We start from the raw sequence: 50,648 nt of genomic DNA on the forward strand, positions 1-50,648 counted from the left end.
TTCAACGTAACCAAAGCGAGGCTGAAAGGAAAATAGTCTGGTTCCTTTTTGCACAAAAAAGTAATCATTCAGTACTGTTATTGGATACAGGTAACATAACTGATATGGTGGCAGCATGATAAAGATCTATAAACATCTGTTTCCAAGCTTGAACTTGGTGAGTTCAGCTATCGGAAGAATGCGCTGTCGCTTTGAACAGGTGTGTTACAGTGTTAGTGGTAAATAATAATGTAGTACGTGAATGATTGATCATTCCAGAGGTTTTTTTTCCAAGTTTACCTGATTCAGTGGCGAATTGAGGTGTTCAATCAAGTCGCAGCGGATAATGTGTTCAATGGGAGGAGAAAGACATGTTGAACGTGTTTCAGCATAATGGAATATCATGTTTCGTAATTAAATCAATCATTTTAAAATATTTTTTGTTGTTTACTCATTAAAATAATAACGTCCTAATGCAAAAAAAAATGTACTTAAAACATGTGCTTGGCTATGGCCAAACTTGGCAAGGCTTTGTCTATACCCATTGCAAGCTATGTTTTGAAATTCCATTGCTGGTTTGTGATGGAAAAAAAATCTTTGGAATTATTAATCATCTATGGGCAACATGATGTTCCGATTTCAGCAATAACACCTCTAACATCGCGTTTTTAGCCCACTGCCCACAGCCACAGCGCATTCTTCTGACAGCTTAACTCACCACTATTATGCATACTTGAGGTTTTTTTGGCCTTTGTTTTGTAATCAAAAGCGCACAGTCATCTGTGAGGTAGAATTAAGGAATCAATTGAAAGTTAATGACCTATCCTTTAAGATGAAGCCACTGTGACATTGTAAAATTTCCTAACTTTTGCAAATGAGCCCATTGGTTTTGGATTCCTTTTTTTATGCACCCCGTAGAACTGTACTTTTCATCCGTTTAACGCACGGTCACTCCGAAGTGCAGGACGTTGCAGACTTCCAAATATAGTCCACGCACTGGACTGTGGAATAACCGACAATTACGACTATATTAAAGCTGGGAAAAAAGTCATTAATACAACGTATAAACCATACCTGGTGACGTAGGCTGAATCACTAGCACTCAGGAAAAATTGTGCGGCGCTTGAAGATATTGGATTGTCCGATAGCAGTCACAAGAGCTTGATATAACCATTACCATAGCGTTAACCGCCGCATAACAATGCAAAATGGACTGCACGAAGAGCAGTTAGTTGGAGAGAGTTTAGTCGGTCGCATACGGCAAATGGTTCATTGTGCGTGATTGGCCAGGCCCAGTCAGACCAGTACACAGACCCACTCACGGCTAGCTGTTAAATGTGTTTGTCCGGACGTGCGCAGAAGAAAGTCAGGAAACTTTGATTTCTCTATAAGCGCCAATTAACCATTTCAAACTGAAATTATCGATAGAATATAAGGCTGTTGTAAGTCCAGCTATACCACCCCCCCCCCCGAGTACTGCTATTCGAGTACAAGTACCTTGATAATCGAGTACAATTTCGACATGTCGAGTACGAGTACTTTGAAATTTGAGTACGAGTATCACAACACTTGAACCAGTCTACAGTGTGTGAACTGATTGTCGGTCCACAATTAAATCAAAAGTTCTGAAGTAAAAAGGCCATTTTTTTCGGTCGATGGCTCACTCTTAAGTGAATGACTTCTGGATTGCTAGAGAAAAAAAAATTAAGTGAATTTTTTTTTTCTGGGTGAAATGAAACGGGAGAAAGCAAGGACAGTAAATCTACAAAATTCTGCGTAGGCCAATTAATACCATCCTGCAAACACATTTACAAATGATTGCAAGTGAAAGCTAGGTCGAGGAGCGCTTTCGACATTGTCCATTTTTTATGTACAATTTATCACAGAGTCCTCCCTGTGACTCGAAGCAGTTACAACTATTTCTGAAAAAGAAAAACATTTAAATTCTTTTTTAGGCAAGTATAGAATTCGACGGACAGAGGTATACCCTTTACCGTCAGATATGTCGTATAGACGTGCTATTACTACATACATCTACTGCAATTGTGTCTCGCTTGAAATAACAATTATTTTATTTTGCGTGTTATAATTATACATGTATTTATTTTTTTATAATCAGTTCCGTATCGTACAGAAGTGCTAATACTACATACATCCACTGCAATTGTGTCTCGCTTGAAATAACAATTATTTAATTTTGCGTATTAGGCCAAAAAAAAAAAGTCGGTCTCTGGTCAGCGCGCGCGTCGATTTTAATCATGCGCGTCAACCTTTTTTTCTCCCAAAATGTTCCGCAGTAGCTCCAACAGCGCACTCTATTGCCGCACCTCCTCAATTTTTGTTTACAAAAGAGCACCAAGGAATTGGAAATGGGGAAAATGATCGAGGGCAACAAGGCAAATTATGGAGGACACCAATGTACATGAGGACACAAAAAAGCAAAATAGTACCCCGCCTTGTCTGTACAAGCCAGGCTTGAAAAAAAAAAAAAGCCGCGTCGCCGCATCAATTCCGGAACTTTGGCCTTACCAGAGACCGAGTATTTTTTTTTTTGGCCTTATACATGTATTTATTTTTATAATCAGTTCCGTATCGTATAGACGTGCTATTACTACATACATCCGCTGCAATTGTGTCTCACTTGAAATAACAATTATTTGGTTTTGCATGTTATACATGTATTTATTTTCATAATCAGTTCCGCATCGTACAGACGTGCTATTACCACAAACATCCATTCAGTTCCGTATTGAGACCTTCGTTTCATACAAAAACTTAACTGGCTTACATACAATTGGCATTAAAAACAAATCTGTTATCGTTTCTTTGCTAGGAATAGTTTCAGTACATTTCCTACTGCTTTATTATTGTTGCAGTTATGTAGGGCCTTTATATGCTTAAAGATTCTTTGAGAATTACTTTGATTATTCATCTGACTACAGGTTTTTATTTCTTAAATTGCAATTCGCCGCAACTCCAGTTATATGCTTGGGCATTTTACTGTAATGTTCCCAAAATATTGGCGATAACATTTGAATATAAATGTATCCATATTCTAGAAAACGGTGTTATTTGGTTTTAAACTCCACCCGTGACGTCACCCTATTTTCATTGCGCTCCAAATTGTTGGAAGGTAATAATGCCTCGATCACTCCATTTCTACAAAAGAATGGAGCGGGAAATAAGAAACACCAAAAATGACACAATTACTTTTGAAAAAAATGCAACTTTGCTACACCGTTTCTCAAATAACTTTTTTTTTCTTCTCATACTGTAGAATGCTACACCGTTTCTGAAATGGAATTTTATGCATCATTCGTACCTTTACGTGAAAGTCAAGAACCATTTTTGTTTCTTATACAGCATGGTACACCGTTTCTCAAATAGAATTTCATGCATTTTCTAGTATAATTTCGTACAGTGTTTTGGCGAGTGTCAAGAACCATTTTTTTCTTATGAAGAATGTTTACACGTAGTTACATGTAACATTATTCTCAGACGAAAATGAATTAAACCAATAAAGAACTATAGTATGAATTTCTGCCACAGCTGTGTTTATTTAGTCACACAGTTTTGTGCTGGATACCAAGTAAACGGGCAAACCAGACACAATGAACAACTTGTGGGGGCAAACTACACCCCCAGTATGGGTACTCAGACCCCACCCCTTCCCTAACAGACCTAACAGCTGCTAGGTACCCAGACCTAGCGTTACAACGGTACATGGACATGTAATAACAACAAAAGTACAGTGTTTCAACCGATGTAACATTCGGTCGACTCGGCTTGAACATAGCTTCCTGAAACTTGCGAGCTCTATGTCAAGTGTGTAATTAGTCTCGGTTCTCGACGCTCCGTGTGTTTTTATTCAACGAGCGCACAATCAACCCACCCAAAAACCGTTATCGCGAACCATCGCTGATAGAGGGCGCTTTCACACACAGACCGCTATATTAGCCACGAACGCCCTCACAGGAGCGTCTCGGGAAACTCGTAAAACTGCCCGCGATTTTCCGGGCAAAACGTGCCATCTATACTACAATCACGAAAATAATTGGAGGGCGCTGCCATTTTCCCGACCGGTCTCACGTCCCGCCCGCGCCCGTTGGCCGCGGGGGATGCGGAACGGGGCCCGGCTATTTCCACCCTATTTCTATCTCCTATTTCCCATAATTCCCTTCCCCATTGGACCGCGCTGGCCATCTTGCGTATGGGCCAGTGTCACATGAAAATTCGACTCCTATGAAAATCGGACCCATATTTCCCTATTATTGGTTGATCCCTCGCAAGTGACAGGTCACTCTCCCGAAATGATCCTAAAAATAGCGCAGTATCGTACTCACGCGTGCGCAGTACTACCAATGAGTCCACATTTCATGGAGTCGCATATTCACGCTACACCTGTTGTGCCACGTATACGTATACGTTCGTATAGAGGAGCATGCGCTGCATGCATCGCATATGCAACGGTATTCCATGTGTTCTTATTCCTCCATGATGCAACATGCAAAGCTAAAGGCATGCTTGCCCCATATTTCCTCAGCACTACTAGCTTCGTTGGATGGTCGTTTGATGCATTGATTATGCTACAATTTTCTCTTTCAATGGTAAGTCCGATTTGTGCTATGACACATTATAGATTATAGTTAGTAGTAATTCTTTCGAACACCTCTGGCAAAGGATTATATAAGTATTCTTTCGAACACCACTGCTGGCGGTGAATCCTGCTGGCAATGACAAATGTTGTTTGTGAAAAGTGTGACCCAATCGCGTTGGCCTCCGACATGGCGATCGTTTAGTATTAAGTATGTAGTAGTAGGGCCCGGTTCCTACATGTCCTATAAGGGAACAAAATCCACTTTAAAAAAGCCCGACCAAAATAGTTGGAGACGTTCTCAATAAACAGGTAGGCCTATGACATGTCATAGATAGAGGGTTTCGTTTTGAATTTTTTTTTAGGGAAATTTGGGAGGGGGGGGGGGAATTTCGATGACAGCACAGCGAAAACACGCAACCCGAAAATAAAGATGGCGATTACTGCGCGATGTGCTGTGAGCACGCACGGCGCGCAGAATCGTAAGGCACAAACCGCGCAGGAACAATTTATTTTTAGCTATTGTTAGCCGATGTTTTTCTTTGTTACTCCTTTACACAGGACTCCCGATGACACCCACATCTCATGACCAGCTCCAACCATGCTCCAGTGTATGCTAGCTTCAACCAGTTCCCAAAGCAAGAATCTCAACTCAAGACGAAGACGTGACACACTTATTCTTTCCAGTTCAACTGCAAGATTCCTGCTTTTTCTCTTTACCCATTCAAAACACATTTTTTTTCTAGCCATAATTTTATTATTTAGAAGTCATGAAAATGAAATAGTGCAAAAATAATCACTCTTTTCTGCTGTTTTATGTCCATCCTTTTTTAAAGTAATATCCTTGGCTTAGTTGTACCCAAGAATAATTATGGAATGATTAGGCCTACCCGTCTTGCTTGAAAGTCGTTCATGGAATGTTTTTGCCTATGCTAAAAAAACCTGGACCGACGTCCCTTGCGAAAATCGCTCCGAAAATTTACTACAAATATATCCCCTGAGTTCTGTCGAAGTACTACCCTGTAATGAATGCAAATACATTATTACTAAAAAATGTGTGCGTGCATTGTTCCTGATTTCATTTTCACAGTTTTGTAATAAATACATTTAACATGTGGTGCTTGACATAATTATGAAGTGCTCCAATATGTCCTTTCTTATAGTTTTACTCTCTTCTGCAAATAAACGTCTTACAATACCTTGCTCTACAACTCCGTCACCTGATAAAAACACCAACTGCTATAATGACATTAACTACTACTTAATACATAAGAAACACCCCCTTCACCATAATGAATATAAATTGTTGCCCACTTCCCCGGAAATATAAGTGACCATTCACAGGTGTAACATAAGTAGTCATGGACGTCGCAAGGGGGGGGGGGAGTAAAAAAAAAAAAAAAGGGAAAAAATGAGTTTAATTTTAAATTTAATGAGTTGGGGGGCAAAATGTCCCTGCCCCCCTCTAAAACTGATAAATGGAGAATGCGTTGAGAAAAACAGGCATTTTTTTGGCAAAAATATGTTTTGCCCCCTCTAGAAAACAAACCCTGGCGACGTCCATGTAAAAAGGCCACACAATATCCAACCCCCACCCCCACTGGCTTCCTCCTCCTCTCCTCTGTAGTGAGAACTATGGATACGACGTTGTATAGCCAAGATCAAACCGCGTTTCATCTAAATTACCTAATTAAACAGTTGGTGTATACGTCCTTAAAGGTTTGGCACCTTGAAAAATCAATGTTCAAATTGACTGGACAATATTCTAGCACAACATTAGTAATGAGCTTTATAGACATGTAATGAGACATCGCATGCGACAATCGGTCGGCAATAAATACTTAATTTCATTCAACTGTTGACAGCAAGACCTTCCTAATCGGTGCGCAATTTAAAACAACATTTAAACGGTATGCATCCCAGCACAAACATATACCGCCACAATATCAGCGATTTCAATATCACCATCTCCCCTCTATAACAAAAACCATTTCTCCCCGTCCCTGGAAATATTTCTCCCCATCCCTGGAAATATTGGTGACATGGTTGACGGGTTTTACGGAAATTGGGCGTTCCGACTAGCACCCTTCACCCTAGCTAGCCCCTTCCCCTATATTGACAATATGTCCTGGACCCTCGCACATGATCTCCGCAGGAAACGTTATTTGTGTGCACGTTGCTAAACGCAAATACAACTTAGGCGAGACTGATGGCGAGTCCAAATAGGCTCGCGTGCAGCAGAGGGTCTGATTCTTTACTTGACTTAACAGTTGTTTGGAGTTATTAGAGTTTAAATTATCGAGATTTCATTGTATACAGTAATTATTACGAAACAGTCAACTCCACCCATCTAGCGGGTGCCGCGCGAAGCGCGGCATCCCGCTAGTATGCAAAATTTGACGCCCTGTGATGTGGTCATTTGCCAAAAAAATCAAGCATGGAGAACACGTGATCAGTTTAGTACCTGAACGACTGTTTTGCTGAACACGCAGTTAATGTTTATTGGCTTGTTTTGTAATGGATCGACAATGTGGTACGTACGCAACCTCGTCCCCAGTGCTTACTTTATTTCCAACCGCGTTTCCAATAGTAAACCCTGGATAGGAAACTTTCTTCCCGTATCCTGATTGGATACCGCAATTGGCTAGTAATGGATTTTTATCGTGTACTTGGTGCTATATATTCACAACGTGCAGTACGTGTTTTCGCGATCATTCGTCCACGCCTTCTCGAAAATACTAATTTCCTTTCCAATTTGCTCATATAAATATGAAATATGATACTGCATGTTGTCTCGATAAGATCGTAACAGTTTGATTTCAAAAATCGTGTTTTCGTAACTCACGCCGTGCTCGCGCTGCTACGAATTGACTCTGTTTTTACCCCAGACACGGCATACAAAAACAAACGCTAATGTGTAACGCATATCTAGGCACCAGACTGTTCCTCATTTGCATACGTGTGCAAAAATCTCGCACATGCAAATGATCCAATACCAGGGTGAGAGAGCAGGTAGTGGTGGGCGCGTACTGCTCGACACCCTGGGGACGAGGTTGGGTACGTACGGTACACGGCACGGTACACGGTCGATCACGAATAAAGTACAATAATGGCGGAGCGTGCAGCAGAGCCAGAGGTTCTGCTGGCGGTCGCATTCGGCCAAGAAAATGTCGCTGTTGTGTAATTTGTAACCGAGAGTTAGTCACCTGTAAGAGATACTCTATATGTAGTACCTTAGCCAAGAAGACCCGTTATTTTCGACCCCCCCCCCCTAAAAAAACTACACATGCCAGTTATCACTCTAGGGTTTCATTACACCAAATACGCGATCATAGAAAACAACATAAAATCGGACAGCGCCACCTGGTGACGCTCAGGAGCAAGGTGGCGAGGTTTTTTTCGCTGGAAATTAAATTGCGACCCCGTGAACATTTTTTTTTATATTCCCCTCCCCCCAAAAAACCACCCCTAAAAAGGTTGTTAATCCCTGGGCCCAGGTCTAAGAGTAACCTCCCGCCTCTATGCGAAATAGACCCACAAGTCCGGCTTTTTTCGAATAACATCGCCTGAGTTGGAAGCCACAAGTGACAAATACTTTATTGACAAATATTTCTACAATCTATCCCAATTATAAGCCGCAAGGTCCTCTTATTCAAAAGTAACTGTGGGGGCACAAACTATTAATGAGCTCGTGCGCGCTAATTTTAAGGTTTGTGGTGGCGTGCACCCATAGGAATTTTTGTGTGTGGACACAAGAATTATACTACATGTATAGCGATCTCCATTTTAATTCCTAAACTGGATCAGTGGATGACACAATAAGGTTTGCTAATAAACACTTGCAAGTATTCACCAGCAGCCTTAGCCCCGCAAAATCAACTTCTCTGTGTACACATGACATGCATGAGGAGTGTATACAACAAAATGTATCGTAGATTGGAAGAGAAGTATGGCCGCATCAATTGCTGTGGCCATTCTTCAGTCCGTCAACATCAATGCAACACGTAGTGAGCTCGACGAATGGCGCCATTCATCAAAACTTTCCACCAGTAGCGTACGTACACAACCAAAACGCATGGCCGAACGCAATTTGACAACACACGTACACGAAAGTACATAGTACACATATACGATATGAACGCAGACGAACTGTACCAGACTGATATGTCATTCATTACGCAGTATTATTGGGGTTTTTTTGCGCTTGCGTATTTCCGATGCAACCCTTGTTGATTATGCATGTTGAGGTCACTGCCTTTTTGTAACGTGATATCGCACCAGTTTCCCGAGACGCTCCTGTGATAGCGGTTGGTGTGTGATTGCTTTGTGTGATAGCGGTTCGTGGCTGATAGCGGTCTGTGTGTGATTGTGCCCTTTATCAGCGATGGTTCGTGATAATGGTTTTGGGGTCCGGGCGGCGAATTTTCTTTTCCCAAAACGACATCCGCAAAGCGCCCTCTACGACATTTCCCAAAGCGCCCTCTACGACACTTTTGTGATACGTACGCAGGTATATTATTATTATTTCCCTCATATTGCACCCTAAATTGTTGTCTTTTCTAATCTGAGGCTTTGAAATAAAGTCTGAATTTCATAATGCTCGAAATTATTTTTTTTCTTCTAATTTTATATTTTCTTCTCATGTTTTTAGAAAAGTTAAAGGGACACAGGTCCTGGAACAGCCCAATTGGGCTACAAAACGTGCTTTGAACGAGATGATGTTTATCGGAAATAAGACGAGTGCTTCATGTGATAATTTCTCAGAGTATATGAATGACATTTTTTGAAATATTAGCAATGAAAACAAAAAGTGTTTTATAATGGGTGATTTCAATATTAGCTTATTGCAGTAGGACACAAACAATGCAGTACATAACTTTATTGACATGCTATCTTCTCAATTTTATCCTACTATAAATAAACCTACAAGAATTACTGAAAGTAGTGCAACTGTGATTGATAACATTTTAACTAATGACCTACATAACCATACTGCTGGTGTTTTAGTAACTGATATTAGTGATCACTTACCAGTATTTTTTTCATTATTGAGAGTTTCAGAGAGAAGGTACAAGATGAACAAAGATATAATAGAAAACGTGATTTTAATAGTAACAATATTGAACATTTTGTAAATGAATTAAGTACAACTGATTGGTCATTTATTACATCAATGAACGACATTCGTGATATGTATAACTCTTTTTTAAATCATTTTTTGAAATTTATGATAAACATTTTCCACTCCAAGAGGTAAAGTTCGATGGAACAAACATAAGTCACCTGGCTTTCAGATGGTATCTATAATTCAATAAGAAAAAAAAACTATCTCTATAAAAAATTTCTACAAAATCCTACTTCTCAAAATAAATCTATTTATACTCTGTATAAAAAAAAAGTTAAATCCCTTAATCAAATATCCAAGAAAAGCTATTTTAGCAAAATAAAATAACCAGGAAAAGGGTAATATCAAAGGAACTTGGATAAGGGTAAGCGAAAAGACAACCCCTCTCATTTTGTTCAAGATGGTGTAACGATTGACAATTATAACAAAGAAATTGCTGATGCATTGAATGAGAATTTTTATTACCGTTGGCTCTAGACTTGCAAGTAATCTACCATTAATACGTAATGCCACATTTGAATCTTTTCTTCGTGATCGACACGTAAACTCTCTTTTTTTTAAAACCTATTACGCAAGAAGAAATTGCAGACATTCTTAACAACATTCCTAATGGAAAGGCCCCACCTTTGATGGCCTAAGTGCTTTTGTTATCAGACAGGCTAAGTATGTCTTAGCAAAGCCACTTGCTTGTATCTTTAATGAGTCTCTGGTTACAGGTGTTTTCCCAAATGGTCAAAAGTTAGGAAAGGTCACACCAATATATAAGAGTGGCGACAAACATAATATTGGTAATTATAGACCTAAAACAGTATTATCTACATTCTAAAAAAGTTTTTGAAAAAATAATATATTATCGTCTTATAACTTTTATAAATAAACATAACCTTTTGTCCGAATCGCAAATCGGATTCAGAGAAAAGCGATCAACTGAACTAGCAACGTCGTATGTTATTCATAAGTTGCTCAAAGCCATAGATGATGGTACATTTTTATTGGTATTTTTTGGACCTTTCCAAGGCTTTTGATACAGTTAATTGTGAAATCTTAATTTGTAAACTGGAAAAGTATGGTATTCGTGGTGTATAGCCTTAAACTGTTACTTATCTGAACAAAAAGAATTTGTTTCTTATAACTCTGTAAATTCAAACCAGCAATCTATCCACTGTGGTGTTCCCCAGGGCTCTACATTAGGTCCTCTACTATTTATTCTGTATATTAACGACATATCTTATACATCTGACATCATATCATTCTACCTGTTTGCGGATGACACAAGTTTGGTGTACAGCCATAATAATGTGGATACAGCTATTCGGATTTTTTGATATTGAACTTCAAAAAAATAGTACTTGGCTTTTAGCAAACAAATTGTGTATCAATCTGTTTAAACTAACTATATGATATTTTCTTCAAGACAACAAAAGTAAACCCAATCTGTTCCACTTGTTTTAAATGATATATTTTAAATCGTGTCACTATTATCAAATGTCTTGGTGTGTCAATGGATGAACATCTTACATGGAAAAAAACACATAAGTGATATCTAGAGCAAGATATCAAAAACGTTGGTATAGTTCTTCATTCCAAGCAACATTTTAGTTATGCTTTATAATCCTTTAGTTCTCCCATATTAAACTTTTCAGTTCGAAACTGGGGTAGTTCCTCAGCAAATTTTGACAAACTTCTGTTGTTACAAAAGCGAGCTGTTCGCATCATTTCTAATGCTGGCCACCGTGATCATACTGCTAGCTTATTTGCAAATCTAAAACTGTTACGAATTTAAGACATTTACTACTTAAATTTCGGTAAATTTATGTACACGAATAATGCATTACCTGCTTGTTTTAGCTCATATAGGCCTAGTTTACGTTATCATCAACCATACATTCACAAAATACTGGAAGTGCTCCTAGATAAAATATCCATGTTTGTTACAGTCGAACGTCCTTGTTTAAAAACAGTCTTATTCAACGTGATGTAAATTACTGGAACAGTCTTAGTGAATCTTTGAAAAAAGTCACCATCACAGACTATATTTGTCGAAAAGCTAAAAAAAAACCTTCTTGATGCATATTTATAACTGTAATGTTTAATTTATCTCGTAATGTTATGTCTTAGTACCTCTATGCACACTCATTTGCTGTTGTAGTCCTTTGTCCTGTCGGTCCTGTTGTCTGTCCCTAGGTTAGGCTTCAAAAGCATTCTTGCCTCAGCCAAACCTAAATGCTGTCCTGTGCGTAATAATTTGATATTAAACTTAACCTGTAATATTGTACGTGATGCAACACATCTGAACTAAATTTGTCTTGACATTTTCAACAAAAACTCAATATTGACTATGTTAGCAATACACCAGTTACTATGCAATGCTAATAATCTGAATTTTAAAAAATGATTAAATATGTATCCGTGTATCAAATAAATGAAATAATGATCCAAAAGCAAGATTATCTAAGTCAATTGAGTATCGAATATGAGCATTTATACAGCACTCGGTGCTTACTATATTGTCAGATCTCCTAACTCTACGACTTTTTAAAATTAGTTTTTCGCAGGAATTTACCAACTGTTTCTGGTGTTTTTTTGTAACCTATTATGTCAAGTTGTTTTTGAACATTTACTAGGCAACCATTGAGCAGCTTCCCATACCTTGCATATAAAGAACCTCTTATAAAAAAGCAAATTTCTCTCAACACCTTCGACATCAGACTGTCCTTTCACCCCCAAAATGTAAATTTTAAGGTAAACAAGATATCGTTTTAATAAAATGAGCTACATTTCATATTCATTTTGCAGAAGAATGCATATGCACGTGCCATCTTTCCACTAAGAATATAACTCCTTTACAGGCATTCCAAATATAAAATGTCAATTATGTAATGCTAGAAAAACCTGTGTACAATACGTTAAATACAATAACATTGCTATTTTTGTTTGTTCCTTCTAGTTTTATAGCGATACCGACAGTCGTTAATTTCCTGATAACTTCACCCCTTTATTATATCAATGCTTTGTGCAGCTTGCAGGAATCTGTGTAGGAATTTCCAAATCAGCAAGTTATCATTTGCAATCAAACATGTACGGCTTATTATTGTTTTATAGTTTTCACAGGAATGTATTTTACGAAGTTTAGATAATGTATATAGGACCACGTTTTAAAATGTTATTATTATAACATGTAGGCATATGCATTTCTCTTTATAAACGATTTGACAGGCATTATATTTTTCGGAAAATCCGAATTTAACTTAAGGAATACAAATATTAAGTATCTGTGAACGTGTCGTTCAGTGATGGTAAACAACAGTAATACCGAAGATTAAAATACCATTGTCCATAAACAACAATGACAATCGAAAATAAAAATGGCTTTTGGCATTGGTTTAAGACGCTCAAAAAGACGGATTTTTAGCTATTATTTTATCTTGCCACCTTCTATATATTGTAAACGGTTTCATTCCAATACACGGAGAGAAAAAGCTAAAAAGGTTAAATCTTTTTTTCGTAGGATGAAAGTGAGCAAGGAGCGTGTCCTATAGATCCATCTTGATTAGTAAAGATTTTAACATATTGGCCACTTAAAACAGACTTTTTCTTCAAACCATTTTCTTTTCGGATTTTTCTTATCGGGGAATTTGCACAGTACTTATCTAATGACAATTTTATTGACATAATCCAAGGGATCATGGGCGGCAGTCGCAAGGCTCCCGTTGGTTTCTCCGTCACTACACGGGCCGTCAGCACCAAAGGCGGTCTCCTGCTGCATCGGGACCAGATAGCTGTCGTCTGTGACACCAGGTTCTTCGCGATGTTTGATGGGTCGCTTACCAACCACACCCGCACTAGGAGCTGCTACGTAGTCACGGTCTCCCTCCAACAGTTCTTCCAGCTCGTTGGCAACTTGGACAAAGGTGCAACGTGATTTGGGGTTGTCCTGCCAGCAACGTACCATTATGCCGTAGCTGTATCAGTCAGGTAAAGTAACAAGAATCATTAGATGCTGCATGCTTGATCGTATATCAAATTGTGTTTGCATTTTTACTTGAAACCCCTGACAATACACTTTCCATTAATACTCATTACTCGAGCACATTAACCCTACATTTTTGAGAAAAATGTTCGAGAATTGAGTTTCCCTTTTTTTTATTTGAAACCCCAAACAAAACACTCTACACTGTTTCTCACAACTAGAGAGTGTTATACCTACTTTCAATTATGTAAAACGTTTGCGAGTAAAAAAGATGCATTGAGATCCCTTCACCTTCAGAAAAATTTGAGTAAAATATATAAAAAGAATCATGCATACTTTTACAGAAGTTAAAACGGCATTAGATGTGTTATTATTGAAAGGTAATGGTGACCGCTGTTTGAACATACATTTCTGGCGGGCAGTTCTTGGGAGCATCCATGCGTTGACCTCTCTTCAAGAAATCATACACATCTTGGTTGGGAATTCCTGGATACGGTTTTGCACCCTTACTGAAAATCTCCCACAGGAGCACACCGTATGACCACTGTAGAAAACCAAAGAAGACAAATATTTTTTTCAATGTAGGGACCATTCTAATGATGCCTGTTCAATTGAGCTACCGAACAGTTGACATGAGCAAGCTGGAAAGGGTAGCCAAGATTAACGAAGATTGACCAAACTACATTGTATTTGAGTCTTTATTGAACTGTTTAATGAGATCTTGTGTCAAATTGAAATAAAAACGTTTATTACTAAGTTAACTTAGAAATCAGTTCGAGGTGGGCGTCTTAAGACGAAATACTCCAGCTAATGAGGGTCAGGCGCCTTGAAAACATACCCGATGTAAATATCAATAAACTGACGTTTCATGACCGGACATCGAAGTTTATGTAGTTTCTTTTCGAAGGATAGTTCCACAGAACGCAAAGAGATGTGTTTTGCTTTCTTTTCCGTTAAGATCTTTATCTAAACATCATCTAACATTCCAATCAAAGATGGATTTAATTGCGTACCACGTCAGTCCTGGCGTTGTACACTCGACGTTCCATGGACTCGGGAGCCATCCATTTGATAGGCAGCTTAGCCTGGGCATCGCCGCTTGTGTAGTAATCCGATTCGTGCATGTCACGGGATAGTCCAAAATCCGCTATCTTCACCAGAAGATCACTGTTCACCCTAAAGAGGTTGTTAAAAGTTGATCTTACTTTGGGGTCACAGAATTGCAATACCAGTAATTCGAACTCTGGAGTTAATTCAATGAATGCATGTCCCTTGGTATCTCTGGTGCATAAAAATTATTTTTGATGAAACAGCGGACCGATTTCTCGTAACATTCAATTTGCTTTTTCTCAAACACACATAAAAAGACATGTGTAAAAGCCCCGGATGATTACAGAAGAGAGGATACACTCACATGCAATTTCTGGCCGCAAGATCTCTGTGGACAAACTTGTGCTGAGCCAAGTAACTCATACCGAGTGCGGCATGTGAGGCAAACCTCATCAGCAGAGATGTCGCCAAGGTCTTAATTGAAAGTAAAAACCTCAAATGAATAAATAAATACTACACACTCATAACAAAACACATGACATACTGTTTACGAAATGGGACAGCATTTTGTTTAATAAATCTCGTGAGTGAACTATTAATTATCAAACGTAACAACAACTACCAAAATCACCATTGAGTGAGTTCCAAACTCATGCCACTCATCACCAATTCTTTTATCAAACCTTCCTCTATTTGTTATCGACATTGATCGCTCTTGACTACATACCTGTTTCTTCTTGACCAGATATGTCTTGAGGTCACCGTTGGCCATGAAGGGTATCACCACCAAGGGGTTTTTGACCGCGTCAAAGGTCAACCCCAGAAGCCCCAGTACGTTGACATGGTCGAAGGTTTTCATGATCAGGCCTTCCTCCAGGAACTTCACCACATTTTTCGGGTCCGAGGTGTCTATACATGCAAAAGTAGGGCATTTATACGTGATAACTGGCACGCCCAACTTACATTTGGCAAAGCTACTACACAAAAACAGGAACTTGTATTTCAACTTATTTTCATCACCACAGAAATGCAATAACCCAGAGACACATTCAATTCAGTTCAAGAACATTTTACAAGCCACAATTCGCAATTCTGAATGAAAAGACTCTTTCAGCTCTTTCAATCAAGAAGCACATTGATTAATGTTTTTCGTTCCTCTTTCTCGGTATAAGGTCATCAAAACACCTCTTCTGTAACTCTTATAAGCAACAAGTATAATCAAGACCAAAATGCATACCATTCTGAAATGGGTCCTTTTTAACCGAGGAACAACTTTTCAATGCTTTGTTTTGGATCCATGATACTGTCATAGAAAACATCTCTCACAAATGGCCGACATTCTCATCACCAACCTTGCACTGTCTTTACGGCCACAATTTGATCTTCCCCTGACGTATCGTGTAGAACAGCTTTCAGTACACGCCCAAATGCACCTGTAAAATTTATTCAAGTGTTTTATACTCATCTTTGCTGATTATCTTTTGCTGGTGCGAAGACTAGCCAGATGGCAGACCAACCGTCTTACCGACCTACCGACTTACTGACAGACCGAACGACTGAGTCTAAATAATCTCCTACAGGTCGAAACGTGAAAATGTGTTTCAATCACGCCAATAACGGTTTGCACACACAGCCCCTTTATGTAGGCCTCTCCTTCTCAGGCAAAATAACAGCTTACACTTTGAACTCATGAAATGTTCATAGTTTCGTCGTACAAAGTCACTACCTTGTCCGAGAGTTTCCCCCAATTCCAGTTGGCTGAAGTCGATATGAATGTCGTCGGGAACGAAGCTGACCTTGTTGTTCAGGACAATGCGCTTTTGTTTTGGCTGAGCAGATTCCGACTGTTTCTGGGATCTATACCACCTGCGTCTTTTGACGTGGGAGTCAATTTCTGAAGAAAAAAAATACAATGTCGCATTAACAGTAAATAACGTAATATAGTGGTAAGTTTACGAGCACGTTCAGGCTTACAAATCGGCAGACAAAACAACCTTTGCATGCTATACAAGATTCACAAGTTGTCTAAAATGTTAAACGCAATCTTGGCAAAAGAGTTCTATATTTATTTTTGTTTTTGTAGAGAACTTTGTTTCATCCTGTCTACAACTTGACAATTTACAGTCAAATAAGGAGCACGCCATTTGAATTCTTTTGCCGTGTATTTTACTTTCAAAACCGGCTGCCCGTTAGCAGCCATCTTGAGATGATTTTTTTTTCAGAAGTAGATCATAATTTAATACGGAGATGTGCAGCTACGTCCTGTTTAATTTTTTTCTAAACTATCATAATTATGTTGAAAATAAAGAATTGATAAGTAGCCGTTAGACTCAAGTGATGAAGAATAAATGGATATTAAGTTTTAAAGGGTTTCAGGATGTTTACCATTTCGCCGTTTTGAGATCGAGTGATTTCAAGAGCATATTCCTAGGTAGAGTGAGATTATCCCTTTGCCGCAGTTTTGTGCACCTTATTTGGCCTTCAGGAGTGTTATATTCGAGTTAACTCAAGTCACCTCCTGCCACCAGCACTTACCGAGATGAATCGCCACTATCCTGCCCAATAGTCTTCGGTCGTGGGTGCGCTTCCTTCGCAATTGTCTGCAAAACACGAAGGTAGCAGCGAGCAGTATCGCCATGGAGAGTGGAATGACCAAACTCGGTACAAGTATAGCGACAAGTGGCACCGTACTGGGATAGACCAAATAGCCCAACCTAAATTTTAAGTTATTGTGGCGAACCTATGGAATAATACAAATGAAATGATAATCAATTCAACAACTGACATAGACTTAACCAATTCGTTAATGTCGACGCTATAATAATTACCTTTGAAGAAACAATCAACAATGAAAAAGTAGTGTTATTACGTTTTGGGGAGAACTGGCCGAATTTTGGGCGTTTTTGAACCTTTCGGATAGAGTATAACAGATGTTCAATCCGAAAAGGAAAAGGATAAACTTCCCCCTTGGGGCCGCAAAAGAAGGAACAAATCTAACAAACAAAAAAACACTTGACAGCTAACCTCCCCTACCCCCACCCTCTGATTCAAACATGGATCCGCCTCTAACTTACCCATACCACAGGCAGACCTTTCCCAGTATCTTTTCCCATGAAGTCCCCGGCTGCTGGTGCCTCATCGGGCAATTCACATACGAGTGATGTCTCACTGATCAAGTTGACGTCACAGCTCTCTTCGCCGATCGTCACCTTGATTTCTACAGCTGTGATGGCGCTGCTAATCCGCTTGCCCTGTTAAAGCATCCACAGGTAATTTAAGTTAAATACTTTTCAAGGAAATGTATTGGTATCTGCATTGGTATATTTCAGAAGAATTGAGTCTTTTCGGTTGTGACAGTTAATGTTCAACACTTGTTTTATTTCTAAATACTTGGGTCATATGGCTGTATCACACGTACGGATTTATGTCATTTTTCATGTACATGTACTCCTACATACCGTGTGAGGACCGAGGTAACAAAAAAATCACATCACATTTACATTTGCTTTTGCAATGACTGATCTGAGTTTGATATGAAGTTTTGTAGCTCAGCAAGAGTTACCAAGATAGGCCTACTGTATTTTGGTAAGATCCACTTGATTCAGGAGGAAGAGATATCAACTTAAATTTATCTTTAGTCACATATGAGAGGTGTTTCACTTTACAAAGCACTGTATAAGTGTGCTTCGTGCACGTTTACCGACAGGCCCCATATCTTTGTACAGACAGAAAAAAACAATGAAAGGATAGGCGCATAGAATAAGACACGCGTATACCAACCGTGATTGTCAAGGTTTCTCCTTCTTTTTCCTTCATACCACCTTCAAATGTGTTATACATTGGATCCACAAAGTACTCCAAGTCGACATCATTATCCTGAGACCAGGTCAACAGTTGAGTGACCCCATCCATGATGAAGCCAAAGGTCAAGTTGTCATTGCTTATGCCGAGGTCTGTTATGTTAGGAGACGGGCACCGCATCTCTGTTGCAGATTCACTTTGACATTCCTGCAAAATAAAGACCCACATCAGTCAGTTGACAATTCTGTTCAGCATTAGCTCTGGTTGACAATGGCACCCCTCTTTGTTTCTACTTCAAAACAGAAATGTGTTTAATGATGTAATGGCTGTCATTCTTTACATAGTACCCTTATTGCCTTTTTCACAATTAAAGTGGTCGTTCGCGGTAACTCAGCAATAAAGAAGATGTAAACAGTTTCCTAATTATATATGTTGGAAGAGCGGATCAAGTAGATATATTGTGATCGGTGGTTAAGTGGAAGTTGAGCAGGGATAGGACGGTATAACACATTTCTCACCTCATTTGCATTACTGACAACGATTTTACGGTTTCCACTTGTGTTTAGAAAAGTGCCAGTAACCGTCAAAGTTCGACCACCCCTGACAATTAGAAATACCGATGGCAAATACTGAAAATACATTTCATACACTGAAAGATATTGGTTGGTGTAAAGAATCAATTTAAACAATTTAGAAATGTATACGCACATGTTCACTTCAGATATTTTGAGCAAATGACATTTTGAAGTTTAGAATAAAGCGTAATATTTCACTGTTCACTCAGTTATCAGTAGTCTTCGGTGATAAGATGATTTGTAGTAGCCTGATTCTTAAAACAATCAAGCACAAATTTGGCTGCAAGCTTGCTGTCTTGAAAGCCTGCCTTACAATAGAAACATAACACTTCACAAAACTAATACCTAGACAAAAATTTCTTTTTACTCTCATTTTTTGTTCGCATGTAAAAAGTTTTAAAACACCGACATTTTCTAAGGACAATACAGTCTGTAATGGTTTACAGATAATGTGGATGATACCAATTGAAGTATATAGCCCATAGTTAAACAGATGAAGACAAAAAAATCATGTAGACTTACGAAACGATGCTTTTCAGAGGAGAGACCTCAGTAATGGTGGGATTCTCAGTGTACGTGTACATATCTGATGAGGTTCTCATGGCCCCATCAAAGGAGACTTTCACAACACCTTGATATCCGAGTTGGCCAGTAGTGGTTGTGCATTCTAGCATGAATTTAACTGGTTGGCTGAATAATTTTGTGAAGAAATAAAAAATCACAGTTAAGTTTTCTGCAGAGATGTTTACCAGGCGCGGTTCTACAGGAGGCTGGGGGAGTATTTAGGCCCCAAAAATGATGTCTAGCCCCCCCCCCCCCCAAAAAAAAATTATATTGAAAAAAAATGCCAGTAACCAATTCAGGAATTTGACGTCACATGCAACTTGTCTCCCCCCTCCAAAGAAAAAATTGAAGGGGGCATTTGTCCACCGTTTGGTAATACAGTGTGTCCGATTGTAAGACTTTACCAGCGCTCCCCATAGAAAATATGGTACGACCCCCCCCCCCCTCCCCCGGAGGCCTGATGAAAACCGTTCTAAATTTCAGCACGCCTTCTGGCAAAAATTTCAGGATCCACACATGCTAGCCCCCCAAAAATATAGGCTCTAGAACCGCGCATGGCGTAAACTTGAATTCATCTTTGTGTATGATGCTCCTTATATTAATACTGAATGGATGAATAGCAATGTCTCAAGGTAATTCGATATTGGACGAATTTAGAGCAATTCCACAGAATAGGATAAAGTCGATTTTTATAATAAAATCTATAACTAACAAAATCCCCTCCACAAAGGTGGGAAAGGAAAATCCTTTTAACTGAAGTTTGATAGAAGTCGAAATGATTTTTTGAAACTAAAGATGCACCAATGTTGGGGAGATCCCTCTTCTTCCTGAATTAATAATTATCGTACAAAACACTGTGTATTAGGAAAGAGACACAATACCCTGTTATGTTGCAAGGATAGTCGCCGATGAACGCTTCAATATCGCGTCCTGTGTTGAGGGCTGTACCATTCACACTTACTACCGTCCCACCGGCTTCTGGGCCAAGGCGGGGTTGGAAATGTGTAATAGCTGGGTCCTGTTAACAAAATACATCTTATTACAACATTTCTAGAACTGTGTTTGTCCCTCACATAATTTGCACAACAATTATATTATTGTTATATTATATCATTGTTGAAGTAAGTATTTGCTAGATAATCGTGCATAGAATCCTCGAGTATTATTGATTTTAAAAATGTTGACGTTTCAAACGTAAATCTGAGATACGTTTAAGGAAATTCACTCAAACGCCTCGGATTTTTCCAAATATCCTCAACTCAAACGTAACATTTTTGATGTCAAATTATCAACTAATTCAGCTAAAATATATCTTATCATTGCTCCAGCTGACATAATGCGGTGCCGAACTGCTAAGAAAAGAACATTCGTGAACAGACCTCATTCGTGATCATACATTCCGTGCTTACTATTTCCACAAGGAAATGTTAAAACATTTCCTTGGACGCTTGTTCCTTTTCCAAGCAGGTAGGCTACCTCAGTGGCTGAGTCAGTGTAAACGAGTATGTGCAGGACGTGACTTACTTTGAAGTTAAAGTTGACCGTTCCTGAGCTGTGTTGCATTGTACCATCTGCACCCGTGACTGTCAAAGTAACCAACTCGGCTCCTTCACTTTCTGGTTGCGTTCTGCAGCTGACTCTGAAACACAAGAGAATATGTGACATTTAAAATACATGGAATTTGAGCAAAACTCGTCAACCTCATCCACTCTGAAAACTAAAACATTTATATATACATATGTAGGCCTATTAACTAAATAATAACATTTACTTGTTAAGCAGAAAATGTCTCATTTTAGATTTTACAATGTTCCATAACATGGCACACAAGGATTGTGAATTGAGAATTTTAAAGGAAAAAAATGATCAGAAATCCAGACAATTTTTATGCCTATAAATGCTGAAAAAAACGTATTATAACTGACAGAAGACAAAATACTTCAGTTAGAAAGATTTTAAAAAAAATAATTACAAAATTCGAAAAATTGAATAGGTGACCATTAGTCAAAGCTTGAATAAAAAGGTAATGTCCTTGCATGAAGTATGATTTGACCTCACCTTGCTCCAATTTGGTAGGCTGAGCCTAATTCAGCCAGATCACAGGGCTGATCGCCAACCATCACTGACACGACATCCTCAAATCTCCGACCGATATCAGTTCCCATTACATCTATGACTGTGTTGCCTTCAATTGGCCCAGTCATGGGAAATACCTAATGCGTGATTTTGGAAACATAATAACATAACACACAAAAGCAAGTACATGTAACATGAAACAATGTATTTCAATACAACACATTACTAGTAACGATGCATTGGTAAATGCTCTTGAAAGACTAATCGTTCAGCTTGGTGGTTTATATGCATCATCCATATAGGCCTACTTTATATAGGCCCTACCTACACCTTTGCTTACGCAGTCATAAAATTCAGGGCTTTTTCATCTTGCACAAGACAAAATTTCTTCTTTTTTCATCCTGTCACAAAGTCAGGTCAAATGGATACAATATAAATGTGCTACATTAATTTGGAGGCAGTAGTCTTTGATACTTTACTTTGTGAGAACTATGAATATTAATATTCGACTGAAGAGCTTTATTACCTACCTCACTCAGAACTGGATCAGGGCAGTTCAATCCATTATCCAAAGTCACCATATTTTCACTGCAAACTTCATTCAGTTTGCAAACACCAGACTCGCTTGGCATGGCACCACACCAAACACATTCGAGCGCTGGGCGGGCTGTAACACAACGGCTGCAGTCTGGCTTCTGGACCTCACACTTGTACAACGTTACTGTTTGAAATGAGCACAATACTAGATAATCTCATATCTTTCAACTCAATATTTTAAAGACCAACTTCCAATGCAAAACTGTTGATAACAAACGAAGAAAAGCATATGAAGAGTTTATTTTAAAAACGTGATATACCCATTTAAAAAAAAAAGAAGTAATTTGCACGGTTCTGAACTTTAAAGAATATTAAACAAACATCATTTTTGTTTTGTTGTATTCTTAAATTCGATACTGACTTTGGGCAGTCAGGAGTGGGTATGACTCTTATAGGTAACAAATTGACGTTTATCACGTTTTGGAAAGAATCTCTTTTATATAAAATTTTAGACTGACGAAAGAGTAATCTCCTCAACTTATTATTAATCAGTCTTTATTCCTTACCATCAAATCCATGTATGTCATCTAGGATGTGCGCAGCACCGCTTGTGTCAGTCCATGAAACAGACAGTCTCACTTCTATCTCTGGTTCAACATTAGATAGGTAGGTGTACTGTTGAAGGCAAGCAGACAACCTCACCTTTTAATACCTGAAGCTACAAAATCAACATTGTGTAAGGCCAGTATGCAAAATAAGTGATAGCTTTCATTTTTATTAAAGAAATTAGCAATCCAAGGCTACAATACAAGTTTCAGGGTAACCTACAGCCTTCTCTTGGCATGTGATCCTATCTCCATTGCGATCTGTATTAACAGCCTGTGGCGATCCCTCAACATGTAAGTTGCACTGATAGCTAGAAATCTGCACATGCAGAAAGAAAGAGAAAGAGTATTAAACATTGTATTTTCTCCTACCAGGGGATGAATTAAGCAAAGTGGTAACTGGACTCAGCAAAATCTTGAAAATATAGGGGAATATAGACGGGGGTTAACGTTGACATCAGTTACGGATTGTCGTTGTTTGTGTTAGTTGTGTTAATAAACAAACCTCAGCTTCGTCTGGCAGGTTTGTAGTCATGACAGTGATGCTCCTCATAATGTTATTAGGAAGCAGAACTTCAGCAGTCTGGTTCAGCAGCTGAGGGCAAAACTCAGGTCCTTTGACTGCAGAAGCTGTTGGATTCTGTAGATAAACGCCAACAAACAACAAAGAATATGTCATTGCCTCCCCAAAATATACATCGTCTTCAATTTGAACTCATGATCAACAGACATCTGATAAAAATTAGCTAAATTCTAAAATAAAAATATAAGTTCAGATACTTCCACGTGTGCTTAATGGGAGGAGTACTGACAATTATATGGTGTCGTTTTCAATAACTAGTAATGCACAAAATACATATTTACCGAATAGTCGACATATAGGATTATACAATCAAGAGATTTAAGCAAAATAAAAAAATATCGGCTTAGCTCTTATATTTTCGTTCTCACGTTATCTCCAGTAATGATGATTTCATTAGCACGTGTGCATGTGGAGCTTTCATGAGTACATCTGTTCTCAAACACGCACCAATCGCAGGCCCAACGACTACCAACGCAGGATACACAGCTACGAAAACAACCGAAGAGAACTGCATTATTTTGAGATTAAACAAAATCATCAGGCAAACGTACTAGGGGAGAAAATATGCATTTAGGCAACCTTAAGAGAAACAAATTGAATTTCAAATACAACTGATTAATACTCACGAGGTGTGCGTTGAACACTCGTAGAAGTAGAAGTCGGTGTCTATGAATTGAACTGAAGTTTCAGAAGACTCGACACCCAAATCTACGTGTACTGCATCATCTTAGCAACAGATAAGAACAAAACCATCTCGTTTATGAGTTGGAACAGACAATTCGAAAATGAGCGTGTATTTATAAATTACTACGAGTTCAAATCGATTTTTGTGGGTACCAAATGTAGACATCATTTTCATGCTGACAGTTAGCACGTCAGTGTATCATATTGTACTGCCTCTGATCACGTTCCTCTGTTGTTATAATGCGATTGATTTACAAGCATCATTTTCATTCTAGAATGGATAAGAAGGAAACTACAAGTCGACTTTTCGAATGTTTGCTCTGTACATTTTTGCCCTGAATAAATTCATATGGGTGTCTCTTATTGCACTTGCCTCCTTGTGGAATGACAGGTATCCCATCACTAGGAGGTGACGTACACTCTAGTACTTCACCATTCTTCGTAGCTGGAGATTCGAATGACCCAAAATGACATTCATAACTCTGGCCTGTTCCTAGATCAGGTAACTGCTGTACAGTCAGGGTGATCTAAACGTGAAAGGAAAACAGATAAATTTAAGGACTGATATTTATTTTATTAATATTCAATGAACTCCAAGAGTTAGCTCCATTGGTCAGGGGTACTAAAGACAGAGTTGAAATAATATTTGGTGAGCTCAAATGACAGAGAATGAGCGACAGGTATAGTACGTGAAGCACGACATTCTGTATCATTCCGACGCACGATAAAATATTTTCTTAGAGAGTCACAAATTTCAGAACATAATAAAGATGGTGTGACATGAAATATACCGTTCACTGTGCGAAGCCATTCAGAGTACATAAAATAACTTGCGCACAATTTTTACTTATCACAATTAAGATGGCAAAGTGCATGGAACAATATGTGAAATTATATACAGATGAAAACCTATTTCAATTCTGGAGATCCCTGGGAAGCAAAACTAAAATTATTAGGCCCTCTATATATGTACGTCGTTTGTACGATAGGCGTCGCATTGACGTAAAATATTTTCACATACCTATCCGCCTGTCTGGATAAGTCTATAACAAATCTGCACTTTGAAGTAGGCCTAAGTGTTTAATTTCTAAAGCAGGTTTCTTTTTTTACTATAACGGATGCAATAAAGATCTCATTTAAGAACGTCTGTCTCTCACCTGTTGCTCAGTGACTGTAATTGGTAGGTTATCATAGGGAGCTACATCGGCAATATTAGTGCACTGAGCAGCATTATAGGCCAACCATCGAGTAGAAACATCAGGTGATGGACAGTCTGAATATCTCGTACATCTAAAGAGGAATGCAATGTTATCATGACCAGGGTAGCTTGGTAGTCGACAGTGACCAAAGCAAAAACCAAAATTGAAAAACATGAAATGTCCTACTTTCCAGATTTCATTGAGAAACATCAGTAGGTCATCACTGAATTAGATGGATCATGCGAAATTTGTTTCTCATACAAATAATTACAACTTCGGACAACCGCAGCTCATCGAACTCTGTATTAGTCATGTAAATAAACTGGAAGTTATTTCAGGGACACGATCAACAACTAAACTGACCAACTAAAGGAGCTCGCCCAATAAATGACTTCCCTTCCAGAGTGCACAAAAGCTTATTATTGACGTATACAGGGTGACCAAAAAAAATGCAACCCAAAAGCATTGCCTTTACAAAGAAAAGATTGGATTTTTATGTTCTGGGTATCAGATTAAAGCTGAGAGCTATTTCTTTTAAATACCGAAACAATCATGAAAATAGCACTTTGGGTTGCTGAGTAAATACCAATTATGTAAAAGTGGTCATTTTTCATCCTGTACACAAAAAAATTACCACAGTAAGGGATTTTCACTGTACCGTTTTGTGCATGTGCTAATCCTTACAAACAACACGGCACTTAATATGACAAGAGAACAAATGAATTTGATGGAAATAGCTTTTATTTTCCACCTGAACAGGTATCTCATCCTTTTTATTATCTCAGTCATATTTTAAACCTTTTCAGCATCATAAATATGTCCAAATATTAATGACATGAACAAATGAAGGATAATTGCATAGTAGGCTTACAGTAAAATGTTTCACTGTTTAAAGTATTATGAAAAAAAATTACTTCTTTTACATAATTGGCATTTTCTCAACAACCCAAACTGATATTTTCATGATTTTTTCAGTATTTGAAAGACAACGCTCTCAGCTTTAATCTAATACCCAAAACATAAAAATCCACCAATCCTATTTTTTAAAAGCAAATGTTTTAGAGTTGTATTTTTTGGGGGTCACCCTGTACTTCATTAATATAGAATGGACAGTTTGCGGTAACACCATGTACATGTCTTTTGAGTTGTGTGGTTCTGAGAACCAGTTGTTTTGACTCGACCTTTCGAAACAGTGTGCTCTGTCCGTTTTCAGGAGACTGCCGGACTCTTATTGGTGTAGTTGTTTTAGTAGTTGATGCTCGGACCATTACAATGATACATCATGAAAGATACATTTCCATAAATGTTGCACTCCGTCTAAGTGGTGATAGACTACCGTTCTTACAACTTCTTTAATTACCCATCAGTTTACTCTGGTGGCATCCCGTGTGACTGACCTTCGTTCCAGAGTGCACCATCCACAATATGGGTCTCCATCATTCCCTGCATCAGTCCCAATACACGTTTCGCATGTAGTGTATTGGCCACAATTCTCAACGCGAAGCTTCACCAACTTAAGTGAAAAACATATTGTAACTTTTTTAACGATCTTAATGTTGAGAGAAAAAAGGAATTTGATTTCAGCGGAAAAGTTTGTTTTTTTTTTCCTTTCAATCTTGAATCTGGTTTTCAGTTTACGAAGCAAAAAAAGGTAATGTTTAATATGTTCATTTGGCCAAATTGCTATGCTCTTAGTTGTTAAGGCCTAAATAATAGTACATAACCTCATGGTGTCTATGGGTTTTCATAAATGACTGAAACTCTAGTTGCTGTAAAATGAAATGTGCTTGTCAACTTAGCTTTTCCCCTGCAAAGTCTGTCTTCTTTTCTGCTAATACGCAGCCCACTAGCGACGCTAAATGGAGCAGAGAAAGTAATTATTCAGAATAATAGCAGTTCTCCGTGGCATGTAAGAGGTATGTGCTTACCTTTTGTTCCGTCAAGAGAAAAAGTACTCGTGTTGTTTCATTAACCTTGACATCTGGCAGAACTGGACTGGTATCAATGCCGCTAATGCGTTCATACAGTCGGCTGGCAGTGCTACTTTCCATATGATTCTAATGACAAGATGACACATAGGACCTTAAGGCATCTTGTGATGTAAGTACATATTAACCTGTAGGTCGATAACCCATAGCAAGGCCACTTTGGCCAGTGTTGGGATTCTAGGAAGAATAAGGTGGGTGGTAGAGGACATATGTTGTGGTCAATAAATATCCAAGTTAAGGATGTGGTTTTACCCTCAAGAAGAGTTGGAAAACTCCTTCAAGGAGAACTTGTGGTCACACCTCCACTGAGGGTGGGGCTGACAATTAACAATGGTTTAGGGACAAATAAAATGTAAGGAAGGAAATTGAATTGGTTAATCTTGATTGAAGCACCAGAAAGTGCACAACTTTTTGTATAGCTCCAGAATATGAGAATGTAGCAATAAATAGATTAGCTCCAGAGTATAGCAAGAAGTTGTCCAGTGTGAGTTTCTGATGTAGAGAACTTTAAGTATAATCGATGTTCACCGAGGTGGACAACGTAACATGGTGGCAGCGGTAAACAGCGGTGACGAGAATCAGCGTACCACAAGACAAGAGAACAATATCCCCATCCTTTGATGTGGGGATGATTCCAACTCCAACAACTTGTAACACTGTCAGTTACGGGGCAGTTACTACCGGTACAGCTCCAACAGAACTGTACGAGTGATCAAGAAAGGCAGGAGAAACCAGACGAGTGAGTTAGCCAAACCAGTCCTACCAGAGGATGAAGACAACCTGCGAGATGGCATCATTGCAGTAGAGGACCGGTTCATGGTGAGAGGAGACAGGGAGCTAGGACGGGACGTGTGGAGCGCCAGTGACGATCCAGACGGAGCAGCGTGCCGTGACGATGACGTTGTGGTGCTAGAGGACGGATGACGCAAGGGATGCACCGATGTGGACCACTGCAAGGGTGTGGTAAGTACATTGTGTAGGGTATATATGAGAACACGTATCCACTGAATTCGAGATACATGTACCGGTATTGTGTGTAAATGTACTGAGTATATTGGTAAAGTAGTAGTAATATTTTCAGTTGGTTATTCTCATATTATTGTGTAAATCACATAAGTACAGTAAATTGCAGTTGATGGTCTTTAGCATGCCCCAGCTTCGTTCATCCTCAAAGTCTTCTACAATCATGCCAATGGATAACGATCACAGTAATGAAACCCCCAGTGACCAACAACACACTGGGGCCAGTTCAAGTATGAGTGAAGGTCAAGTTAACACAAGTCCAATGTTGCCCAGCGGTAACACACCAGAAGGTGTTCCGGAGGGTCTACCACAAGAAATGTGGATTGAATATCTCAGAATACAATCTAATGAAAGGATACAAATGAAACAAATGGAATTGGCACAGGTACAAATGCAATCTCCCAATCCCGCACCAGTGTTCCAGGGACATTGTGGGTCAGACAAAATTAAAGTCCCAAAGTTGAGAGAGTCAGATGACATAGATGTTTATCTCAAGGCATTTGAAAATCTTGCAGAAATGAATGGCTGGCCTGAGGGTCAATGGTCAGCCAGGTTAGTGCCTGAGTTGACAGGCAAAGCCAGGGAGGCATATGCATCACTCCCGGTAGATGAGGCTAAGGTTTATACAATTCTTAAGAGAGCCATTCTAGATCGCTATGAGATTAGGGCTGAAACATACCGGACCACATTTCGCCAACGTGTGCGTAAAGGTACAGAATCGGTTCGAGATTGGATTCATGAATTACCCCATCAGTTTGACAATTGGCTACAATTTGCCGACATTGATCATTGTAACCCATCAGAGATTTGCGATCTCATGATCATGGAACAGGCCATGAATAAATTGCCGTATGACCTCAAAATACATCTAAAGGACAAAAATCCCCGTCCTTGTAAGGAACTTGCCGATATGGCAGATGCATATGTGGCAAATAGAGGGGGGTCTGACTACTGGCGTAAAGTAGATTTGCAGAAAGGGAACTGGAAATCTAGAACTAGTAACAAACCTAATTTCTTAGGTAGTAAGAGTAACAGCTACTCTGAAAACCTTTCAGTAGATAGTAGCAAGGCTCGTCATGAACAGGAGGGACAGGGTGATAGTAGTAGTGTGTTCGTAGGCACTAGGAATAAGGTGCAAGACAGTAATGACCGTGGTAATGGTAGGTCCAAACTGTACATACCGGTGAGTGAAAGGCAGTGTTATCACTGTCATGAGTATGGACATATCAGTCCATTTTGCCCTTTAAAGTCACAAGTTGGACAAGGCAGTAGTAGTAAAAGTACCAGTAGTAATCAGGCACGTGCCGAGGCAGTGCCTAAGGCAGACAAGGGTACGTCTAGTCAAAGTAAATCACACAACAAGGGTCCCAATCCTAAATCTGTTAACAGGTGTGAAGTAAGTGTAGAACACGAGTTACACGCAGTACAAATTGACCCTGCGGAAACACTGTTAGAAAAGTGTATGATTGCAGGGACAGTAGAAGGTAAACAAGTACGAATCTTAAGAGACTCGGCTTGCACTCAAACCGCAGTGAATGCAAAATTAGTTCCTCCTGGGTGTTATCTGCCAGGTAGGCACGTCACTCTCCGTGGAGTAGGGGGCCATGTGACTGTACCGTTGGCATTAGTTAAACTGCATTGTGCAGTAGTTTCAGGACAAGTTGTAGTGGCAGCTCTAGAAGGACTAGACAGGGACGTCTTATTAGGGCACGATCTTGATAAAACATGTGGAGAAATTCTTGCCAAAGAAATGTGTATTTTAACACGAGCACAGGCCAGTGGCGTCACCAGACTTTTCAGTCTGGGGGGGGGCACAGGGGGGGCACCAGCATTTGATGGGGGGCACTTAGGTGGATACGGATCGCCGTCCTGGGGGAGGGGTCTAAGGGGAGGGGGTGCCCCCCTCCCGAAAATTTTCGCATACGGAGGATGGGCTAGATGCAAAATGGTGCCACATTTGATGCTAAATTCGATCTGAAGATATCTCCAGAAATTGCTATTTAACCAACTCAGATGATGGGAGTTGAATATAACAAAATATATATATATTTTTTTACCAACCCAAATCTCAGATGGGGGGGCACTCGGGGGGGCACTAGGTTTTCCAGGGGGGGGGGGCACGTGCACCCCCCTGACCCCCCCCCCCCCCCCTTGGCGACGCCACTGGCACAGGCAAAGACAGAATTAGATGATTATGTACAAGGAGAATGTGACTTGCTATCAGAGGAAAACGTAGCAGTGCAGTTACAGTCCTCAGAAAAGGAAAGTAACGTACGTGAAAATAGTGTCAGGCCAGCTGTACACCAACAGCATAGTGATAAATCAAACAGTGAAATGGGTAGCAGTGCTAGTGAGGTGCAGGTTGACACAGTTAGTGTGCGTAGGGTCATGGATGAACCCACAACAGGTAGTAGTGGTAGTACATGTAGTACCAAGGACGTATCCCAGGAAGAGGTCACTAACCTCAGTGATGGAAATGGGAAAGTGGATCATCTGCAAACGGGTTTGCAGATCGACAGAAAAACATTGGTGAACTTGCAGCAATGTGATGAGAGTTTGAATGGAATAAGGGATAGGTTAGTTCCCAAAGATCACATTGACGCCCACAGGGTGTGTTTTTATGACAATGATGGCCTTATTATGCGTAAATGGGAAAGAAAGAATGCTACATGTACTAGTAATGATCCAGTGAACGCATTGATGCAGAATGATGCCGTACATCAGATCGTACTTCCGCAGCATTGCAGGTTAGGAGTACTCAAGTTAGCACATGACGCACTGCTTGCAGGCCATTTGGGTGTATCCAAAACCAAAGACAGAGTGCTTGCACATTTTTACTGGCCAGGGATATTCAAGCAGGTTGCAGATTATTGCCGTACTTGCGATGTCTGCCAATTTCTAGACAAGGGTAAAAGTCCCCGTAAACATCCATTGTGCCCTCTGCCTATAATTCAGACACCATTCAAGAGGATAGGGATTGATATTGTAGGTCCCTTCAACAGATCAGTCAGGAGAAATAAGTACTTGCTGACTATTTGTGACTATGCTACGCGATATCCCGAGGCTATCCCATTGCCAAATATCAGAGCAGATACAGTGGCGCATGCGTTGATCGAAGTATTTACGAGAGTGGGGTTGCCAAAAGAAATTGTGCATGACCAAGGGACAAACTTTATGTCCAATATTATGGCATCTCTGTGTAAAACCCTGGGCATACAACAAATTCCCACTACACCCTATCACCCACAAACAAATGGGTTGACTGAGCGTTTCCATGGAACACTTAAAAATATGATGAAATCGTTTGGAGAAACACAGATGAAGAAGTGGGATGAGTATATTTCACCATTTCTTTTTGCATACAGAGAAGTGCCAAGCCAAGCTACTGGCTATTCCCCCTTTGAGTTATTGTATGGGAGAAAAGTAAGAGGCCCGTTAACATTGATCAGTGAGCAGTGGATTACTGACGATGAGGTGGCCCCAGATGTGGTTCAGTACATGATAGATATCAGACATAAGATGGACACTTTGATGAGTGAGGCCGCTGAAAATATGGCCAAATCCCAAAGCAAAATGAAGGAGTACTATGATCGAAACTCTGCTCCCCGTACATTTGATCCAGGTGACAAAGTACTGCTCTTCCTACCTTTGGGTAACTCAAAACTTGATAGTAAATGGCAGGGCCCCTACGTTATTACACGTAAGATAAACTCTGTTAATTACGAAGTAACCTTGCCAAACAAGAGAAAGTCCAAACGGATAATCCATGTAAACATGATGAAGCTGTGGTATGATAAGGATCATGAGCAACGCATGGCAGAATGCCATTATGTTATTGCAGATGTAGACTCATTTTCCGTTAATGATAACAATGATGATATGGTCACTCCTGTAGAAAACATGGATGCAAACATAGATATAGGGTTGAATTAGCATCAAACTCAGACTTGGGAAGATGTAGCAGTGTCCGATTCATTGACAAATGCCCAAAGTCAAGAGATGAGTAACTTGCTGTATTCATTCAGTGCGGTGTTTTCCGATGTGCCAGGGAGAACCCATTTAGTGAAGCATGAAATTAAGACGGAGGGAAAACAACCCATACGGCAAAGGGCTTACCGTACTCCTCATGCTTTAAGACAGAAAGTTCAAGATGAACTACAGAGTATGCTAGACATGGGTATCATTGAACCTATTACAAGTTCATATGCATCGCCAATTATTGCTCTGCGCAAGTCTCATGACCAAATCAGAGTTGTTACTGATTTCAGAACTCTGAACAAAATTACGGAAATTGATCCGTATGTCATACCTAGGATTGATGACATATTAGATGAGGTAGCAAAAGCCAAGTACATTTCTACCCTTGATCTGACTAAAGGATTTTATCAGGTCCCTTTAGATCCACAGACCAAAGAAAAGTCAGCGTTCATTACGCCCTTTGGTCAATACTGCTACAATGTACTGCCCTTTGGCATGCAAAACAGCAGTAGTACATTTCAGAGATTAATGGATGAAGTCCTAAATGGTTGTCATGGTTATGCTCAAGCATACATTGACGACATATGTATCTACAGTGAAACGTGGGCAGAGCACATGGTTCATGTGAAAGATGTATTGAGCAGACTAGCACGGACAGGTTTAACAGCCAAGCCAATTAAGTGTAAAGTAGCTTATTCTCAGGTCTCATTCTTGGGTCATACTATTGGTGAAGGTGTGATACAACCAATGACAGATAAGCTGGAGGCAGTGGCAGACTTTCCGAGGCCCTTGACAAAAAAACAAGTCAGGGCATTTCTGGGCCTGTCTGGGTATTACAGAAAGTTTGTACCCCATTATGCCACAATAGCAGCCCCATTGGTGGAGCTCACAAAGAAGAGTGCTGCCAACACAGTTGTATGGAATGAGATGTGTGAAAGAGCATTTTGTGCCTTGAAAGAAAAACTGACTAGCCCACCACTCCTGCGTGCACCAGACTTTTCCAAGCAATTTGTACTCCAAACAGATGCTTCTAATTATGGTTTGGGTGCGGTACTCACTCAGTGCGAAGACACGGATATTGAGTATCCCATTGCATATCTCAGTAGAAAAATGCTTGCAAGAGAGCAGAATTATTCTGTGCCAGAAAAGGAGTGTTTGGCTATTGTTTGGGCCGTTGCCAAGTTAAAGTACTACCTGTATGGCCAGCAGTTTACAGTGCTCACTGATCACAGAGCCCTGAAATGGCTAGACAGTTTCAGAACCAGTAACAACAGGTTACTTCGATGGTCGATGCTGTTACAGGAATATACATTCACTGTGCAGTACAGAAAAGGCATTGCTAATGCCAATGCAGATGGTCTCAGTCGTGCATAAATTCAGACTAATTTGTAGAGAATAAGTAACCTTGAGTATCATATTTCGCACGTTTGTTTCTAGAAATCACTGTAGAAAATGATATGTTTCTACAACTCAGTATATTTAATGTTTAACTTTAGATTTAGTAAGTGCATGAGTGAAACTTTAATTTAGTTTAACTGTTTACTTGGAATTTTCAGTATAAGTGGAAATTCTATTTATTATCAATTTATACGTGTACGTGTATCTCACAAATCCTTGTTGGACGTTGTTTTATTTGTGCTTGAATAATAAGCATTTGGATGTGTTCTCATATATTCCTTGAAACAATAACTTACTGCACCCAATCCAGCTCAGTGTACTGCAGGATGGAGGACTACCCTACTGACGTTGCATTGGATGTTGCTGAATGGACACTTTTGAATTATAATCAGTATGCTTAAAATTGCTTTTGACCACTAATAATTTTACTAATGATAACAAGTTTTTAATTGATGTATGTTTAGTTTCTGTATTTTTCAACAGAGTAATTTTGCTTGTTTGCAAGACTGACACAGTGTTCTCTAGGGGAGGGGGCATGTGATGTAAGTACATATTAACCTGTAGGTCGATAACCCATAGCAAGGCCACTTTGGCCAGTGTTGGGATTCTAGGAAGAATAAGGTGGGTGGTAGAGGACATATGTTGTGGTCAATAAATATCCAAGTTAAGGATGTGGTTTTACCCTCAAGAAGAGTTGGAAAACTCCTTCAAGGAGAACTTGTGGTCACACCTCCACTGAGCGTGGGGCTGACATCTAACAATGGTTTAGGGACATATAAAATGTAAGGAAGGAAATTGAATTGGTTAATCTTGATTGAAGCACCAGAAAGTGCACAACTTTTTGTATAGCTCCAGAATATGAGAATGTAGCAATAAATAGATTAGCTCCAGAGTATAGCAAGAAGTTGTCCAGTGTGAGTTTCTGATGTAGAGAACTTTAAGTATAATCGATGTTCACCGAGGTGGACAACGTAACACATCTGTTTACACCTAGATGTACATAGTTAAGAAATTTTGACATGGATTTGTGGATATTAACATATGGTCAACCCGGCATGCACTGATTGCCTTGAGTGTATGCTTAAGCAGCGTCGTTCATGCAAGCCAATTTGGTAAGAGAGACCAAAAATATAGCTTATTATTTCTCCTTTGAAAAAAATACTTACTTTCGAGAATTAATGCGTCGTGCTAAAAACTAAAGTCTCGAGTGCAAGGGGTGTGAACGAAATGGTTTGAAATAAAACTGTTGCTACACATTCCAATTTAGGCTCTACGACGACTTCAGCCACACATTTAAATCGATTAGGGATAATTTACCTTGAGTAGATCTCCTCTCGATGTCCCGATTAAAGCGATGGTGTGGTTGACTTCTACTGTGGTTATGATAGATGACATGAGAGTACCAGGCAGCTCTAGAATTGCCGTGGATGGAACGGGGGCTATGCCCTTGGCGTACTTGAATAATGGCGTTTGAGATGCATCAGGGGTCACGGGTATGCAGAAATAGCGATCCAGAATGGGAATCTTTAACGAAAGTAAAAACAAGAAATATGTTTTAACAGTTTAAGCAATATCGTGGTTCGGCAGTGGTCATTATCAAGACACATGAATCCAGGAAGTTCAAGGAGAGTCGTTGATGAAACGAGAATTTCAATTCAATTCAATTTAAGGGTTTTATTATCGATTCGTCGCAGCCCAAAGGCTGAATTGTGGACGATATACAGTTACAAATAAAAATGTAACAAAACATTTGAATTGCTTCATACAAAAAATGCATCGCCATAACAAATTAATAGCTATAAATAAATAAATAAGATGTCAAATAGTATAGCAATATAAGGACACAGATATATATTTTATCTTCTAAGTAAACATCAAATCAACATTCGTGCTGATGAAATTACGGTTGTTAATAAAATAAGCTCTATTGAAAATAGACATTTCATTTTGTATGTTATTACAACATGTATAACAAATTATCATACCAATCCTAGTAGGAAAAAAGAATGAGTGCTTTAGCGTGTTTATACAACCACATTGATGCATCAGCCAGGGGACTACAAAGAAAGTTACCTTGTTTTTACCATCATCTATGGTTCAATTACCTATAGTTTGCACCATTATTGCAGAAAGAAACAGTTTGAACCGTTCAGCCTTGAAATGAAGTGGAGAAGCAGGACAGAGGGCTTGACTTTACACGACAGGTTTGCTATGCATTTGGGGGGGAGCATATACAGAAAAGCAATGGCAAAGAAGCGCACACTGAACCTGGTCCCCATCTGGAAAGATGGAGGCGTCTATATATTGTCAAAATGTTACATTTTATCCTTTTTACCATCATTTTGCAGTTTCTCCTCTTCGCTATTCTATATATTCCCGCTCGTTGTTGTGAAATAGCAGCATATTTTGCACGTAGGCTATAGTGCTTGTTTTACGATGACTAAGATGACACATTTTATTTTAGGTTAGGCAACCTGTGCATTAGGGTTGAGTTGGTTAATTGGGTTGGATTGGGTTTACGCCACAAAAGTACAGGTAACGCACCTTTTGATTCGCAAGCGTGCAATTTACAGATGTATACCTTTTGCTCTTCAAAATGTGGATGTTGTTTAGTTTGAATATTTTTTTCATTTCATTTTATGCATTTTAGGTTAGGCAACCTGTGCATTTGGGTTGGGTTAATGTAAGTCGGGTTGGACTTACGCCACAAAAGTACAGGTAATCTGCCTTTTTATTCGAAGGCGTGCAATTTACAGATGTATACCTTTTGCTCTTCAGAAAGTGGATTTTGTTTAGTTTGTATATTTTTTCATTTCATTTTTATGCACAAATAACCCGCTCTGCGAGAGTTGAATTGTTGTCTGGCAGCCAAAAATTCGAAATTTGTGAAGAAATAATTCAATAACTAAACGCTGGTGGATTTTTGAGTAAATTGTCTCATTTAAAAGTGAATAAATGTTATATTGCTGGGCAAATGGAAATTACAAAAAAATTTCGAGGTGTAACTCGAAAACAGCACGGGGAATTCCTCTTTGAATCTTATTAGAGAAATGACAACATCATTTTAAATACGCTTCTGTACTCACCCCGAAACTACTGCAAAAAGAACGATCCAAATAGTCAACAGAGTACGTATTTCCATCCTGAATACATCCCCGCACTGCTTCTTTGAAGGCATCCAAGATATCCGCCATCCTGTACACACACAATGCTGAGTGATCGATGGGTACATCACTGGTACCCGGAGCTCCTTGGTTCCTGGCAAACACAGCATACAGCACCTGCTCGTCTGCATGGAGACCCAATGATGCCGCTAGATCAGGTCCTGCTGGTCCAAAGTGAGCTGCTTGCACCAAGCTGTACACACTGCCATCTGATCCAATGCACTGTAGGGTAATTTCTGTGTAAGCGTCTAGGTTTGGACCGCCTTGACAGACTCTGTTCATCTTAGAAACAAACTGGGCAGAATTCAAATCCTCCTTCTGGAAGGCTACGAAGTATGTAAACCCTTCGAAGTCAAATGCTTCAACATAATTAATAACAAACCTTGTTGATCTTGCAACAGCACTGAAAAGGATGGCATTGGTGATCTCGGGTGCTGATAAAAAGGGATTGTTTGGAAGCTTCTTTATTGATATTGCTTGAAAGCGTCCTGCCGAGCCAACATTTTCCCCAGTATATGTTACAGCCACATACAGCATGTCTTCTGTACCTCTTCCTGGAGCAATCAGACTAACAGTAGATGCGTCCTCAAACCCAGCAACGTAAAGAACAGATTCCATCATCAAGTTCCTAATATCCTGTAACTGTCGTAACTGACAAATACCATCATACACACCACCACAGGTTATCAAACTGTTTGGCCGAGTACTGTCAACTACCAGTATCTTGTTGTAGTTGTTTGTAAGGTGACAGGGCATCACACTATCTGGCCTACTGTCATCACAGGTTGTAACATTCTGTTTCTCTTCCAAACTACTGTCCAACCTGTACAACCAATTGACAGCCCCAACATACACATCGCCATGGTCACTCAAGGCAAAATGGTTGAACTTTGATGCCCGTCTTTCGTTTTCACCCAAGATATCAGGATTGTCAAAGCTGGCCAACTCATAGTCTGACAGGTCTCCGTGCCACTCAGCTGATGTGGTTAAAACGTTTACGCAGATGACGCTCCAAGACAGAGCAATTGCCCACAAGAGGGCGGAGTGTCTCCGACAAGACTCCATGATCTTCAGTTCACGGAGGAAGTTTGAGACGGCAATACAACGTTTTGTACAATGCAGTGTGTCTTAGAGAAAAGTCTATGGCCACAGACTGTAAAAAAATAGATAAATAAAAATTACCAAGGTTTACAGTACTGTAAGGGAATCCATACAATGAAAAGATTTACAGATAAAGGATGGTTCTCCTTATTTCTGAATGATTTTTTTTCCACAAACGTTCTAACTGTTGGTTTTGCACAAAGTCAATATCTGGTTATGAAACGAATGTCCAGATCGGATCTTTCGGACCCTTGCCCAGAGCCTAGACATTTCAAGAAAAAAGTTCTCGTTCGTTTACCTGAAAAGTATACAAAAGGGTGAAAATTAAATACTTTTATGATTTAAGAGACAAAACAAAATCCAAAAATAGGACTAGATGTCGATTTCATTGTTTGTATCGTTCTGAAAAAAAACACAACTTTTTCCACTTTCGTGGAAAGGAAGATGGAAAATGTTTTGGTGTCAAATTACAATGATTTCTGGTTAACTGCATTGGTCTTACCAAAAAAATATCGAGCTGCAAGAATATTAATGGTGGAGAACCATTAACACGGTAGAAGCACCTTTAAGACTTGGATTTTGTTCGAATGGGGCTTTTGTTTCTTTTTAAGAAAAATTGGACCGTGAAAACACAAACCAAGGAATATCTCTATCAAAATAAAATGTTAAACATAAACATTTTAATGTCACGTGACTTTCATGAACATTTTTACAATGCTGGCAAGCAAACTATTATACGTGAAAATTGAGAATTATTCCGAAGCATTTGGAAATTCAAGTCTAAAAAATATCTTGAAGGCTTGAGATGATGAATGTCTTTAAAGCTGGATAATAAACCGAAATGGTGTCGTCCTTTTTGTCAATTAAGCGTGGCTTTTTTTCGTTGATGTTCTATACATATGAAAGATTAAATGTAACCCTTATTGATACCTTTTGACTTAAAGCAGGTTCGTACCCGTCCATCTGTTTACCGCTGGCCCTCTTTAGTGCAAAACGTTGTAGAATTCCACATTTAGTCTACGCCCATATAAATCCCCATTCGTTCTTTTTCATAAATAACATACAATAATTATATTCTACTAGACTGTGGAATAACCAATGACAGACGACTGTTTGAAGCTGTGAGGAAAAGTTATTAATTTAACATATCAAACATACCCGATAATGTAGGCTGAATCACTAGCACTCAGGAAATAGTCTGTTACACTTGGCAATATTGGATTGTACGAGAGCAGTCACATCTATAACAGAGCTTGATGTGACAATGGTGTTAACCGCCACAAGTATAACCATGCCAAATGGGCTAGACGCAGAACGGTTAGTTGTAGAGAGTTTAGGCGGTCTCAGCTTTGCGAAGTGATTCTCCTCAACATCCCTCTGCTTAGTCTAAAGAGCAAAAGTTGAGTGACTGATGCTGGTGTCGGTACTCCAATGAAGGTTGTTCATGTTTGTTAAATCACTCTCTGCCGCTCAGCCCATATAAAGCCACAGCAACATGAACACACCAAGAGTGGTAACAATCTAATGTCGATATGGTGCGCAGTGCAGTACTGTATACACATATTGATAGAAAAACATGTTAAATAGAAAGGTTTCTTCATGGGCCAACGATCATCATTTGTTAAGTTGCCGTAGCTGAGTTTCTACATAGGCCTGGTTCAAATATTTTGGGGTTTCGTTTCCGGGTGTTGAAACTCAAGGTCTTTTAACAGTTCCCTGAACAGTTGGTGAACTCGCTCAGTTGACGGTACACCCAGTGTAAGTTGCTGCCGTGGTAAACAAAATATTTTAAAACAAATTACTGACTGGTTTTCTCTTGTTTTAGAGACTGACAAAAACTCTATAGTTGTGACGAAAACAAATTAATCCAATTCACAGTGAATTTTCCCTTTTAATTTTGACTATTATGTCAAAAGAATTGTCAGTTATGCCTTGGTAACTTTGAAGTCTGATGTTTACTGAATACACTTCCATTTGAATCTGAATACACTTCCTTTTTAAACAGTGTACTCCTGCTCAGTCACACCGTTTAATTTCCATACAAAGTGAACACTGAACTTATGGAACCATAGAAATTCAGTTTTTCAAGGCTTCGTCATGACACGCATTGCCATCTAGCTCTGTTTCTTACTATATGCTTTCAGTTTTGCTTTGGTTCTGTTGTTTTTATAATGCGAGGCATAACAAGATAGCAAAATACATTCAACCAAAGTCCCGCCAATACTTGTTTGCCCAACTCAAAAACTACTGCGCACATCTTACCCAAATTACGACTAATCAGTACAGAAGACCATTAGCAATCCAGCCATACTCTTCATTTTGGCCCAAACAGTGATAATGTGTACGAAATTATGCAATTTATGACAATGCTACCGAAAAAGGTTGCATTTTTGTATACTTGCAAGGTGAGTGTGAACCACAACTTGCACGTATACAAAAGTGCAACTGTTTTCGGCATTATTAATTTTGTTATAAATTGCATAATTTCGTACACATTATCACTGTTTTGGACCAAATAAAGAGTATGGCTGGATTGTTATTTGAGCGAGAGGTGCTCAGTAGTTTTTGAGTCAGACATACAAGTTTTGGAAGGGGGGGGATACTTTTCTTGCAATCAAGATACCAAAGGGTTGTCTACTCGGCTGACAAGAGGTAATTAACTGGAGACAACCAACAATAGGAGTGTCCATGATGAACTGCTGAGCGTGCCGCCAAACCTAAAATATTCACCTCCACAGGCCACAGAAATTGAGGTTTATCGGAATGCAAAATTTAACAAAAGCAAGACATAATGTACACGTAGATCGCGGTTATTTAGCTCGAAGCATATAAAATTGCCAAAGTAAATGGTTATGTCATTTTGCATAGCGAATCCCGCTACGAATTTCCTCAAGTCGTATCCGGGAGCACACTGACGTAACAATACGTGTATTCAACTGCAGGGCAAATACTAACCTACATTGGTTTCGATGAAGCAAACATCGACTGTATTGTAGAAGCACTACAAAAGGCAGTGTCAAGTTTAACAAAGGTTCGGTTGAACTACTTCCTTGACTGAGGGACTTTGACACACAGGCTTTAGTTACCTGGCGCATACGTTTATCCCATGCACTGGTTGTAATGTTTAAATTGACAAGGATATGCCTTGTTTCGTTTCAAAATATAATTTTTATTGATTTGTATTCGAAGTGGTAAATCTTGAACTGTATTTTAAACAACATAACGAATTAATAATCGGTAATAACGAATTAATAATCCGTAATAACGAATTAATAATCTGTAATAACGAATTAAATAATCCGTAATAACGAATTAATAATCCGTAATAACATATTCTTGCAGTGGCGCTAATGGGCTTCGTACTTTCGTAATATTAGAGGCAAGGCTATACATTCGAGACCTCCGGCCTGGGCCAGATATTAACAAACGTTTTAGGGTGGCTTGCGGGATGGAGGCCGGGTAGTCTCCTCCATGATGTAATAGACCATGACAGAAAGCCATATGGTCTTTCACATTTGAGCAGGTTTACTGTACAAACAAGACGTCTGTTACAAGCCTGCAGCACCCCCCCCCCAACTTTTTGGATTGGGGTGCTCAGCACCCCTACTCCCGGGCAAAAAAATGTGTTCCAGCCAGCAGTGTTCAACGACGATGAAATTGCGCCGCTACGCTATACATCATGCTTGCTCTACAAATATCTCCTTCGTTTTGTTCGTTTCTAGTTTTGCCGTGGCTGAGCGCGGCGCTTCGAACGTCGTGCACGAACACTGTAAAATATCAAGAGGAGGTATTTTCTAAATCTTCAGGCAGTGCAGAATCGATATTTCTCTCAAGTTATCTAAAATCATGACATGTCTATGACATTTCCGCCATTATGGAAGTTTGACCCGAAATCTATAACCTCGGCCATGACAATGGTAATGAAAAAGCTATTCATGTTTTACCCTCTGCAAGTTTTTCCTCATAAACACTCAGTAGACCGATAAATCCTAGCCTATAGCCCCAAACTTGCCATCTACCGATCATAAACATAAAGATGCATTTGGTCTGTTAGTCTTTTATATTTGCCATTCCCTGTAACAAACAAATAACACTGCAAATATATCAAGAGCTACATCGTTTAGGCCTATGTGAATATTTTTATGAACAGAAATTCACCAGCTCCCAGTGGACCCATTTTGTTTTAACTTGAACCCAAAAACACCCTTTCGGGTTTTATAAGTTTAAGTATATACTTCAGTATATTTCATCACAGTGCATCCAGAATCCAACATTTTCAGGGGCCTTAAAGCGGACCTCTGGCCCTGTGGCCCCACGCCGTAAGGGCTCAGAAAATAAATAAAATATACACGAAGGTAATTACTAAATGCAAGAGAGCAGCCTTGCAACAATAATATTTACATGCGATGTCATGCAATATACAATTCTTTTCTAGAATTAAATGGAACCAAATATGGACATAAACATACAGGGTTCTCCACTTTTCAGTACAGTTAAACGTTTTAAGAGCAACAGTATATTCTAAACAAAATAATGAAATAAATTGTCGTTATAATCTCAAAACACTTTTGCTAAAAAAGTCAAAAGACAGTGGCCAGGAACTGCGCCTCAGATTGCACCACATAATTCCAAATAAAGCCACGACGTAGGCCTAAGGGCTTTGAGCTCCGATTTTGCATTAATTTTGTCCGTCCTTTAGCCTAATTCCAGCACCCCCTGGCAAAAGTTTGTTCCAGCGGCAGTGGTCTGTTAGCCCGCTATACCGCCTACCGCTCGGGTGGAATATCCACACTACGTAAGAAATTAATACTCGATTAATCATGGACGAATAACCCATGTTTTCGAAAACTGCGATATTGAAAGGTTCCGCTTGATTCATAGATCATGCAAGCATCCTGTGAAATAATTGTGTGCATTATGATGTCATTTTCGAGAAAAGAAGAGAAGAGTTTATTTTTAGTTGCAATCGGTTATATATCCGTGAGTGAGAATTATTTTTCCCGAGTGACAAGCTGGGATATTACCTTGAAGCGGACGTAAGTACAAACGTATTAATATTACTTAGGTGGCAGGGCTTTCAACGGAAATCGAGCTGGGTTAATTTGCGTTGAGAAAAATCAGGATGCATTTTACAGTTTTTGAAAGCATGATTTTATTGATTTACAATATCTGAAATTTCGATAGGTTCAGTATATTTTAATAACCAGCTTCAGATATTGTGGTTCTTTTAAAATGGGCAAAACTATATTTGTGCAAACGGTGTGAAAAGGTAAGCGCACAATATTGTAAACAAATTGTGACATCGACACGGGTGTTGAACAACGCCACGAAACAAATACAGTCAGGGTGACCGTAAGGTTATGACTAAATTCTGTTAAATGCACTGCAAAAATCGGTCAGATTTATCAAAAATCTGCCAAATTCCCTAGAATTACTCGAAATACACTATTTTAAATCACATGCAGATGTTGTAATACTGCCTGAAAATTAATAATGTTCAAATTACAATATAAACAATCTATAGCCACATAAAGATAATATGAAATTGTGTAAATGTCAGGCAAAATGCTGTTGCTTCACGACGAAATCCGGTTTGAACCTCAGGCACCTAGACCAAGCAACCTCTTTTAAAGGATTGAAGCTTTTGTAAACAAATGTACCTTTTTTTTTAATTTGCTGTTTTTGTGTCAAAATAACCAGTTTTGTAGAATTCAGCCAGAAATCGGCCCAAAAAATCAATTCGGTCAAATTTTCTGTCAAACTCTTTTTTTTAACAAAAAATCTGTCAAAGTTAGCCGCAAAACGGCTAAAACGGTCACTGCGAATACAGGACATGCGTGCCACTGATAAACTTATATAGCGCCACCTATTGGTGGCACTTAGCTACTGGACGCACGCACCTGCGATCGTAGTGCATGATTGATTGGAATTTACACGGTGGAGGGTCTGTGGTCGAAACATCAGTTGGTGAGTAAACGTCCTAGGAATTTGTTGTTACTAGATAGAGTAATGAGAATGTGTTCATAAAACGAAAGGGGAAAAGACTGTTGGGAAAGATTCCCATATTTGGCCATCACTTGTTTACCCTGTCATGCCTGTGCACAAACCCTATGACTAATGACAATGTGAGCAGAGTATCACTAATGAGTGTGAGACTGGTCTGAAAAGTGTTTTCTTAGTAAATACTTCAATATTTTTCCTGCTAATTTTGACTTTTTAGGACATATTATCACTTTCTGATGGCTGATAGGTCACTGAAGGGAAAAATTAGTGATGGCCAGATATGGGAATCTTTCCGAATGGTGCATCCTGATGCGTTCATTACTCAATCAATGAGGTCAGTCATTGCAAAAATGTTGAAAAGACATGAATCTGGGACTGAGCTAGTCCGAGTAACTTGGACCCAACTTATCGCCTTTTTTAACATTTGGACATGGTCTGGCGAAAGTAAGCCAGACCATGTCCAAATGTTAAGAAAGGCGATAAGTTGGGTCCAAGTTACTCGAACTAGGACTGAGCACGCTGAGAAACACTTTCCACATCATGTTCCAATATCAGAAGTAGTCCAGTATTAAAATTGGCCACATTTATGGGGCTAGTTCCAATGCTTTGAAAATGCACTTGAATCTCCATACCATATAGTCTGACTTTGTACACAACCAAAGAAGTGGCGACGTGGAGGGAGGGAGTCGTGTGTGCAGTAAACAGCGGTTTGACACACTGTTCTGATAGACTGACATAGGGATTTCAACAAGTCCGATGAGAAATTGAAAAGTTTCACCCCTTCAATGCTAAATCGTTTCAAAAAGAATGTTGCAACCTGACGCTGCTTTTTTCTTCATATCATCTCAATGAAGGTTAGCGCCACTTGTGTGGCCTCTATATTGCTGTGCTGTACGTTAGGCCACACGTCTGGTTTCCCAATCTACTGAGGAGTTTAGTCCAAAACTAGCACATGAGGACTCCAGAAAGATGTCAAAATTTGAAGAAAGATTACCTTATCTAGCCCGGAGGGCAAAAGATAAGGCATCATAGATTACAACCCTATGCAGTGGTATGTAAAAAAAATTGCCAAAAAAGGTGCGCCAGGCTTTGGACTAAACTCCTCAGTTGGTTGGAAAACCAGGCGTGTGGCCGATCGTACAGCGCAGCAATACCAAGGCCACACAAGTGGGGCTAAATGAAGGTCAGTAATTGCAAAAAGCATGATAAGACATGAATATGGGACGGAGAAACATTTCCAATTTTGTTAGGAAATACTTGGAAAATGTTCTTGACTCTCCATAGACTTTGTACACAACCGCTAAAGCAGTGTCAGGTTGCAACATTCTTTCCAATCGTTTGTCCTGACTGGACGGCCTCAATAAATTAAATTGCATTCAATATAATAATAGGATAATTGCGATCATTTTGAAGGGCAGGTCTCGTTGAGAATGTAGGCCTACTACTGCCTACTACTACCGTACATACTACTAAACTGCTAATAGTACTAGGCCTAGGTCTAACATTACAATGTAGAACTGAGCCCAACTAGGTTGCAATTCCTTTATTGGTCGATCTGTGCAATCTGTCGATCACGCTGCGCTATCGGTCAATAATGACGGATATCTCGGACTTTAAATGCCTTTTTACAAAGAATCCTCCAGAGCCGTTAATTAGAAGGAAAAGGTGTTCAACTGGTTGCAACGGGATCGACCGATAGCGTCATGATTGACTGATAGTGCACATCGACCGATCGCGCCCAACATATGATGCCATAGTGGAGTTACAAATTTTGTCATTTACATGTAGGTTCAATCAAAATGCACTACGTGTGCAGTTGGGCACTATTTTTCAACTTTTGCAAACATTTGTGTTCGGCCTAATTATGTACTCATAATTTGTGTGACATTTGAATACTTGTGCTTTATTTCCCCGCAGGCCAGTCATCAGTGCCATGCCCGTGTGATGCCTTCAGAAACTCAGTGAATCCTTTCAAACACTTCCAGTGAATAAACTCCTGGGATAGTCTCCCATACTGCCAGACCTGAGCTGAAGAGCCATGTAGTCCTCCACTCTGAGAAACGTTACTTAAGAATCTGACTATCAGCGTCCAGCCGTGATGCTGGCACGCTGGTAGTTTGCCGTCTTTATTCGCCTTCTTTTGCTGAGGATGGGAAGTGGTTCGAGTACCTCCAAGTCGAGTACGCCATCACCAGCATCGTCGAAGACATCATCAGCAAAAATGCCCGAGCCGTCCAGCCGCGGGACCAGCCGCGGTCGGCGGCAGTTTGAGGAGGTTGAATTTGAGGACCCCAACGCACCCCGCCGCACTTCTCAGGGAAGCTCGTCGAACGGGTACGCGGGCGGGATGGCCGCCCAGCCCAACTATGGGAATTCCTATGGGGGACCCCAGGCGCAAGATCCTTACGGGGGCGGTTATGGTGCCTATGGGGGTTTAGGGGACACCCGCAGGATCAGTGGCAGCACGCTGGGCATGGGGTTAACTCCCAGCAGCGAGTGGTGAATGCCTTGCAGTCACACTACCAGCAGGCCCAAGCTGCCCCTCAACTCGCCCCTCAGCCTAACCAGGATCCGGATGAGTTTTTGTCAATGGCGCTGCAGATGCAAGAACTGGTAAGATCTTTTTATTTGTGTACACAGGGTAAGTAAAAAGAAAAACGAAACCCGAATGTCGGGACCATTTATTTAGAGAAAGTTCTGCCTGTGAAAGCCCAATTCATAAGCTTTGTTGTAGTACAAGAATCATTCGAATCACTCATGCACTTTTCAAGTTGCGGAATTTTCAACACAACGACCGTTTTACAGTTCTGTCCACGGATCACAAAAAAAGGTAGGCCTTAGTGTTTTTTTAGCAAAATGAAAACAATTCACATAGGGATGAATGTAAATTCACAAACGTGCTCAAAATCTAGAGAAGGATGCTAAACAAACAATCTGATGAAGTTTCAGCTGTTTATTTCGAGAAAAACAGCATTCTAGGATCTCTATTTCTAATCGAAAGTTGCTGAATCATGTTTTGAATTGGGCCTGAATTTAGCGTCCGAGACACGTTCTCACTTACCCGATGTCGCGCATCGATCCGACAAATTATAGCAACTGTGCCCACGTGTGCATCATGCCAACGCTTGTGCGCAATTCGCCAAATAAAAAAAAACAATTACTAACTGAACTTTCCAACAGTACATCTCGTTGGAAAGGCCTTCTTTCGTTAATTTCTTCAAAATGACAGCTTGCCAGAAAGAATTTTTCACAGGGAGTTTAGTCCCCTTACTATCTTTCAACCAAGTATGTTTTTCAACAATAATTAAGTTAAGTCAGTTACTTTTTGTATAGCTTCAGATGATGGTCTGTAGCTTTAAGTCAGTGGATCAAATCTCGTTTCAATGGGGGTTTTTTTTTTGGGGGGGGAGGTGTTGGTTAGACACTGATTGGGGTGGGGGGTGTTGGGTGGGGGTTTTACAGTAGAACTGTACGTGATCCTAAATGCTCATTGTAAATAGGACACCTTCTGTTCACTGCACAATTAACATAAATTTTGTATTTGCTTGTCTACATCATACTACATACATTGTACCTATATACTTGTACACGTACATAGGTGTATAGGGATAACAGTGAGAACACAATAGCCTTATGTCTCGGTACGTCTTCAGTAGGGCCCCATTATTGATCTTAGCCATGTTAGCTAGGCCGGTCTCCATAATAAGAACCAAAGGTTTCCACAATAATGTGCCAGTCAATACTGGCAATTTACAGAAGAGATGTCATTTGTCACAAGGTTTTGAATAGAATGCATGCTGATTGTCTAGATGTGTTATCTTTGTTTGCCATCTATCTATGCATTAAAATACATGCTTTAAATATTTGTTATGTTCTTTTAATTTTTTATAAGTGCGCAGTTTTAAAAGTTAGTACCTCTGTGACTTTGACGTAATAATAACCTTGTACATTTTATTGCCTTTATTTTATATTACGTGTATTTGTTTTATTTTATTGCACAACTTGTACTTTCTCATAAAATTCAGCATTGATAAGGGTTAAATGAAAGATGAAAATGCAGCTGTTTGAAGAAATTGTACCGAAAGGGAAAAACAATATTTCTAATACATTTTGAAGAACATGTCTCACACAAAGTAAGAATAATTTACCAAAAAAAATTGTAGGCAGTACAAAACGGAAAATATGACATTTTGGTCACTGGATGGGTTAAGAATGTAACAAACAATGATACAGACACCCCAAGGGACCCAATAAATATACTTCCTTTTCCCTTGTTTGCAGTATATCAAACCTCCGTGCACAATGTTAGTACATACAAAGGCTGCCCTAAAACATTGAAAATTTAACAAGATATGTCAATAAGTAAAATCGTGAAGCCCTAAAAAAAATAGTGCGTGCATTAGTAAAATGGCACTTTGATAATCTTGATGGGATGAAATATTCAAGGGTTTTCAAAACGGGGGGCCACTTTGTGATCGGGAGAATTCAAATTTATCAGCTTTGTTGAATTTTCATTTTTGTATCATAATTTTGAGGTGAAGGGGTATGGGGAGGATTTTGGGGATTTTAAGGAATTTAAAGAGGGCGATTTTATGGCATTTTTCCAAACCGTTTTTTTTTTTTTGCATGTGGGAAATTATGCATTATTTTGTGCATGCGAAGAATTTTTTTTTGGGGGGGGGAAGGAATCCATATACAGCCTCATGGAAAATATATTTTTTTTTAGTGTGTGATCTTTGTCTTTTTTTGCTTTATTTTAAAAAAATTATTTTAAGAGTTTGATGCCCCACGTTCCATTCATAATTGACGTCATGAAGATAAAATAGCGTATAATGACTAAAATTTCTTATTGAATGAACTAACCGGAAAAGCAGATCTGTCAAAGCATTGCCGACTCTTTTTTGTCATTTTTGCTGTGTTTTTAAAAAATTATTTTAAGAGTTTGATGCCCCCACTAGCACTATTAATAATTGACGTCAAGAAGATAAAAATAGCGTATAATGAGTAAAATTTCTTATTGAATGAACTATTGCAGATCTGAAAAAGCATTGCCGATTCTATGAAATTTGAATTGCTTCCCTGTCTTGTATTATTAACTGGCCTCAATGAATAATCATCATATGGCCTTCAGTCGTCAGCTTGTGTGTTCCCCGAGTGGAGATGGATAGTGCAAAGACAAAGTCTTAAATTTTTTACATGGAAGACATTGCAAATTATGCATTGCAACCATGTAGTGACTTATGATCCAAATTTTTTTACAAAAGGTACTTTTGAGAGCCGTTTTTCAGGTCCTGTTTCGACCCGAACGTGCAATTTGTGTAAAAGTCGTCGTTGGGGGCAGCAAACAAAACATAGTAAATCGTGACGTAATAAACAGGACTCGTTTATACTACGCTGCATCGGAGTCCTGTTTATTACGTCACGATTTACTATGTTTTGTTTGCTGCCCCCAATGACGACTTTTACACATATTGCACGTGCGGGTCGAAACAGGACCTGAAAAACAGCTCCCAAAGTACCTTTTGTTCTCATTTCATGACAGACACAATAGTCGTTTTTATTTCATCACACCTTAGGCTACATATACCCGAAAAATGACGGAAATGTCTTCGAGCATTCCACAACCTCTTTAAAAGAAAATAATACTATGCTTCTATTCCATTATGTCTAGTACATTCAAGGCAATAAAATGTGAAATTACTGTTATTATCATGTCACCACAAACATATACATGTGCTGTGTCATCTCAACTTGACAATGACAATTTAATAAATGAGCCTTTAATTCCTAAGGAACACATGGGGCCTTGTGGCAAAATGGTAAAACATTGTGCTATAACTAGCTCTGTGGATATTTAATCAAATTATTTGCTTGTCGTAAGGCACAAGAATAAAATTTTCAGAGTCAGTTTTTGTCCTTTTTGTAATTCAATCAATTCTTTGCACTGCGGACATTTTTTGAAGATAATGCCCAAGAAATCAATTTTTTTTTTACTTCAGCTTCATGGAGCACTAAATTCACAGAATAAGATTTTAACACTGGATGTACTATAGTATTTGCTGCATATGTTTGCTAAATTTAGGATGACAGAAAATCATTTACATGTAGCTTTACTGATTACTAGCACTAATTGCACGTCATGATTTTAAGAAACTCTGACTTGTTTTGGGGGTTTTTTTGGAAAAAAAGAATGGAGCATGGAAGTTGGTCTCAAAACCATGCAAGAATTTACGAGAATACAGCACATCTAGGGACCATGTAAGGGAACTACATGTACAACATGTACAACATATTTCCTATTTTTTTCTGTTGTTTTGTTTTGTGTCCTGACTGGGCCATCCAATCAAGGGCAATTATGTCATTGTATTTTGAAAGAAAAAAATATTACAATCTACAACACAAATTGAAGATATTGCAGATGTTGATGACTTTTATAAAATTAAAATGGCAGAATTCAACTTCCGTTTAGTACCGTTAAAGAAACCCAAGCCAAAAATTCAAATCTGGGAAGTTGCTGTTGAGATTTATCATAAAGGTTCGCATCGTGTCCACATCAGTGTGGCAATACGGCCAGGTCCGTTGCCAGCCCTGAGCATCAAGGGGGCCATAGTACCAACTCGGGCCAACTCGGGGGGGGGGGGGGGGGGGGGG

General features: G+C 39.3%; 2 protein-coding genes across 3 annotated transcripts; one reads left to right on the forward strand and one right to left on the reverse strand.

Moving 5' to 3' along the window:
- Nucleotides 1-13,344: 13,344 nt before the first annotated feature.
- On the reverse strand, nt 13,345-38,037 carry LOC119736409 (plexin-A4-like). Its single transcript, XM_038210427.1, has 27 exons — nt 36,816-38,037; nt 35,047-35,253; nt 27,271-27,399; nt 26,740-26,855; nt 25,301-25,433; nt 24,517-24,670; nt 24,086-24,185; nt 23,828-23,945; nt 23,382-23,516; nt 23,100-23,195; nt 22,838-22,946; nt 22,265-22,455; nt 21,717-21,871; nt 21,183-21,297; nt 20,540-20,676; nt 19,617-19,784; nt 19,038-19,119; nt 18,499-18,726; nt 17,793-17,969; nt 17,254-17,458; nt 16,445-16,612; nt 16,071-16,151; nt 15,446-15,627; nt 15,083-15,192; nt 14,682-14,844; nt 14,076-14,212; nt 13,345-13,660 (listed from the first exon to the last, which is right to left on the reverse strand). Exons 1-27 carry the CDS (start codon nt 37,956-37,958, stop codon nt 13,345-13,347), a joined length of 5,055 nt encoding a protein of 1,684 aa, XP_038066355.1. The 5' UTR covers nt 37,959-38,037.
- A 5,816-nt stretch (nt 38,038-43,853) lies between these two features.
- LOC119736903 lies at nt 43,854-46,641 on the forward strand. Of its 2 annotated transcripts, none has more exons than XM_038210925.1 (2): nt 43,854-43,961; nt 45,915-46,641. In XM_038210925.1, exon 2 carries the CDS (start codon nt 46,147-46,149, stop codon nt 46,498-46,500), a length of 354 nt encoding a protein of 117 aa, XP_038066853.1. In that variant the 5' UTR covers nt 43,854-43,961; nt 45,915-46,146; the 3' UTR covers nt 46,501-46,641. The 2 variants fall into 2 exon arrangements, with proteins under 2 accessions (XP_038066853.1, XP_038066855.1); XM_038210927.1 differs by lacking the exon at nt 43,854-43,961 and adding an exon at nt 44,248-44,331.
- The last annotated feature ends 4,007 nt before the right edge of the window (nt 46,642-50,648 follow it).

Source organism: Patiria miniata, unplaced genomic scaffold (assembly GCF_015706575.1).
Source record: "Patiria miniata isolate m_02_andy unplaced genomic scaffold, ASM1570657v1 HiC_scaffold_3, whole genome shotgun sequence".
Classification (NCBI taxonomy): Eukaryota; Metazoa; Echinodermata; class Asteroidea; order Valvatida; family Asterinidae; genus Patiria; species Patiria miniata.

Coding starts and splice junctions, on each gene's coding strand:
- LOC119736409 (XM_038210427.1), bottom strand. CDS start 37,958: ATGGAGTCTTGTCGGAGACACTCCGCCCTCTTGTGGGCAATTGCTCTG. Junction 27,400..35,046: donor CGAGAGGAGATCTACTCAAG/GTAAATTATCCC, acceptor TCTTGTCATTAG/AATCATATGGAAAGTAGCAC. Junction 14,213..14,681: donor ACAACGCCAGGACTGACGTG/GTACGCAATTAA, acceptor GGTTTTCTACAG/TGGTCATACGGTGTGCTCCT.
- LOC119736903 (XM_038210925.1), top strand. CDS start 46,147: ATGGGAAGTGGTTCGAGTACCTCCAAGTCGAGTACGCCATCACCAGCA.